At 39.7% G+C, this 71,774-nt stretch overlaps 4 protein-coding genes across 7 annotated transcripts in view; 1 reads left to right on the plus strand and 3 right to left on the minus strand.

The window, feature by feature from the left end:
- Positions 1 to 2,059: 2,059 nt before the first annotated feature.
- On the minus strand, positions 2,060 to 17,799 carry atxn2l (ataxin 2-like). 3 transcript variants are annotated; one of them, XM_017685853.2, is made up of 24 exons: positions 17,475 to 17,799; positions 17,098 to 17,204; positions 15,833 to 15,872; positions 15,180 to 15,236; positions 14,852 to 14,923; positions 13,511 to 13,685; positions 13,261 to 13,382; positions 11,379 to 11,470; positions 10,716 to 10,934; positions 9,687 to 10,051; positions 8,592 to 8,675; positions 8,342 to 8,467; positions 8,182 to 8,250; positions 8,016 to 8,077; positions 7,243 to 7,598; positions 6,507 to 6,576; positions 6,205 to 6,354; positions 6,006 to 6,069; positions 5,321 to 5,481; positions 4,991 to 5,123; positions 4,668 to 4,777; positions 4,331 to 4,513; positions 3,478 to 3,667; positions 2,060 to 2,527 (listed from the first exon to the last, which is right to left on the minus strand). In XM_017685853.2, the coding sequence occupies exons 1-24, from the start codon at positions 17,493 to 17,495 to the stop codon at positions 2,469 to 2,471; spliced, it is 3,087 nt and encodes a 1,028-aa protein (XP_017541342.1). In that variant the 5' UTR covers positions 17,496 to 17,799; the 3' UTR covers positions 2,060 to 2,468. The 3 variants fall into 3 exon arrangements, with proteins under 3 accessions (XP_017541342.1, XP_017541349.1, XP_017541357.1); XM_017685860.2 differs by having other exon boundaries at positions 2,391 to 2,527; positions 17,098 to 17,201; XM_017685868.2 differs by lacking the exons at positions 17,098 to 17,204; positions 17,475 to 17,799 and adding an exon at positions 16,646 to 16,758 and having other exon boundaries at positions 2,391 to 2,527.
- A 6,599-nt stretch (positions 17,800 to 24,398) lies between these two features.
- Positions 24,399 to 37,881, minus strand: sh2b1 (SH2B adaptor protein 1). 2 transcript variants are annotated; one of them, XM_017681760.2, is made up of 11 exons: positions 37,503 to 37,881; positions 37,090 to 37,145; positions 33,709 to 35,703; positions 32,460 to 32,561; positions 32,158 to 32,249; positions 31,192 to 31,274; positions 30,682 to 30,834; positions 29,564 to 29,775; positions 28,911 to 29,085; positions 26,710 to 26,800; positions 24,633 to 24,788 (listed from the first exon to the last, which is right to left on the minus strand). In XM_017681760.2, the coding sequence occupies exons 3-11, from the start codon at positions 35,401 to 35,403 to the stop codon at positions 24,767 to 24,769; spliced, it is 2,625 nt and encodes an 874-aa protein (XP_017537249.2). In that variant the 5' UTR covers positions 35,404 to 35,703; positions 37,090 to 37,145; positions 37,503 to 37,881; the 3' UTR covers positions 24,633 to 24,766. The 2 variants fall into 2 exon arrangements, with proteins under 2 accessions (XP_037400764.1, XP_017537249.2); XM_037544867.1 differs by lacking the exon at positions 26,710 to 26,800 and having other exon boundaries at positions 24,399 to 24,788.
- Positions 37,882 to 43,304: 5,423 nt separating this feature from the next.
- pitpnbl (phosphatidylinositol transfer protein, beta, like) lies at positions 43,305 to 52,198 on the plus strand. Its single transcript, XM_017681771.2, has 11 exons — positions 43,305 to 43,441; positions 43,940 to 43,970; positions 44,259 to 44,404; positions 46,088 to 46,179; positions 46,676 to 46,683; positions 46,852 to 46,926; positions 47,112 to 47,195; positions 48,778 to 48,855; positions 48,981 to 49,088; positions 50,917 to 51,039; positions 51,238 to 52,198. The coding sequence occupies exons 1-11, from the start codon at positions 43,422 to 43,424 to the stop codon at positions 51,283 to 51,285; spliced, it is 813 nt and encodes a 270-aa protein (XP_017537260.1). The 5' UTR covers positions 43,305 to 43,421; the 3' UTR covers positions 51,286 to 52,198.
- A 16,942-nt stretch (positions 52,199 to 69,140) lies between these two features.
- The window catches only part of cabp5b (calcium binding protein 5b), a 10,551-nt gene continuing 7,917 nt past the window's right edge, over positions 69,141 to 71,774 (minus strand). Inside the window, exon 6 of the mRNA XM_017681757.2 lies at positions 69,141 to 69,184. Coding sequence (XP_017537246.2) covers positions 69,156 to 69,184 — 29 coding nt within the window. The 3' untranslated portion in view covers positions 69,141 to 69,155. The remainder of the gene's footprint in view (positions 69,185 to 71,774) is intronic.

Genomic DNA, 71,774 nt, shown 5'->3' on the forward strand with positions numbered 1-71,774 from the left:
AGGGAAGTCAGCAGCATTATATATACCACATAATCCAGCTGCTTGAACTAATAATGATGGATTGTTGACACCCTGCCCAGTTAGTGGAGGATAAGCAGCTTATATCGATGATGAGTGGGTGAGAGAGTAACAGAGCGAGAGAACTCAAAAAAGGAGGAAACGATGAAATTCTGTTGCCTTTCTTTTTATATTGTGACGTGTGTTATGAAATTAAGGTAGTTGGAAGTTTAGATTTTTCAATGCCTCGATTTTGAATAAAGTTGTCTGCGTTTATAGAGGACATCATACACGCCTTCAAGGTCCTAAAGAACAGCTAACATAGGTTTTCCCATCACCTAACATGTTAAAAGGGAATTCCATCACACACACACACACACACACATCTTCTAAGACGCTGCTCCTTCTGGGTCGGGAGGGGGTGGTTGCTGGAGCCTATCCCAGCTGTCATTGGGTGAAGGGCAGGATACACCCTGGACAGGTCGCCAGTCCATCACAGGGCAGACAGACACACACACACATGCACACCTAGGGGCAATTTAGCATGTCCAAACTGCCTGACTGCATGTCTTTGGACTGTGGGAGGAAACAGGAGAACCTGGAGGAAACCCACGCAGACACAGGGAGAACATGCAAACTCCACACAGAGAGGACCGTGGTCTCCCGGCCAGGGACTCAAACCCAGGCCCTCCTCGCTGTGAGGCAACAACGCCAGAATTCCATCATATTTTGAAAAATATCTTCATAGTTCAGTCTGCGGAGGTGCGCTTTCTGTTGGCAGTAGAATTCTGGACTATTTTGTATTTGGGTTTTATTTCCCTAATTAGTGATTTTTAGCATTAAGGCTTTAACAGAGGAGCATTTAACCAGGCGGGTTATTTTGAATGGGTTGATGTGACGGTGCGTGTTGTGGAAGAATGCACTCAGAATTGTTCACTGTTCACAACAGTTGTTACAGAAACCAGAAATCACAACATCCACAACACAAATGCAGTGATTTTATGTTATCCAAAACCACCTGCGAACCTACGTCTTCTGAGTTCTATACATAATGTTGAACATTGTTTAATTTAATACATCTGGAAGAAATGGACCATTTTGCCTCACAATAAAAATGCATGTTCCCCCTTTCCATCAATTTATTCATAACCATTTCATTGTATAGCTTACTGTGAGGAAGGTTTCATAGGCATTAAACCCTTGAGACTCAAATTCACAAAAGCATTTCTCAGAAGAAACATTGTAATGATGCAATTCTCGAAAAATAACTGCGCTCTTCACAAAGTCTTCAACACGTTTTTAAGACAAATTCTTTTCTATTGTAGGCAGTAGGTTATTTGTCATGTAGCCTATCAATATTTTACAGCTCAACATAAATAACATGAACTACATGACGAATTAGAATGAACCAGTACTAGAGAACCAATCATTCAGCTCATTGAAAAACTTCTAGTAAACAAAAACTAGACCTGACTACCAGATAATGGTGGAGGAATTCTCTTAAGGTCTTTCATAACTTTTACGAGAAAATTCCCTTAAGCAATTATGCCATTCTTAAGGGTTTTTTGAAGAATAACAAATTTACCATAAATTTTCCCTTATTTATTAAAAAAAAAAGTTTAAAAAATTTCTTTAACACTTTCATGAAACTGGTCCCTGGTTCCTTTCACCACCACTGAACGCAATTCTGACTAAGTTTCTCGAGAATAGAGCATTTCACATTAAAGTAGTCGGAATGACTTGTTTAAATTTTGAAGAGCTGGTGGGAATCCCCTTTAAATGTTACTGTGGTCATGTTCAGAGCTCTGTGTTTTCACATTTAAAAATGGTTCATTGGTGGAATAAATGAACAGTTCTGTAAGAGTGAACCAAAACAGTGTCCCCAGTGTCAGTGAATAACAAGTTCTGCGCAGCACTGCACTGGAACAAGTTTAGGTGAGGTCGGGTGTTTTTTCACAAACTTACAGTGAACACAAAAAAAATCCTGTGCAATTTACCCAGCTAAGTCACAAAAAGTTCAACGATCAAGACAAATCAAAGCAAAGAAGACGGACGCCACCTCTGAGAGTTTGAAATTTTATTTTTTGTACATTTTATTATTTTTTTCTTTTTTCTTTTTTTTATTTAATTAAGGGGTTGAGGCGGAAGGGAAAAATCCATCTTTATAAAATGTCATTCATCTCGAGCTGTTTCATTCTGTCACTCATTCACTCACTCATTCTCACACTTGTTCACTCATTCCCTCTGTTTTAGACACAGTCTGTGCCCCCGTCCTTTCAACTTAAACGAAACAAAAAAATCTCAGTCCTTCCAACAGATAAGAATAAAACAGACAAACAAAAAATCTCTGCTTCTGGAGAGGATGCATGTGTGACTGTTAGTGTGTGTCTGTTTACACGCCTGGTCCAGAAACTGTAAGAGGAACTCTCACTCCGCACATCAGGCCAGTCTGAGACTCTCACTCATCTCGCTCAGTTTCCAGGAGGGTGGAAGGGCAGTTGCTGGGACGGGTGGGGCTGCACCTGCACAGCTGAGGAGTTAAAAACAACATTTTAATTATTATGCCTGAAACCATTTGACTTGCTGTGTACTCTAAACATGCTAAACGTTTTCCCTTCATTGTCGTTAAGACTTCTGACCTAGCAATAATTTGCAGGGGTGTAAAAATGCAGCTGAAGGTAGTAATTTAGGAATACTGACGTAGAACGTTTGAAATGTTGTAGTGAATTATAATAATGCTCAAAATTTGTGCAAATTTTTTGGCCAAAATAACATTTCTGGGCTATTTTTAGACCTTTGGTATTGTTTCTATTGTACTAATTTTACTGTTGTGTAATTAGTACTTTGGGCCCAATTGCCCAATATGTATTGTAAAAAATAATTACGAATTGTTTAAAGCAGTGATTTTAAACCTGTGACATGCGGCCCCCCCAGTGGGCTTTGGGGGTGCTGCTAGGAGGCTGTTTCTGTTGGGCTTCTTAAAAATTTGAGAGGCTGTATTGAGTCATATTTTCATTTTAAACTATCTGGGTTGATAAATCTTCGTGTGGGGTGCAGAAGATTTTGGGGTCAGTTTGTACTAAAGTAATGTGTTGGAGGTGTACAGCTCTAGTTCTGAAGGGCTGGTGTCCAGCACAGTTTGGTAATTTACCTGCTCAAACACACCTGATTCAATTCATCTGTTCACTGCAAAATTTGGTAAATGTGTTTAAGTAGGAGAACTATCAAACTGTGCTGGACACCAAACCTCCAGGACCAGAGTTATATACCCCTGCACTGAACCATTTCCTAAACAATTCTAAGAGAATCAAAGCAAAGTCAGACATTTGTGTTTCATTTCTTTCTTGCCTGTACAAGAACTCTGATGTACAGTAGAGGAAAGTCTTAAAATGATTGTCTTATGTAAATTGTAATATACTTCACAAAAAAAAAAAAAAAAAAAAAAAAAAAAAAATCAGTAATATGATGGTAATGCCTCACCTTGGGGGTGCCCAATGTAGGTGTAGTGCTGGTGGGCTCCCTGCTGTGGGGGTCCGTGAGAGGGGTGTTGGGGCCCAGGCCCAGAACCAGGGCCCTGCTGAGGGGGAGGAGGAGCATGAAGCAGCATCATCGGTGGAGGGCCGTGTCCTCCAGAGTGGTGTGGACCTGACAAAGCTCCTGGAACATGAGCCTTTTAAAAAAAAAAAAAAAAAAAGAAGAAGAAGAAAACTTTAATAAAGAAAGATAAACAGAGATTGAAAAAGAGAAAGAAAGAGACAGAGAAATAATCTAAAGATCGGTCAAGGGCTTGAAATAATTATGTACAGCTGGGTCACTTTTAGCCAGTAAGTGTCTCTCAATGAAAGTACAATGAGAGACTGCTGAGTGGATTTTGAATTACTGCTACATTAACTGATTGAAGCTGAGTGGGCTGTTAAGTGTCAAACGAGCTATGAGAACCCAAAGTACTCATTATGCACCCACTGTCTAACTCTGTGGGACTCAGACTGAACATACTCATGCTCACTTCTCTTCTTCTACAGCACAATTATTTGATCACATAAGAGAGAGGCTTAGAATATATTCACATATTTTACCTAGCATGTCAGCCTCCCATATACTAATGGAGTAGCACCCATTAATATATTCCAACTTGCACATCTGCACCATTTACAATATAATTACTGGTCTATATTATTTTAAATACCCAATAGATTTAGGCTGCATATTTTGAATATGTTACCTAAACACAGGATTTTTATTCTTCACAGCACATAACACGTAAGTGGAACATATTAGTGCTTGCTTGCGCTGGGTCACCATGGCACAGAGTGCACGTGACAGTGCGGTGTACCTGTGCTAGCTGGCCAATAGAGGAATATGGGTGTGGCAGTGGCTGATGGCCTGGCAGGCTGTAGCCCTGGAGAGGGTAGGAGGCCTGTGGTGAACTGTGGCCTGGAGGCATGTTAGGGGGTGTGGGTGCTGACAGTGGACCTGAATGGTACAGAGTCTGAGGCTGTGGACCCGACTGACCAGACTAGGGGAAAGAGAAAGAGAAGTTTTTATAACCATTGCAGTACTCAACTAAAGAATAATTCATTATACTTTAATCTTATCATCATAAGATCACACAGTTCTACAAAAAGTTGGGAACTGTGTTGTGAGTTAGTTTGACTGGCAGGTTGCCATACCTGTCCTGGGCTGGGAGTGGGATGCTGTGGAGGTGGCTGGCTGCCGGTGGGGGTGCTGGAGGGCTGTGGAGGATGCATGGACCCTGAGGGATGAGAGAAAGACTGGTGGGCTGGAAGTGAAAGAGAAACATATTACATTAGCTATTTTGCAAATACACATACTATGAAATCCACTAATTTTTGTATTCTGTTAAATCTAATGTACAAGAGACACAGACAGCACAGTTACTTAAATGGTGCAGTTACTCATTCCTCTGCAAATAAAACAAATTTAAACAGAGTGCAGAAAGATGACTAATTCTAGTGTTTTTGCACATACATACCATACATGCCCTGCTGGGCTCCTGGAGGCCCCTCCGTCTGACCAGGATATTGAGGGCCAGGAGGGCCCAGAGTCTGGGGGTGACCTCCAGAACTCAACATCCTTGCACCACTCTGCAGCACGGAGTATACCGGCTAGCAGAGAGAGAAACAGAAGTGCCAGAGTTGTGAAATGACAGGGATTGAACATTTTCTATACACTAACACTATGGTTTCTGTGTAAGAAGACCATCAGAACACATCCAGTGTAACAGCAAGCACCAAAATCCACAGATCCAATTAAGCTGTATGACATAAACTGTAGGACATATACTGTAGGATATCACAATTACCTGGCCAGGATAGTGGGCCATGGCAGAGATGACCTGGCTATACTGCAGATAGGACTGGGGGTAAGGGGAGGCAACCAGAGGAGGACCTGTTGCAGATGCCGCTGTCTGGATCATAGGTGGTGCTGACGAGCTGTGATCCGGACGAGGGGTCCCAACAGAGCCTGAATGACAGAAGGATCCAATAAATGCAGTGTGTGTACATGTATAAAGACTTTAATCTTTAATATGATACATCTGGAAACATGTCCTTAGATCTCTGCTTAGTATAGGTCGCAAAATGAGTCTCAGGAACACATACCTTTTCTATTCACCATTGGCAAGATTTCTGCAATTCTCACCTTATTATTATAGACATTCTATGTGAAAGTTAAATATACACAAACTGCAAAACCTCTGCTCTGTAATTCCTTCTGTAACTGGAAAAAAAAAAAAATCAAGACAGACCTTCACTGAGCATAACTGTACTGTTCCAAGTATTGATCGAAATGCATCAAAACACACTGTGGTTTTTAACATCTATACCGCCAGACACTAATGCAGACTGTACTTAAAAATAAGAAGAAAAACCTGCCTTATACTTCACTAAGTTATGCCTAGTACCAGTTGCTAAGCACTGAGTGGTGAATTGTTAGCCCCTCAAACTAGTATTGGATTAATTAAGCACTGCAGGTGTCAAAGTGTTTACCTTTAGCTCTGGGGTATTTGCCCTGGCTGACAGTAGACACAGCATACGGGTACATTTGAGGAGCCTGTTGGAGACAGATTTAAATGACACTTAGAGTAAGCCATAGATTACAAATAAAAACTCTTTCACTCAAGCACAAAAAAAATCATGCATTACAATTTACCAAAGCAATGCAATTATAAAATGTCTGTCTACATACCTGTACAGAGTGACCCTGTAATTGTATAGGTGAGACATAGCTCAGGTACTGGGGGCCATAGATAGCTCCCTGTCCTGCAGAAGGCTGGAGCACCACAGAAGGGCTCACAGGCGGGGGCCGAGGGGGCGTTGGGGTCGCAGAGGGCTTCACCTGTGGACCAAATACAAAAAAAGCTGGTGTCTTTCTTGTTCAATAGAAGTAAAAATTAAAAAAAAACCTTAATTAAGTGTCGGTGTGGGTTACATACATGCAAATATGTATCCATGAATGACTCAAAGAAAATGTTTGGCGAGTGCACTAACCATAGGTAGAGGGGCCTTGGTGGGATTGAACTCTTTGGCATTGGGATTTAAAGTAGACTTCTTTACTTGACTAGAGGGGAAAACACACAAAACAGGGTTTAAAAAGGCCACAAAAACTAAATGACAGTTTACATGACACACACACCAGAAAGTAAAGATTGGTTACACTTAATCTGTTAGCTAGAACAGGGGTCTCAAAACTTGTTCAGGCTGGTGTAGGTGTTCTCATTACAACCAAGTATTAGCACACATGCTCTGGTGTTTTAGGACTGAGACTAACTAATTAAACTAGTGCTGTGAGGTGTGTTCCAGCTTATTTGGAAAGAAAGCCTGCAGACACACCAACCCTTTGCAGATGAGACTAGACACCAATGCACTAGGGCATCCTGTAGAAATGTGCATTGACTGATTCTGATATGAAAGTATCTGAAGGGATGACTAGCTTTTTTACATGAGCCACTTATTAGAGCTAAACAGCACATGATCTCATCAAGACTCATCATCTGCAGGTTTGATGATGTGCCAGGATGTTTGTCTTGTTCTGTAACCCAGCTGTTATTTTGTTGTTTTCTATTCTGTTTTGGTTATAATGCTTTTGCTTACATTTTGTTTGCCCGGTTGTGTTTTTGCAAAGTGCCCTTGAGTTTGAGGAAGATCACATGTTAATAAAACTTGTTTAACCAACTACCCTGGGCGCTGCTCATTACTCATAATTGCCTCTCTGCTTCCTACTCACTCAGCCACGCCCTCCACTCTCTCTGCAACCTCCGGTCTGCCATCCTCTCTGCCTGGGGTCCTTGCAGGCTGGGGTGGAGCTGATGTTTGCCCATCTACAACAGAAGATTGTGGAGCACTGCCAGGAGTAGCAGTGTGTGTGACCTGTGGCGGTGTGGATGGTGTGGCACCCTCTGCACTCGTTTCTCTTCCCGTTTCATCCAATGGAAACTCCTGAGCAGGAGTTGTGGGCGATGTTGTTTTGGGTTCGCTGGAGGGGGCGGGGTCTGTTTGTGTGCCATGAGCAGAGCTGGGTTGAGCAGGATCACTGGGTGTAGCTGAAGTGCTGGGGCTGGAAGGTGAAGAGCTGGACTGAAGCTAAGAGAAAAAGACAGCATGAGAAAATGTGAACTCTTAAGCACCCATCAATAAAACAACAAAGTACACAGCTGCAAATACAAGGCTGTCAATATCGATTATATAAGCAATTCATATTATTTTTAATTAACAGAGTAATCAGAGTTGAAAAATGCCACAATACAAATGGAATTTATAACTATGGATAGCCTTTCACAGATCTCAAAATATTTTGCTAGAAAAAAAGAGTGTTCATTTGTTATTTGTTTTAATCAAATAACAGTCGATTTTATCAAATCAAATAACTCATGCTTATTAGTGCCCATTTTTTGAAATACCAGGCTTTTTTGTCAACCCCACGTTCATCATTAAATTCCACCCTTTTACGACCAGAAACTTAATCTTAGTCAAAGTTTAAGTTATCACATGGACACTCACCCTGAACTCTTTCCCAAACTTACGAAGCTCCTCTATCTGTGACCTCTGCTGAACTGATGTAGCTGTGGACCAAGGCAAGCAAAAGATTCAGTATTCATTTAAGTTTGACTAGTCTAATGATTTCAAAATGAAAAAGCAACTGCGGCATCATTCATGCACAAATTACCTTTGCTGCTCTTGCCTTCCTGAGGACTTGCAAGGCCCTCTGTCCTTTCCTTAGACAAGATCTCATTCACTGGGATGAAAAGAGAAAAAAAAGTGTTTTGACAACAGACAAAAAATTTATTAACATCAGAATAATTATCAGCATAATTAGTGCTGCTCACCATCTACAGGGAAGAGAGGGGTGGGGCCAGAGGGTTTTGGGGTCACCATGTTAACTGCAGAGGTGTCCAGGTACGTAGGAGTAGTCAGAGGGGGGTCCTGGGCATCAGGTTTGGGGGAATGAGAGACTGGAGAGACAAAGAGAGAGAAAAGGATCAGAAAGAAGGTAAAAGGTTTGATAATGTTGACAACTTTGTTAGTAGATGTTCTGTAAATGACTGTACAAGTCGGTGTATTCATGGCTGTTTTCACCTGTAGGTGAGGAGTGGGAGTTGGAAGTGCGCAAGCTTCTGGATTGTACAGGTCTCTGAGATTTGGGAGACGTTCTGGATGACACTGTTATGCAAGACAAATTTGACAAAACTTTATACCGTCACAATCCTGCATTGCATTAACTACTGTTCAGAGCACAGCATTCCACGTTTCTTAGGCTAAAAGAGCAAAGATGCCTAACAAATGTGAGAACACTTTAAATTACATTAAGAAAAATGCTCAGTTTCAACTTTGCAATATAAGAAGTTGGTGGGTCACGGATGCATGACAAATTTGAAGAATCATCTTAAGTCTGTAAACGATTCCTATACAAGGGCCTTTTGGTAGGCTACGAGCCTTACCCCAAATTCACTTCATATCCAAAACATCAGCACCACATCATCTAACTACAAGTGAAGAGCAACTGATAATGCCTCCAATCCACACTGCCTGTGACCCAGCTATTTCATATGCTTCAGGCAGGAAAATATGATCTTTTTCACTCGTTTTCTATTGTAATTAAACAGCACAAACAGCAGATTTGGTATAAAATGCTACAGGAATTGGGAATGTTAGATTTTTCTAGATCTGTATGGAGACTACATTTCACTTATGCAAGTGGAAGAAAAAAAAAGTAAAAATCATACACTCCACACATTAAAAATAGTCAGAAGGACTTGTGTTTTGACAGACGTACAACTCTAGCATAGTTACCATGTCATCAAAAACACTGATTAAAAGATTATCTGTTCCATCACACAGAGGACTAACACCACTGCCAATATTTTAATTTTTAAGGGTGACTTTGAGAGAGAGTATTTAGATACTCATTCAGAAATATCAACATGTATTCAAAGTCTGTAATGACTAATATGATGCTAGTAATGTGCACTCTAACAGATTACAAATAAATAGTAGGAAGGAAGAAAAGAAGAACTGTCCAGAATGATGAACAAAGGTGAAGTTGATTACAAAATGACTGAAAATGAAAAAGTTAAAGCACTGAGAATTAAGTTAACAAAAATAAAGAATATTTTCTATATAAACTAAAAACAACTAATATGACGTGTGAACACACAAAGACAAAAACTGTACCTCCGTTTACAGGTCGTGCAGAGTCTGACAGAGACTGCGGGTGTGAGAGTGAGTGGGGGAGTGAATGTGGAGCAGGTGGGCTGGCATGGCCAGGTTCTGAGGGTCGGGACTGAGCAGGTGGACTACACTGTGACTGATGAGGAGAGTATCCTCCTCTGATGGACAGTGGACTGTTCCTGTCAGAAGGTGGGGTAGGCTGACTGCTGCCAGAGGGAAGAGGGGGCCTAGGAGAGGAGCTTGAAGGGACAGGTCTGTTTGTTCGATTAGGAAGGGTGGAGGAGGCTCCTCCCCTTTCTCGCTCGCCTCTGGATGTACCCATTTCTCTCTCTCTCGCCCTCTGGGGTAAAGGAATGTACTTGGTCTCCCTACGAGAAATACATTTGGAAGAAAAACGAAAAGAGGTCAGTCAACATCACACATAATGCAGACAGTATATCACTAAGAGGGTAATAATGCACTAATGATAACTTAAATCAGTTGTACTCTATCATGCACAGCTCAAAATCGCATAAATGATGTCACTTTCACATCGTCAAAAACACAGTTCCCTGCAAATTATGTAAACCTGAGCTCACCTTACATTATAGCAAATTACTAAGATACTAGCAAGTTATAAAGATATCTGTACTTTTACTTTTCTCAATTACTTAAGTGAAATCATAATGGACTGATTACAGAAATAATAGTTATCTGCAGCCATAGTTGAATATGTGTTTCATGACACTGAATGTGCTGCTGTAGTTAATCTGGGAGTTTGAGTTTTGGTGTTAGGTTGAGAGCGCAGCAAACAACACTGAACTTGCTGGTGTGAGTTAAGATGATGGCGACCTTGGGTGTTCACAAAATGCAACTGCATTAGATTTAATAATTTACAGGTGATATCACCCATGTCTATGTCACATATTTGCATCATAATACACTGTGTCACAATGCACTGTTAAACATTACACATCCAGCAGGCTCTAAATGTGATTAATATGTCTAAATGTGATAAATGTGAGACTGAGGCAAGTGATATGGCAGACCAACCTGTTCCCAGAGTTGGAGCTAGGGCTGTCTCTGCCCCTCTCTCTCTCTACTCCATCCCGCACCACCGCACTGAATTTGTCCTCATCTGTCCTTCCATCATCATTCTCCAATGCCACCCGGTGACGGTACTGTGAGCTGGCCTCAATCTCACTGGCCAGGCGTGCAGCTCGTGCCTCTCGCTGTCGGAAAACCTCTGAGCTTCCCTTCTCCAGAGGAACTCTGAGAACGAGACAGAAAGGAAGAGGGAGAGAAGAGAGATTGGATAGGACTTGAGATGAGACAGCTGGAACTAGATTCTGTGACGGTGGTGGGCACTGGTATAACCATTCCCACTGATAAATGTACAACCTAGCATCTGACAATGTCCTGCTTTTCTTTATGACATTCTTCCCAGCCTCTCCCCCCACTTCATATAAGAACACAGCCCTAAAATACACCTAACTGTATATATTTTCACCAGCCTAAGGTGCAAGTCTAAGCTAAGTGCAATTGGTCATAATTTGAGTTTTATATATTCTCTTTATTTGCTGAATTTATTATTTTGGTGAAACACAACAAGTTTCAGAGTGTATGGAGAGAGAAAGTGAAAAGACAGAGAAATAAAGAGAGACAAAGAAAGAAAGACAGAAAAAGGGATAGATAAAGGGAGACAAAGAGACTCACGTGTACATGGAGAGGCTAGAGTCATAGGTGGATTTCACACCATACGTTTCTTCATTGAAGCGGAACATCTCACTGGCATCCCAACCATTGGACTGACAGAGAGAGACAGAGAGAAGAAAAAAAAAAAAACTGTAATTGAATCTTAATCATAGTTCTTTATGGTCCCATATCATGGAAACCCAAAAATACTTGACTTCATCAAATATAAGATTTTAACTAAGTATGTAAACACTGCTGAAACCGCAAAAATACTCTTCAGTTTCCAGTCTATATATGGAAATTATGCAGAAAAAAAAACAGCCTGTATTGAACTGTTAATTTTGTTTACAATGTCATGCATCTCTCAATTCAGCCTACAACTGTTTAGCTCTGCCCATTGAACCTGAAGTTATAATCAGTGTTTCAGCACGGATTACTTTTCAAATGATGAATGGATTTTTTATATATACACCAGTGATACAGGCACAGTAACATAAACAGTCTTATTATTTCTAGGGGATAAAGAGAGGTTGGAAAATGGTAACTTCATTATCTACTAATCAATCTAATTGGAATCTTTTTAGTACAAAATATTTTTTAAGAATGTATTTCTAACACCTAGGAATAATAGTTATTTGGCATTTATGTCTCTGTGAGGCCACTGACATGTTCAATAAGGATGATGTGACATGAGATAAGGACTTGCTTACGCCCATATAATCTATTGCAGAGACGTCTCCTGACGCCATCACTGCACCAATGTCATAGCACTGTTCACAGCTGAATAAGAGTTTCTCTGCTTCTGCAAATAATCAGTATCTCTCAGAAATGTCACAAGGTCAAAACAGTCATCTTTAAAGTGTCTCATCTGCCCACGCTGTATGACTGAGGCTATGAGACATGGGCAGGGCTTCCACTACAGCTCTGAAAGTTTGATAATTTGTCAGACAAACACTGGAAACTAAAATGTAGTTTTTAGACACAAATGGGTTAAATGATATCAGCGTATTTTCCAGTCTACCTCAGTCTCCATAAATGTGATCAGTGTGTTTGTTTACAGTTATTTGCATAGTGAGGTACTGAAATGAAGATTTTTGGTCGAAACCAAAACTGAAAACAAAAAGTGTCAGATCTGGATTTTATTTAATAACTTAGCCTTTATGTACTTCTGCATAAAAAATGAATTATATAATTACATTACTGATGAATATAATATATGCAGTGGTACAAACAGGCAAAATTAAATACACATCTGGCACTTCTGGTTTTCAATTTTTACTTTTTACAGCTGCACTATTTTTTTTATGTTTAGTTTTTTTTTCTCTAAATGAAAGCAGGAGATTTATGAACATGTCATATATCTTTAAACATTAACATCACACACCCAGACTCAAACAGAAGGTCTGACGTTTTGAAGGTATCAAGTTTAGGTATCAAATGTAAAAATCAACAGTATACTTATGAAGATTTGATGACAACAGTGGATAATCACTTGCAGCCTCGAAAGACACGTCCTACACCAAATTTTTCTTTAAACATTTTTTCACCACGTTCACGATCAGATTCATCCACTCAAGGAATTAGCACAGCCGACATTACAAAATGCCACACAATGTGTGGAAAAACATCTTTTACCAGAAGTCTCCAAATACCCAAATCTTACATACTGTAGCTTAACCACTATTTTTAATTCTCACTATTAAAATGATTTGTACACAACCTACATAATCTTCTTAACATTTTCTTGTTAAATTCTTGTTAACATTTTCACTCTTTCAAACTAAATCTAAATGTGTCATTTTTTGCCTTTTTTTTGTTTTTAGCCACAATTTTTCATTGGATAACGTTCCAGTATCTCCATAGCTTACAGTTATATTTTGACTGCACTGGGGATTAAACTCACTGCGTCAGCCTCTAGGTCATAGTTTTCTCCATTGCTGTCTCCTCCATCCCATCTCTGGAGCACCTTCTCTCTGTGGTCACCATTTACTCTGGTCGATGTGATTGCTGTGTCCGTGAAGGTGTCTAAACACATAAAAAAAATTTTTTAAATAAATAAAAACAGAGATCAGGCAAAAATACAGTCCCATATCAATATTTGATAGCCGTAACTTACATTACTATGACTGATAAACATACACACACACACACACCTCGCGTAGCAAAGTTGAGGTCCACATCTCTGCAGGTCATCATGATCAGGTCACTGGGGCTAAAGATCATGGTGTCCGTGATCTCCTCTCGCCTGGGATGTGCAGACACACCACCTCCACAGCCATCGCCCTCTTCATTCCTTAATTTATGTACAGCGTCCACTGCTAGCTCACACTATACACACACACACAGCATAAGATAAACACACTGCAGAAAATAGAAAACTGCCCCAATGACAATGTAATTTCTAGATCATGACTAAGCTCAATTTTGAGGACAGTATGTTTACCGTTACACTTATGCATTTGGCAGACGCTCTTGTCCAGAGCAACTAATTATGTTTGAGCCCAGACACAACAAACCAATGAGGAAGAACTAGTGCCTTTTAAGGCCACCTGATAACTGCCGTCCATTAACTCAGCTTTGTCTTGTCTAGTTTCTTGTAAAAAACTGTACTGGAACACATCACAAGGGCTACAGCTGATGGCCAATTTGTACAGAACTAATGCATCTTTACAAAAGGGAACAAGACTACATAGCAGGAGCAGTAGTTTGTTAACCTGCAATGTACAAAGTAAAGAATACATTCTTTAAATGTCTTCATTTAACACTTCAGTTGTCTGTGTTTAAGCCATAATGTGTGAAAGTGAAAGTAAAGGATTGTTAGCTTGTCACTAAAAAGGTTAAAAGCAAAAAAATAAAGGCTACTTTAGAGTGAATGTTTAATAAACAGTGAAATTTAGTAAACATAAGCCACTCCTTCTACCATTTTTGGCTTAGAAGCTTGGAGCTCCTCAATTCGTAGGCTGAGACTACAGCACCACCTGTATGATGGTGACAAAACTAACTGCTTAAAAAGAATTCCAACCAACATACTGGATGAACTGCTATATTACCAGTCATCAGAGCAACTTCAGAGATCTTGTGTGTTCTTGTTTATTCATAACAATAAAAAAAATTAATATATTGTGCTTTTAAAATACACATTCAAAAAGTAGTTAGACTGCCCATTTCTCTTCGCACACACTGATTCACAACACTTTCTCATGGCAGACCACTGACACCAATTCAACAGGCTCAATTAGCCAAAACTGCACAAAGAAGAGTCGACTAGAGTTAATGGTCAAGGATGCACCACACAAACTACAGGCAACTTTTGGCCACCAAAAGCCTGATGAAAGCATGTGATGGCCGACAGCTGGCTTGGTGCATCAGGGCCTTACAACAAAAGCAGGCAGATGTAGCACTACAAGCAGTGCCCAAGGATCCTTACTGGTGTACTGTCATGGTGGAGAACCAAATCCTGTTCTGAAGGCTGTGGTGCAGAGATTTTTACTTACTTTTGAGCTTAGAGTCTTAAAGATCCCCTCAAACACACTGCCGTTCTTCACTCTAACATCACACCTGGAGCCCTGTGAAGAGAAAGATGAGAGAGGATCAGGAAGAAAGCGATGACCAAGGTGGACAAATGGCCAGATAATCAAGTTAATTAAAAACAGAAAATAAATCCAGCCATGATAAACTTTTAAACAGGCAGTGGTTTGGTGAAAGCAGATACGTGTACTTGTCTTCTCTGTCGGGATTCCAATATCTTAGTATTTATCAGCTTTGTTCAATGTTTTTGATATAATTGAAGACAAAAGCTCCGTCAGGAAGCAAGAAACTCACCACCACTGCTGTGAGAAAATGAAGCATCCGGGAGTTGTTATAGACACCCTCAAATACCTGAAAGGAAACAAAACAAAAAAAAAATTGTGTGACCATCAAAGCTTAATCAATTATATATATATATATATATATATATATATATATATATATATAGCAATATGATAAACTGGGGCAGTCAATATCGATATTTGTGTTTGTTTCATCACAAAGAGAGCACAACTAATCCTATTTAACTAGATTTTCTTGTAACCCAGTAAGTAAAACGTTTAAAGAAAATAATATAAAGAAATAAATAAAAACATTAATTTATATTTCAATAGCTTAAAAGACTAAATAGGCATGCACCAATTGTTGTCATTACAATTACAAACAGGGGTTAAAAATTCCACATGCAACAGTCACTGTCAATGGGTTTCAACTTATCAAACTTCAGAAAAACGAATTATTGTGGTACACATTGTGTGAAAACATCTTCAATTACAGTGGTGTTATAGTTTTGCCACACTGCCCACCCCTAGTAGAAAACACCAATAGGCAGGTACATAAAAGAGTAACAAAGAGATATGGTGTGCAACAAAAACATCAGTAACAAAACACTGGGCAAGCAGACACAGGTATAATGTGGATTAAAGAATATTAAAGTTGTTACGTACAGGGGGAGACTGTGAGGGGGGCTTCACAGAGTTTCTGTTCCTGAAAATAATACAAGAATTAAATTGTCAAGATAAAATAATTGCCAATGCTTTTGCCTTGCAAGATAAAAAAAACTATATACCCATTTTATATTTTTCCATAAAAGGACACAGTAGCCAGACAGAAGTGAAAAATGCTTAATGCATAATGTTTAATCCTATCATTTGTGTGTGTGTATGTATATATATATATATATATATATATATATATATATATATATATATATATATATATATATATATATATATATATATATATATCGCTGATGCTGTTGCTTTGTTGTACATATCTCTAAAAGCGGCACTACATGGTCTACGACAACATTTATGCAGTCTGACAGCTTGACCCTCGATAAGGTCCAGTGGTTCCCACACAAAAACTCGGACCTTTAACTGTAAAATAGGGCTAAGTAAACAACGACCAGTCACCGTACTGCCTCACCAGAGCATTGTGTGCCCCCACTAGCCACCACTAACGAGAGCTAACGAGCGGTCTAAAGAACGAGGCGACATTATGGCAATATTTGGACGCAATTCGTCTGCTTACTGTATATTCAGGACAGCTCGAAACAGTACCAATTGAGACTGATTTAGCTGGGTAAGGTTACGTTAGCAAAGCCAATGCATCAAGCTACCACGTTAGCTTTAGCCAAGATGCGCAAAAGACATCGTAACAATAAAGGACAAACAGATTGAAGCATATAGTCCGAAACGCGGGGTTGTGAGTATTTACTGAACGATGTGTAATCTAAGAAAAAAAAATAGACTGAATACTTTTTTGCCACGTGCATTCCGGGTCTTCTGTGAGGCAGAAATCGCTCGAATCGGGACGCAAACGCTATTCTGTATCATATGGGTTAGAAAAACAACAACAAAACACTACTGAGTTCTCGCTGCTGTCCTCAACGAGAGCGCCCATTGGCCAGTCACGGTTTCAATCAACTATTCTCACGATCCTATTGGTTCAGATCACTCGTGAGGGCGGGCGTTCAGATTTTTTTTCAGCGCTAGCGTTACTTCATTGGTCACGTTTACATGTCAATTAAAGCCGCTCACCTGCAATTGGCCTTCGCCTTCGCTAATTCAATAACACGCGATCCAATTGGTCTTTTCCGACCCCCTTATGCGAATTACGCGAGACGCAAACGCCCACTTTAACCGGTAGGCCTCATGATGAAATGTCAGTCCCCGGACTTTTCTGTGAAGAGTGGCCGGGTTCAGATTACCTTCCAGTGGTCGACCTGGTCGTGCTATTCCCGGGAACTGTTGATGACATGTTGCCCGATCCAGAAGTACCATTAGACGTTCTGCGGCCACCTGGTCCAGACTGCTGCTGAAAAGCATCTTGGTTAATTAAATGTCGATGGTCTGCGACACATAAAATTACGTTTTTGAGACGTTCTTGTTGGGTGACCGGCTACCTACAACTTCAACTTGCTAGTGAGCTAACTAGCTAGCTAACTTCAAGCTATCGACTTCATTTACAGGCATACAGTGGGGGCTATTTGAACAATCACGGTCTAAATCATCTTTATAAACGGAATATGTTGTACTGTTTATCTGATTGACTGTCACCGTTGAACACAAAATACTGGATACTCACATTCTGGCGGCGGAAAGACATAGCTGGATAGCTGGATGCTAACTAAGCTAATCACCTAGCTGAATTTCCCCAGCGTTACTGCTCAGTAGCGAGGGGGCTTCCTCCACTGTAAGCTAGCAGACCCGGCTAGGTCAACCTTGGACTAGGAATCAGAAATATCCGGCACTCCTTGGTAGTTTTCGGTCCCAGAGCCTTGAATCTTCTTTCGCCTTTATTCCGAAAACATGTCATGAGCACTCTCGAGCGAGTGTCTTACAGTATTTCTTATTTTAAAAAAGCCGGTACCACGTCCAAGGATTTGCCTTAAACATAATGGCAAGCCGGTTCTCAACAACCTCTCTTTTGATTGGTCCGTCTGCCGCTGGAACTGGATTAATGACGCACTGACGTTTCGCAACCAAGAGTCCTCCTTACACCATCAGTACGTTTCAGTACTGTGTGGAAAAACGTCAACATGTTTCACGACTGTTTTTTTTTTTTTAATGGCGTCTGCATGTTAAAATTGCTCACGACCTTTTTTATTATCTGTGTTGGAAAACAAGTGTGTGGGCTTGAGCTACGAATAGAGAAAACCGAGTAAGCACAGCACTAATAGCCTCAGTGACGCTGATATGGTGCTGAATGCTCTTGCTTTGTGCTGCTGACCCACAGTATGTTTAGTACATTTATTTAGTTTAGTCCCTTTCACGGAGAAAACCGCTACACTCTCAGAAAAAAAGGTACGACACTGTCACTGAGGCAGTACACACCCCTGTCTCATCGCCAGGCTTTTTATTAAATGGTTCTGTTTATAAAAAGATACAAATATCTACTTTTTCACTGGGAAAACTTATTTAAGGTACACAATTGGACCTCAAAACCGCTGTTGTACCTTTGAGGGAACGTTTACACTGTTTGTACCTTGATGAACAAATCATGTACCTGCATGGAACCTTTATTTCTAACAGTGTAAGACGCAGATATTTCTCACACTATGGAGGGTAAAATAGTGTGGATGACAGGGCAGGTCATGTGTTTTAGAGAAAGAGAGGAAGTTTTGGAGTAAAGCTCCACTTGAAGTAAAATTTTTAAAGGGGTCATTGTAATGCGGACTGCACGAAAGGGTTCATGTGGCCTGCGCTGTGCTTCCAAAACGTTTGGGACATAAAAATCTTATTTTTTAGAATTAAATAGCAATCCCACTGATTTTCACAAAGAATCTGCATACTTAAATGGTAATGATATAAACAAAGTCATTCAGAGTGGCTTGATGTGAAATGCCCCGTTCCAGAAAAAAAGCATCACAACTGTTCACAGAAGTGACGATAGGAACCAGATGTCAATTTTGAAGTTATTAAATGACATCGTTATGGATACGCTGTCTGATGCCTGAGACATTGTGTTGCAAGTTTTGAGAAGGTTTTGTCTTAAAACATATTTTTAAAAATACATTCATGGTGGAGAGGTATGTGTATTGTAAGGCAAACTGGTACCTTTCTCTGTAGTGAACCATCTAACATCAAACCATGAATTCATTTATTTCAACAATTTTAAAGGACTCCACCCACCGAAGCCATTGTCTGTTCTCACAGCTGCCAAGGAGGAGGTGCAGAAGCATAAAGTCCAGAACCAGCTGGTTCCGAGACAGTTTCTTCCCCCGAGCCATCAGGCTGCTGAACAGCTAGTGCTGGTGTATCGGGCTATAGGCCTGTCCTGTGTAGTATTTTACTACAAGTATGCACCCAAGATTTTCACTCACCTTCGTACCTGTGTAAATGTGATGTGACAATAAATGTGATTTAATTATCTGTGGATTCCACCATAAGCAGGAGAAAGTGATAACTATGTTTTAAACCTTAGCCACCTTTAAATGGAGAAAAGTGAAACATCTAAAACCTCTAATCTTCATGAAAGCGGTATGTCATAATTGCTGGCTGTCTTCTGTTGCTACTGTTTTCAGCTATGCAACATACTCATATTCATTTCTATAGACAACTTCATACAGTGTCAGAAACCACATAAGTAAGTTTTGCTGAACTGTCTCTATAATATGTGCAGAGTAGGGTGAGATGAGGATCAGGACAGGGAATTGTTGTAAGCGATTGGGATAACTGACAAATCCTGCTTTTTTGAACAAGCCCCTTTGGTGGCTGTGCTGCTGCTCCAGTAATTCCTGATTTAAAAATGTCTACACGTTGCATCTGATTTGTTATGTTATGATTCCCTTTTAAAAATGTAAATACAGTAAATCCCCTTCCATTTACGTCCTAGGCAGACTGTAGACAATACAAATGCTGCTAAAGTCAATCTAAAATCAAAATGAACCCTTTTTCACTTTACAAAAGTTTTGTTTCTCATAATTATTGACCAAAGTATAGTGACTCTTCCTCCCCGTCTTACATCTTTTGAGTTGTGCTATATCATCATGCACTAGCAGACAAGGAAAAACTAATATGAACCAGTAATATCATGTTTAACTTCCCCTTCCCACCACCCCCATTTCCGTTATCGACAGAAATGTTCTGCTAGTTCCGAGACCCTCTCTAAGAGTGCTTCCTTTCAAATATGACACAGTACTGAAGAAAAATGCAAAAACGTAGAAAAATGATTTCTGATTCACATCGACTTTGACTAGTTCTTTAAAGAAACGGTTCCCAAAATCAAATATACATACATTTCCTCAAACCCTACACACAAGTCAAGTTTACACTGGAGATACAAGGCCAACCTAGCTAACCTGGCTCCATCCAAAAGGCTTTTTACCAAAACATTTAAAGCTTGCAGTTTGCAGATGTAGGGAACAGAAATGGAAATTGATTGTACTATTTCATGAATCTCGACAAAACATTTTTCCATTTAAATGCAGCAGAAGACTGCTAATCGATGAAGTGTTGCAAAGACCAACAAGGTACTAAAGAAAAAAGGTACTAAATTGTCATCCTCCAGGGTATGTGTTCAGTGCCTTTAGTCAGGGAGCAGTCAACCCTAACCCTAACCTTGATGAACAGAAATATAGCTGTGCAGTACCATGTTTTCTGACAGTGTATGTTCAAAGATTGGATTTTGTTTTCAGAGAACATAACACATTTACATATTAGACAAAAACATTTTAAAAAGTAGCGTTAATACATTTTAGCTCTTGCAGAGACAGAAGTCCAGAAGGGGTTAAAGCCTTTACGAATGGAAGGTGCTCAACCAGCTCAATATGTCAGAAAACCTCAATCTTACATTATGGTTCCAAAGGGGAACAAAATAATATGATGATAATAAAGATGACCATACAAAATAAAAACTAAATAAATAAATCAAATTTTCTCGTCGGTAGGTTATAGGGAAGTCAGAGAAGCCAAAGGTACATAAATTGCAACATACATAAAATTAGATATTGAAATGTGTAAAACACAACCTACTTACTGACAAAACAAAACCTGTGTTTTTGATGACAGATTTGACAGTTAATGACGTCAATATGTAAGGCATTTTTATGGCTAAATGTTTGATAGAAACAAGCTGCGGGGCAACAAAAGTGCAAAAATGCATTTAGTTCGGACAACAAACATGTCTTAGTCGACTATCTTTAGAGTCAAGGGGGAAATTGTATAAATTGTGCAGATTTTTTGGTGAACCATTCCTTCAAACCATGGAAGTCACCTGTCAACAGCGTAAAATAGACTTTATTAACTGCAACATAACCACACACAGAAATAAGACTCCAAAACTTGTTTCAGTATATTTATATCATCATCATCAGCATCATCACCATTATTATTATTATTATTAATTATTATTATTAAATTCAATGTAGTACCTGAAACTAATTACACAGAGTGGACAAAACTGTCCACTTCAACACACGGTCCCAGCACAGAGAGAGAGAGAAAGTGAGAGAGAGAGAAAGAGAGAGAGAAAGAGAGAGAGAGAAAGAGAGAGAGAAAGAGAGAAAGAGAGAGAGAGAGAGAGAGAGAGAGAAAGAGAGAGAGAAAGAGAGAAAGAGAGAGAGAGAGAGAGAGAGAGAGAGAGAGAGAGAGAGAGAGAGAGAGAGAGAAAGAGAGAGAGAGAGAGAGAGAGAAAGGCACAAATAGAAGTTCAAAAGTAGTGGGGTAGAGGGAAAGAAAAAGTGACAGGGCGATACAGAGGCATAAAAACTGAATGAGCAGAGGACAGAAAGAGGGCTACAATGGTAAAGTGAACAAAATGATTAGGAAGGTAAATGGTAGGCACTAAACTGGGTGGTGGACATGGTGATGCAACACAAACTGAGGCACAAAACCAAGACTGGCACAGAATGAAGGGAAATGACATAACACAGAAAAGGCACGGGGAGATAAGGGCTATTTTATCCTCATCTTTTTTCTTTTCTTTTTTTTTTATCATTTTCTTTAAATGTGAGGAAACTGTAGTGGGACAGGCTGAGGGAGATTACAAGCAATATAAAAAGGCACAAAAAACTTCTGAAACTCAAAAAAAAAAAAAAAAAAAAAAAAAAAAAACAATCTGGAGACCAAAAATAATGCATACATTGAGTATACAACATAGAACAAAGGCATTTTTAAAAACAGAACCAATAAAAAATAAAATTAATACTATTATTTAGAGAATTATTACCACGGTTACCATCCTTGTCAGCATAATCAATAAGAAACTATTTCTCTTGTAAATGAAGAACATTCTCCCTCTGGACTCCACCACTTAAACAAACTCACAAATAAAACTAATAACTGTGTGTGTGTGCGTGTGTTTGTGTTGTGTGTGTGTGTGAGAGAGAGAGAGATAGTGAGAGGGGGGGAGAGAGAGGGAGAGAGAGAGAGAGAGAGTGAGAGAGAGAGAGAGAGAGAGAGAGAGAGAGAGAGAGAGAGAGAGAGACTGTGTCCTGACGTTAGAGACAAGTTCAGTATTTCTGAAGCAAATAAATGTTCAAATCAGTGGTTTGCTGACATTTATTCCAGCACTCATTTAGTTAATTAATAAAATAAACTACTTGATCTCCTGATGAAACTGCAGTGCAAATGGAAACTGAATCTAATACAAAGCTGTGAAAATCCCAGTTGAGTGATGCATGTCTTAGGATAGTGAACAAATTAAGCAAACAATATTGTATTCGACTCTGTGTAAGGAATGGAACAGACTTCCCAGTATACTGTTTGTGAAGCCTGATCACGATACTGACCTTAGCAAAACTTATATCACATATTCAATTGGACCATCTAAAAAATTACAATTTTGCACTTAATATTATGATAATTACTGTGTTATGAACATTCTGCCCAACCTCAGATGTCCAATGTTTCAATTAATCAAGGCATTCACATTCTACAACTGAATCTGGTCAAATATTCCAAGCCAATCTTTAATCAGGTGATCAGAGGCTCCCCAATGTGTTTTAAACTACTGCAACAAATAATCTATACACGGTACATAATCACTAGAGACCCCATAAACCACTCATTCTTTTCTGCTGCTGATACTGAAACCAGTTGGCCAATACTAATACTGGTCTGATATTTTCTTTTAAAACTGAAAAGTGGCATAATATGCTCAAAATACTTAAATACCATGTGATCTCACAAGAAGAAATACATGTCTAAAAACATATGACTCAATCAGTGAGTCTTTGCTTTTTCAGACTCATTGTTTTTGAACAAATTCATTGTTATTGTTACCCTGAGACCAATATACACTTATGCCAACATGCCATCTTTAATAATTGGAATATGCTATTTTGGGGGGATGTGGAATGACATCAGATTCATATCAGATTCATATCATATGTATTCTGGGAGAGCAGTGTTTTTAAGAGATGTGTCCATAATGTCTACATTTTATATATTATTGTGGTCCAGAAACAAAAGTATCTCTAAAATTGTAATTTTACAGGAGTAAAATTTTACTCAAAATACTTCCCTTAAATTGCTAGAGTGACAGTTGCTCCATCTGGTAGGTGTTTACCTGAGTAAACTTATTGTGTTTCAAACACTACAATATTTATCACAAAAATCTAAAATACCACAGTCACCATTCCCCTCCAATATCATTCAGCCCTATTTCCCACAGCAACCTATACTCCAATGAATTGACTCAGACACATATAGTAAAAATGATATAGTAAAACCGGTATGTCAGCACCCTATGTGTGCTATACAGTTAATTGGTTCAGAAATACTGATCTTTTCTGTCAATGTGGCACAACCTCCAGCAGGGGGCAGCGCACGAGAAATTAGGGCTTATACACCTCAAATACCTCAGTAAGACCAGCTGTTCTGGAATCAGCATTCCTGTGTCCTATTCTTCCAAGGGTGAAAGGTCACCCAATCATAAGACCTTGTCTTGAGGAGTCTGGTAAATGTATGGCCCCAGGACTGAGGTAATGACGTCCAAGGAGATGTTTAACATCTGCTTTATCAGCTGACTCACAGATGAGCTTGGGTTATTTTGGCAAGCAAACAGCTGTTGCTAAGACCTATGTGAAGCCTAGCTTTGTCCTAGCTGTGAGTGAGATCAAAATGAATAGGAAACAGTGAAAAACGTACCAGGAAAAACAAATGTAAGATTTGTGCTGGGTAAAAATATCTGAAAGGTGTGTGTGTGTGTGGGTGCGTGTATGTGTGTAAATGATAGCACCACGTGGTGGTAGAGTACCATCCAGTGTGATTGCACGAGGTGAAAGAACAGTACCGCTGCAGCTGCTGCTGCTGCTTTCCTATACAACAGAACCAAAAGAGGGACCATTAATACTGAGGCGCACTGAAAAAAAAAAGAAAAAGAAAATAAATGTAGTGTAACATGGACCAGCATTTCTTCAGCTCAACTCCAGTTAGTGTACCGTTACTTTAGTGTTTTTATGTCGCCCTTTCAGTGGTCAGTGTGCAAGTATGTGTGTGCATGTGTTTCTGTTTCTGTGTGTGTGTGTGTGTGTGTGCGTGCATGCGCACACTCCCTCTGTCTCTCTCTCATTCTTTGAAAGCTTTTTTTGTTTTTTAATAGTGTTATTAACTCTGTTTCTCACCCACCCCCTTAAGTTCTTCTTCCTATGAAGTGAAAAATACTGATTGTGACTGGCTCTCCTGCTCCACTTTCAGAAGAAGGAGTACTGGTTGTCAATGGCTCTCGCCCGGCCTCCCTCTCTCTCCTCACCCTCCGCTCCTTCCAGCTGGCGGAGGGGCACGTCCCTCTCTCGCTCCTCGCATTCGTCCGTCCCACTGCCTGCTGCACCACCTCCTCCTCCCGCGGCCTCCAGGTCACTGCCCCGCTCCTGGGGGGGCGAGGGGGGTGGTGGGCGTCCAGGAGGGAGAGGGGGAGGAGGGGGCTGTGGGGGGCTACGGGGTCTGCTGCTCAAGTCTGAAAGAGACAGAGAGAGATGGGGGACAGAGAGAGATGGGGGGAAGGAAGGAAAGAGAGAGAGAGCCAAGTAGTAAAGAGAGGGATTAAGAGAGAAAAAGTGAAAGAAAGATTGAAAACAAAAGAAAGAGAAAGAAAGGACAGAGGGACAGACAGAGGGAACATTTGAGGGAGAGACGGAGGGAGGGGGAGAAAGAGAGTGAGAAAAAATAACGGAGCGGAAAAGAGCAGAAAAGAGCAGAAAGAACATCAAAAAGCATAAAAAATTAAATGTACAATAGAAAAAAGATTTATGTTCCAGAGAAAGTGAGATGAAAGGGGAAGGAAGAAAGTAAGAGAGATAAAGTAAGAGAGAGAGAGAGAGAGAGAGAGAGAGAGAGAGAGAGAGAGAGAGAGAGAGAGAGAGAGAGAGAGAGAGAGAGAGAGAGAGAGAGAGAGAGAGAGAGAGAGAATAAATGAGAGATCCCTTTTAAAAAAAAACGCATGCATGTTTCCCAGTTATGGAATCAGTCAGCACATAGCCCAGACTCCCTAGACTTTCTCCACAAAGCACACTAATATAGTAAAATTACAATCTGAAATTTGAATTTGTCAAGAAATAACTCACTCAAGACAATTAAAAAAAACATAATAGAAAAAAGTTCACTTGAAATCATGGCATTATGGAGAAAGACCTGGTCACCTGTCAAATGTGCGACATTAGATCGGTTCAAACATGGAAAGCTGCACTGAGTAGAACTGCTGTTGTGTGATAAACACAAGCTAAAGTGAGCAATGTTCAATGTTATCTGGTGACAAAAGGTCTAGGATGGATCTATGCAACTGAAATCCAGCCGTGAATGGAACGTTAGGCAGACAGATGTGCTCTGAGGTGAACAGATGAGCTGCTGCTCCACTCCCTCCCATCTCACTATCCCTCTACTGGCAAAGCGTTCATTCCCCTCTTCCTTTTCCTATTTTCTAAGCTCAATCACTCTCACTTTCTTTCTCCCTCTATACTGTCTTGGACTAGTCTTTGACCTGTAGGAATTCTCCTGTATTTCCCAGTCACATCTGTAGCACGTAGCCATAGCAACCATAGACCATAAACTATCCTGCACTTAGGAAAAAAACAATGAGTGAATGTGTTTTCTGTTCTTTAACTAAGTACAGGAAAGCATGCTAAAGTTATTCACTGTGGTAATCAAATGTGTGCTACAGATGCAGTAGACAGAGATTAGATTGAAACACATTTTTGAGGTTTTTCAAGCTTCCATCTTCCACCAGAGTACAGTAGCACAGCATGGTGCGGTTACAAATCTGTGATCACGCATTCTGCAAGTGAAATGCACTGTATCTGAATCTGATGATCCTCCTTGCCAGGTATCAATCACACTGTACCTGGTTGTATGTGTATTACAGACAACAGATCAAACGCAATCATAAAAGAATTGCCAAACATCATTGCTCCAGTCAGATTTGTGTCATTTATAAAAACACTAGCTAGCCAGAATTTGTTTGTGTAAAAAGTAAATCAAAACTTTACGCTCCTTCTTTGTTCCTACTGTTGTTTGTGTTTACGATCAAGACTAGTATCGCATTTTTAAAAAAATCACATTTTAACCACAACACCTCAAGAGAATCCCGCCTACTTTCAGGGCTCTTGTGTGAAGGGAAATGAACACAGGGTACTATTATTTGTGCTTTAGTAGCCATACCATGTTGTACTGCACTGCCTGGCGGAAAAACACCTTAAGTAGCTGCCAATTCGGTCTCTTTTTGCATTATGCTCCCAGCTTATCAGTCCCTCTAAATGTAACCCACTCCACTATTTCTTACCGTGGGTGAATGCTGTGAAACTACAGCTTTACCTCATACTTTTTTTTGTTTGTTTCATTCCCTCTCTTCTCTGTCTCTCTCTATTAAATCTGGTCTCACTTACACACAGTCAGAGATGGGGGTTGATGGAGAGTCAGGGTGGCGCGTGGTGATGACATCACAGACTGTGGGCCGGCTGCCTGCCCTGTCCCGGCCTGCGAAGATGACCCAACGACAAACAACAACAGAGACAGCCAATCAGAGCTTTGGTTCTGCACTGGCGGGGGGAGGGGCCTGAGGCAAGAAGGCGGGGCAAAGGGGAACAGCAAGAGCTGGTGCATGAGGTGGACAAACGAGGAAAGAGTAGATGATTATGATTATAAGATGAGGGAGAGAGAAAATCAGAAAGATGAAGCTGGACGAAATGTGCACAGACAAGATACAACATGAGAACAGTGTGCAGTCATTATGGCAATGGCATGGCTAAGAGGTGGAAAGCAGGTACAACAAAGAATGAGATCACTAAAAAGGTAGAGAAGGAGGAGAAAATCTGTATATCTAATCTTTTCTTAATTATTAATTTACTTAATCGGCCATTTAAATAAAACATTTGTAGTTTTCAATGCAACATATAAAGTTTTTATATACGTCATTTTTAATACGCATTTGACAGAGCATGCAATCTAGAACCAGAGATGTTTAATTGTTAACCAGCAAGCCTAAATCACTTCAAAATATCAATTATAAAACGAATATTTACAATACTGAAATTTGACTGACTAAGCCATGTTGAAAGCTACTATAACATACTTCATATACATACACTAGTGAGCATATAAATAAACTGAATTCTGGATTAATGTACAGGGATATGAGAAAGTATTCCTTGTATGAACCGTGGGAAGGTGAGGCCAGGCATAAGTGCATAAATGATGCAAACAACCTGAAAACTTATTAAATACACCCCACATAAGAGCCTGCCATTGTTTAGAATAAGGGGAAATATAACTAAAAACAAAAAAATAAAATAGCCATGGGTTAATAAAGTTCTATAATCTTCTAAAGTTTTATTTACCACTCTTCACTAGCCCAAGTTCAAAGCAGCCCAAATGCAATGACCAAGGCTAACTTTGACTCAGTGTATCTAAGTAGCTGTCAAAATTCATCACCATCCATCGCGTCCTTCTCTATAATTATGCACAACCATGCATGATTCTTCAAACGCGGTGTCTCATTTTCTCTTATAGAGCATGAATAGTTGGCTGTCTTACTACTTGCAGATGTTTGCCTTTGATGTGGTACACCGTTGCAGCTATTGTCCTCTTGAAAAGTAATCCAGAACTATTTTAGCTGCAAGCTTAATCTGCAGTAGGTGCCTCTCAGTGTCTCAATCCGCCTATTTAAATCGAAACTGTCGTTTATTGGGAATTATATCCATTCGAGTTTTTTTCACTGACAGCTTTCATTGAACAACTGTTTTTTTTGTGGGTTAACTATTAAACTGTGATTCATTTACACCCTAATTGAGCCTCACAATCAAGACCGCATCGTCTTTAAGATATGCGAGTTATTGTAATGATCAACTTGTACTTTAAAGCCCGTATGCCTAAAAGACAGAAAATTCAGTAAACCAACCTCTTGTGTTAGCTGCACACAAACCTTCTGGATTTTTATATTTTCTTTCAAAACAATATAAAAAAATGTTCTCACTGGGATAGAAAGAAGACGTGGAAAAGGAAAGATGATGCGAGACAGAGATACTGAAATAGTTGAAATGTGTGTGTGTGTGTGTGTGTGTGGGGGGGGGTGTTAAAGGTGGTAAGGGGACTCTAGGGTAGGAAGCAGTGAGGTCAGGCCATGTGTACTGCAAAAACCAAAACACAAAGTCAGCAAAACATCACAATTAAAGAAACAAAGCCATGCACAGGCAGGAAACTGCAAACCTTGCTCATGTGAATGGAGCTGTATATGTGTGTGCAAAGAGGAAAGCCACACACTGTGCTGAAAAGCATGCCATGGTTGGTGATTTGAAGTGACCTCTATATAGACCAAATTCAATTTTAGCCACATTACAGTGTCATGAAGCTCATGCAGTGACCTGCAGTACCTCTATATTGCAGTACTGCACTCACATGATCATAAAGGCAACTTAATGCAGAAAGCAAACGCATTCTGGCATCTCTCAATACAATGAATGTTTTGGTAATAACACAGAACAACTGCCCCTTAACAAACCTTATTCTGCCTAAAACAATCATCTGCCTGTAACCATACCCAAGCACCCAAGCCCTCCACCCCTTCAACGTTGACCCCAGGTGTTGGTACCTGGCTGCCGGACAGCTGTGGCCCCAACAAAGCTGATGAGGGTGACGTCAGAGGCTCCCCCAGACTCCAGGGGGATAGGGTGCACCCGGAAGTGCTCCAGCATGTCAAAGATGGACTGGAACCAGAGATGCTGTACGCGACACTGGCCATCCTCATTCAGTGAGAGCCGTAAGTGCTATGGACAGTCAGACAAAGTGAGAGATTAAGATATTTATACAATGAAATAAGAAGGCAGATAGGGTTAGGGATACTGACAGAGTGAGAAATGGAAGAAGTCAAGAGAGGGGATATCCTGCAATGCTATTACCACTGCTTGTTGGTTGTTACCAGTGATAAAAAAGGATCTCATAACATACTCTTATAAGTTCCTCTCCATAGCTTTTTGAAAAACTTCTCATTTTCAACTTATATCACATTTGTACTTTTTGTTGAAAGTAAAAATAATTTTTTTTGCCATAAGTCTACTTTTTCAAAGTGAATAAAAAAAAGTTGGAAGTATAGAATTAAATGTCAATACAGAATGTAAACTGAACATAAACATAATTATACAACTATAGAAATCATTGTGTAATTACATTAAAATAATTATGTTAAGTATAATGTAAGATTAATAATATGTAAGGCTGAGTGTGTTTTATCCACAGCAGACTCACCTTAGCTTTGCCCTGGAAGTTGAAAGTGAGGACGTACTCCCCGCGCCGTGTCTCACTCTGCCGCACCAGGAAGACCCCATGGCTTGCCATTCCGCCAGCCAGTACCAGCTGGGCAGCCTTTAGCCGTGAGAGTGTACCATGAAACCACTGACATTCACTTAATGGGTGCTCCACTGGCTCTGCCACAGAGCCCTCTGAGAAAAGAAAAGACCCTGAGGAAGAAGAACAGTAAAATGAGGATAATTTTGCTTTCTACATAATAGAAATGAACAGGTATGGAAGTGAACATCAGAAGCCATGTGGATTCTAATATTCTATTATCTATTAATTCTATTATTAAACATCTATTAATATTAGGCTGTTTAACAGTGCACTGCACTCCAGGCCCCAACATGCACTGCAACATAATGTGCTCAGACTTTCTTACCCCACCAACAACAGTCTATGGGACAGCGGTTACACCTTAATTCTTCACAGTTCAGATGCAGTTCAGTTCACTTAACATTAGCTCAGCTGCTCAGAAATTAGGCCCAAGTATTAAAGAACAGCAAAGAAAGGATGCCAGGTGTCTATTTCAAGCAAGTAGGTACGTTTAAAAGACTGAGCACCTGGGGACATTGCAATTTTAATTATTTCAAGTATATATGAAATATATAAGTTCCACTACAAGTGCCTATATTTTACTGTTTTGTATATTTAAACAATGGCCAGTTTGATTTATAGCACATTAATTAAAAATAAAATGAAAATGTTTTTTCCTCTGGCCCACAGATTTGTTGAGATTTTCAAATATGGCCCCTTTTACTTGTTGAGTTTGACACCTCTGAGTTAAAGAAATGGTTTGGTCAAACTAGAACATGTTTGGTGAAATTTTTGTTGTCATGTCTGCTTCCTTAGTTTTTCACTAGAGCTAAAAGACTAATGTAGCACTCTAAAGCAAACTTCGAACACCGAATAATGTCTTGGCTGAACGAAATTTAGGATAAAAATAAAATTTGATTTTTGGCCAAATTTGCTTTAAAGAGCTCCAAGTGGTGGTTCAACCACCACTATGTCCAACTTCCACTGAATTATTTATTAACTCTGTCTGTCAGTCTTCAGTTTTAGTGTGAGAATACCTGTGGCATCAGGGGTCTCTGCAAAGGGTGTGCCAAGACTAGCTCCGCCTCCACCCAGCAGTCGACTGTCAGATTCATCGAGAGGGGCGCGGGGTGGCAACTCAGGAGGCAGAGGCTCCAGTAGTGGAGAACCACCCACCCCACCATAACACACTGCAGAACAAAACATTCATGTAACTTACAGGCTAAAATACTGCTATACAGAAATACTGCACTCTCACTTTTACAACAAAAAAAAAAAAACACAATGTGATATACACATAATCTAACAGACACATCAAAAGTATTTAAAGCCTCAATCAGAAGTTACTAAGACTGGCAGGCTACAACATTTCCAAGACCACTAAAACCATGCCATAACGTATAAACAGTACATTTAGCATGCTCTGCGCAAACTCAGCCTTGGTAATGCTTCTGCTGTTCATGATTGGGGCTTTAGTCATACTTTCTCATTTGTAAACTTCCCACTAAGCTCACTACACAGCATGGTCACACACATAACACACTGACCTTGAGACAGGCGGTCACTGAATTCTGGCGTGCCACTGAAGTCCGTCTGCGCACCACACACTCCCTCAATGTCCTCTTGCTCACTAGAGTCATGAGTCAGACAGTATATTTCAAGCACTGTGACTGAGTCTACCACTTTACTTATTCATTCTGACTGGTTAATTAGCCTAACAATCCTCCACCCTCAAATGTGTTCTTTAGTAACTCTCAGAAAACTGGACAAGCTTCACAGAATGTTGGCAAAAATCACATTTAACTTGTAGAAAAATTGTAGCAATATCTGTTTAGAGTTGCTTTGTAACGCTTATGTTAAAATGCCATGTTATCATATTTAATCAAAACCGCAAATTGGAAATGACAACAACACAGAATTTACCACCATGCAAATGTTAACTTAATCAAACCAACAAAATCACTACATTTAATCTGTTTAGTGTCAATTAATTTGGGCAAAAACCTAATTGTGATTTTTTCTGACTTTGTGATTATTTGATCGCCAGGTCTTTTATGGCAAGGAAACCAGCACATTAATTTCTTTGGACTTGAGGCTTGAATACTGAATGTGGTGAGATTGCCAGCCCATGAGCACTACATTATTAGGGTAAATTTCCTCCAGTTAAAGCTTGTTAAGGCTATATTTACAACTGCAACTCTTGTACTACAAAAACTAGACTTTATTTTCCAACATGCATTTTCACAATGACAAATTATTCAGCCCTAGATCTATCCAAATAGTGAGACTCTAAATGTAGACTCTAAACGAAACTGGGCTCTCTTTAAGTTTAATGAGATTTTGGAGACCTTGCAAAAGCTGCTATGAGAAAAAAAAACATGTAGAGCATGGCTACATCAGTCATGTTCTACTTGGCAAAAAACATTATTAGTTGTAATAACCCAAGCACAAAACAACAACTTAATTACTTTCTTTCTGCCATTACACTGACAACTTAACTGGATGTATGTTACCTCAGGCAGATACCATTCCTAATGTCACTCAGCCAAGCTCTCATTTGAACAGCATCTCTGGTCTCGATTACATACTGCACCTGTCCTTCCAGCTGATTGTAGGAGAAACAGAAAGTGAAAAATAATTATGAACAAGACACAGAAAAAAAAGCAAAAGACAAAAAGTGAGAAGGACAAGAGACATTCAGATGAAGAGGGTAGGAGCAGGTCTTAGAAAAGAAATTCTAAAACCTGGATATAGGACACAGACAACGAGACAGAAATCGAAACTATGAAAGCAAGGTGTGATAGTGAAGAAATACCTGCAAAAGGAAAGTGTTCTCCTTGTCTGGCACCTCAAGAGCTGTGGTGCTCCTAACATCAACAATGGAGCAGCATGGTATAGTCAGTCTGGGCTTGGAGGACTGTAAAATAAGAGCAGAATAGCTTCAGTCTAGTTCTCCTGTTTCCTGACAATGACATTACCTGGATTCACAGCATCACTAAACAGGCATAACCATTATCCATTTATAACATTTGGTAGATACTCTTATCCAGAGTGACTTACAATTGTATCATTTTACACAGGCTGGCAAAAGCAGAGTTAGGAGTCTTGCCCAAGGACTCTTATTGGTATAGCATAGGGTTTTGCCCAAGTGGGGATTGAACCCCAGTCTACAGCGTAGAAGGTAAAGGTGTTACACTATCCCAACCACCATCCAACCTTCCAAACGAATCAAATAATCTTGATAAATCAGATTTTACTCCAAAGTACAACTTAGGAATGTGCACCTCTCCATATCTAGTTCTCACTAACAGTTCAACCTGATCCCAATTATGCAGTGCCTGTGAAATATTCTTAAAAGCAAGTGATGTGTCAGTGACCATATGAATGAGTCACTACTTAAACCAAGTACGTTACATTACTTTTCTGTCAATAAGAGGAACACCTCTTTCTAAACAGCATAATAAAGGGGCATTCCAATGAATTCATAATCTAATATCTTAACATTGGTGGGAATAGGATCCAGGGGTGGCATGTGTAGAACATAATATTTTATTTACTGTACAAAACAACCAGTTAACTTATCATGTGTGTATAGATTTGTATGTAATGTTGATGATGGTGCAAAAGAGGTAAACATGAAAGATAAATGTCTTCACTATGCTTGTACCTGTCCACTATAAATGGCAACATATCCATAACTATTTAAGGTAACAGCTTTCTAATTTTTCCTATTTTTGATTCATTACATCCTTTGGATGTCTGATTCCTATCATCTCTACTGTGAGGATTTGTGCATTTCACCTTAAGCCACTTTGAATGACTTTTAAATCTTAATGACAATTAGTTATTGAAAGTCAGTGAAACTCCCTTTTAAGGTTATATATTCCAGGACATCTGTTAATACCAAATGACGGTGTGGTCATAATCTACCATAAATTGTTCAAACTTATTTGAACCTGAAAGACAATGGTGGCAAAACAATGACAAGAACAGAGGTATTAAAAAAACGGATGAATGCAGATTATGTGAGGCAAGGCTAAGAAAATTCTTGTAATTTGACTCACCTTGGGGGGGATGTAAAACTCCAGGAAGTATTCCTCTCCTCTCTCCCCTCCCTCCTTATCTCTTTCTTTTAGAACCAGCCGACACTTGTGCCAGCGTGTGCCTCGTCCACCTATAGCCCCCCCTGCGGCCAGAGGCTGCACTCCACCAGTCTGCCCTAAACCAGAGGTTGAGTTGTTGTCCGTATTGTGGTGGAGCAGTCCAAAGGAAAAGCCTGGAAAACCATGAGAGCCAGCAAACTCGTCTGAGGACGAGAAGACGGTTACGCCTCCTTCTCTGACAAGCCTGCCTGTCTTTCTGGGGGCTGCTGCACTGCTGGGAGGCAGGGTAGAGGGCAAGAGGGAAGAAGAAGGTCCCATGGTGGGCGGAGGAGAGCGAGACAGTCGCAGCTTCTCCAGTCGGTGACTCCACTTCTCCTTTTCACCTTCTCCATTACTCCTCCTCCGGTCACGGGCTTCAGAGAGCGAGAGGGAGGTGGCACTACTAGATGAAGAGGGGGGCAGTGAGGACGAGGAAGAGTGAGGGAGGGAGAGAGGGAGAGAAAGAGAGACAGGGAGAGAGGCTGGGACTGCCTGGGAGCCTGAGGTCCTCTTGCCATCCTGCAGGCCTGTAGTGTAGCTGTAGCTGGAGGGCAGTGGTGCTGAGTTTGAGGGTCCACAGTTCTGGGGGGAGTCGCTGGAGGAGCTGCGCCAGTGCAGGATGCCCCGTACACTCCCCCTAACACTCCGACCCACACTGCGCAGAGAGAAGCGCTTCTTCAGTTTGTTTTTGGAGTGACCTCCTGGCGTGCCATTGCCTTTAGAGCCAGAGTTCAACTGCATACCAGAGGCAGGGCTTATTGGTGTCTGGCTGCCATCAGCTCTGTCAGTTAGAGTCCCGCCCTCTGCCTCTCCATCCTTCCCTGCTTGCTCGTCTGACTCCTCCCCAGTCAAGGGTCCCGCCCAGCTGTCCTCCTCCTCTTCCATATCTCCATTGCCAGGCAAGTTCCCAGGACACAGCTTAACCGTCATTCTGTCCTCCCTCCTCCCATTGTTGCCACCCATAGAGGAGGAGCAAGATGATGAAGAAGAAGGGGGAAGAATTTGTGTGTGAGCGTAGGAGTCCTGAAAAGTCACAGGATTCTGAAACCTCTCCCCACTTCGGCTGTCCAAACCTGGCCGAGTCGACAGGGGCTTTGGCGGAGCCCGAACATGAGCAGGTGGTAAGGGGACGGTGGCCTCGGGTGGCAGAAGGGGTGGAGATGTCGCCTCTTCATCCAGCGATGTAGCATCTGATTGGGCCACCCAACTCCCTGTCCCCTCCCTTCCTGCACCGCTTCCCTCCAGTTCGCTTTCGAAATGTCGAACAAAACGGTCTGTGAAGCGGCGGCAGAAAGCAGCTGCAGAATCTGGAGAGTAATGTGGGTTCTCCAGCAGAAAGGCCCGGAAATGACGGGCGAAGTCACCAGCTGCTACTCGGGCATGGAGCTCACAGAACTCGGTCCAGCTAAGGCAGGGAGAAGGTGAGGGTGTTGGTGTGTCTGAGAGAGAAGACAGCGGCTGGCCAGCAGGAACCGGAGGTGGTAAAGGAGGTGGACGTGGAGAAAGAGGCAGCAGGGAGGGAGATGGAGGGGACGGTGAGGGAGACGGAGATGGGGGAAGAGGGGAGGAGCTTGCCGCAGCCCGTGGGCTGGGCGGAGTTAAGAGGGAGCCGTTCATAACTGACTAAATGAGCGACTGATTTGTGGTGATTTGGAGACTAATCACTGAAGCCTTCTGATCAAGGATCAAGCGACTGTCAAAATCTGATGGGCTGAGGAGGAAGCACGCTCTGTTCCTCAAGCAATATGTGCTAACTTACATATAGGCATCTGCAAGCTGAGTGTCTTATGAAAACATCAGAAGGATGATGGACAACTAGTGTTGAGCGAGAAACGTAGCAAACGAGATGTTTTATTTGCCTCTGGTGGTCTTGTTTTTTCAAGGCCCTAGAAGCAACCAGAGGAACGGATCCATGGCCTGCAACGAAGCAAGAAAAAAGTTTGTTTGTAAAATTTACCCCAACTAGTTACAGTAGATTTTCCAGATATATCGTCATGTTTGCACAAAAATATCAACTAAGCATGATCTCAAACAATGAAAGAATTAAAAGCCTGTAACACATTGTGATGTTTGGCATAATTGTGATATTACATCTCAGTGTGTCACAATGTGCTTAACTGAGAATATCATGGATTTCATCAGTGCTTAAAGACCACTGACCAAATGCATGTTTCATTAGAAATAGAACATAATTTGTCTTGTTTAATTTATTTAAGTGGTGTAGTAAGTGAAATGTGAAATAAAAATCACTGCACTCATAATGTTAAAATATTATATTTTATAATAGGTAATATTAGGCCATTTTTAAATATTGCAATACACTGTTAATACTCTGATATTACTTTGTAAATATGACATTCTGTATCTAGAAATGTCAAAGTATTGTGATATCACCCACTCCTACTAAACTTGAGGAATCACTGTGGCTTACTAGGGTCACTTCTGCATGTGCCTCTGCCTATTATGACTACTGTACTGAAATTTAAATTTGAAAACTGCTACAGTATGGCAACACTGGAGAGTATTTAGGGAAACCTTAAAAGAGAGAGCACAGAGTTGATTTTTGGCATTTCAACTGATATTACTACAACTTATAACAACAGTAATAATAACAATGAGGCAGAACAGCAGTCTCTTTTTAGAAAACTCCTTTTAGATACAGTAAGTGCTTTAGGTATTTCTCTAGAAATCCCGGAATGAGTCAAATATTAAAAACATTATAAATGACAGCAGGGCATGCCTCATCATTATTTTAAGAACAAATGACCTAATACAGCATGACACACAGTAACAGGTTGTTTTAATCAGCAACTAACGTAACAACAGACCTTACACACAGACCTTATACACACACACACACACACAAGTATACACATATATAGCTATGTGTATCAGAAGTATATATATATATATATATATATATATATATATAAAATCTTGATACAGCTTTTGAAAGTATCAACGACACAGCACACCATACAATGCTTTGTCGCCTGTGAATGGAAAATAGCAGTTGATAGTTTGACTGACGACGTGACACCTGGAAAACAACACCCGTTCCTACAGCTAAATTACCTAAAAATTTCTACTCCTTCAGTCGGTGATTTAGAGAAGTTAGTGAGTAATGTGTGCAAATATGGTCTGTAACTGCTACCTAGCCAATGTTTACAACAGCATTTTCTTTAAATTATATGCTTACTACGTCAAGTCGATGAAAGCAGGCTCGTTGACACCAAAATAACGTAGCCAGTTCGTATTGCAAGCTGCTACCAAAACATCATAAACGAGCCTGTGGTCACTCACCATTTTCGGCTCCGTATGTAACTCGAGACCGGTGCCTTTCTTGTTTTGTGGGTTTGCTAACGTTAGATGGAGAGGAAAACAACAGATCAGACTCATTCACAGGCCTGGCTACGATAACACAGCTGTCATGTAATCAAAGACTAGACAGAGATATTAAGCTCTAGCTAACGAGACAATGTTGTGTCGTGCCTGGTCACGCTACTGGAGTAAAATTACAGTCGGCTAGCTCAACAACGAGCTAATAATGTCAATATGCTGAGCCAAGTGGCGTTAGCTAACTAACTAGCTAACACGCTAGCCAGGCAACTTTTGCTAATAAAAGCGTTAGCTAGCCAGCTCGCTCGCTAGCTAGATTTTGCTTCATACAGATAGTTTATCTTAAACAGAAAACATTTCCCCCAAACGTAACCTACCTTGGTAGAAATAGATGGCATTTGCACAGGATTGCGAATCTGCAAAATAACAAAACTGCCTCGGAAAGTAGCTAATGTATCTTGCTAGCCAGCTAACTAAGCTACTATTCGTAAATTACCTGTCTTGTAAATAGCTAACTAGCCAGGCAGCTACATAGCTAGCTCTATAGCCAATAAGCCAATGTTGTTGCCTTCAATATCACTTCTCATTCCTTTCTCTCTGCCTTATCTTACGCTTTAACCTACATCAGTTAAGGGCGAGCGTGTTGATGAATCATATGGCAGCGTTTACATCTGTTTTTGGCGACTATATATTGCTCTGTTGTTGTTATAAGAATATGAATATTTCTCTGCCTCCTGTCCCAGTCTGTCTCTCGCGATATAGTGGGAGAGAGTGTAGGATGGGGGGCCAGGGAAAGTGAAGAGCAGGAGAAGGGGATTTCAGTGGGAGAGTAACGCACCACCGGTGTAGATGCAGAAGAGCTACCACAGGTCGCAGCATTCTGGAAATTATGTTCAAGTATAAACAGGTTTGATTTAATGACCTGCCTCAGTAAACATACATGTGACTTTGGTTGTGTTAGGTTAGCGTGTGGTAGACAAAGAGAGTGAACATTTACTTTTCAGTCCATTATTATGTCTGATAAGGTTTCAGAACTATCCCAAATCAATGTTTGATATACTTTGTATAATTTATGTCCCTTTCTTCTAGGTTTGTTTCTAATTTTCTAGTAATCCGAGTACACTGTTTTACATATTAGGGTTGTTTTCTGAGCTTTCTAATGCACTTGCTACTGTCGTACAGAGCAAAAAACAAAATAGCTAAATCACTGGTAAACAAGTATGAAAGATGTCAAACAAAATTAGCAAAAAAAAAAAATCACAAAACACTTATTAACGTGTCAGTTTGTATCATGTTTAATAGGTTCACGTTTGTCCTTAGCACACTGTAAATGTCACAGTCAAATTATAGCCTCCTGTCCTTTTACTGTCAGTTAGATTTAGAGGTATGCAGCAGATAACTGTCAACAAGCTCTTTAAATCAGATAATGAGCAGTAACTATGATGCACTGTATATTGGATTTTACATACCATAGAACGCTGTATCTTCACAACCCCCCAAGGTATGTCTAGGAGTGGATCCAATGTTGCAACTGTTCAGTGCAGCAACTAGTGTGTTTGGACTTTTTACCCCTGGATACCTCAACCCCCAACTCCACCTCCACCCATATACTTCCTCTAAGGGCAAAATGTGTGCACGCATATGTGTTTCTGTGTACCCATGGAAATTTCACAGGGTAATGTCATTATCGTCTTCTGTTTATGTCCTTTACATCACAGAAGAAAGTCATTTAGGCACCTACACGCCAAGAAGGGTGAACAAACAATCATTAGACCTTTAAGTGGGTATACAGAGCACTTTCTCCTCTCGGTTAAAACAGTCATTTACCCACTCCGTGGTCATTAAAGAACATTCTTCACTTGCAGGGAATAAGGAGGCTTAGTAAATACATATACAAGTATATACAACCCCATTTCCGAAATTGGGAAGTTGAGACCCTGTGCAAAATATAAATAAATGAAAAAAATTCAACAATGTGCAAATCATATAAACCCTATATTTCGTTGAAAATACTACAAAGACAACATATCAAAGGTTGAAACTGAGAAATGTTATTGTATTTTGAAAATATATATGCCCATTTTGAATTTGATGCCAACAACACATTCCAAAAAAGGTGGGACAGGGGTATGTTTACCACTCTGTTTCATCACCTCTTCTTTTAATAACATTCTGTAAGCATTTGGGAAATGAGGAGACCAACTACTGTAGTTTTGAAAATGAAATGTTTTACATAAGATTTCAGCTGCTCCTCTGTTCGGGGTCTCCTTTGCCAAATTTTTAATTTGAGCCATGCTGTTGTAATACATTGCGATGGACTGGCGACCTGTCCAGGGTGTATCCTGCCTTCCGCCCGAAGACTGCTGGGATAGGCTCCAGCATCCCCCCGCGACCCTGATGGAGAAGCGGCTTAGAAAATGGATGGATGTTGTAATACAGGAAGAATGTGGTTTAACATTCTCTTGCTGAAATAATCAAGGCCTTCCCTGAAAAAGACATTGTCAGGATGGCAACATATGTTGCCAAAACATGTATATATCATTCAGCATTAATGATGCTGTGGCATGCGCGCGCCCCCGCAGTGCCCCGACGATGACGGCCGCGAGAGCCGGCAGGAAGGCGGACCGAATACCCAGTGGTGACAACCTCGGCGAGTGTGGAGGGGGCGGAGCGCAAAGCCCGACGGACAAGAGTGACGCGAGTCACGGGAGTGACGGCGGGAGGAGGAGTACGACGGTGCCGGCAAGGAGCGGCCGCCTGGGCCCCGCCCCCGGTTACGCAGTGAGGCCACTTCACTGCACTTCACGTTCAACCCGGGTGGCTGAGCTGCCAGCTGGGAGCAGTAATGAGGAAGCAGAGCGGCGAGCTCTCGTTCCCTCTCGGCTCCGGTGCTCACGCTGCCCTTAACAATAGCCAGTTGACGCTGATCTGGCTGGCTGCATGAGCGCCTTTAAAGAGAGCTGAGAGGGAACAGAACGAGAGGGATAAGCAGCAGCAAGAGACTGAAGAGCTGAAAAGCGACTGAAAAATCTAGCTAGCGTCAGCCACTGAAAGGTTGCCAGCTTAGCGCAGTGTTGGTTTTGTTTGTTGTGTTTATTTTGTGTGAAAATTACAGTAATGGCTGCTGCAGCTCTGAACCCTGCCTCCAGCGTCTTCCTTGAGCCCAGGGTAGCACATGCAGTGCTACAGGTGCCTTCACAGATGCGCCAGTCACCCATGCCTTGCGTACTAATGCATCCCTATACCAATATGAATACTGGCATTTGAACTGTCCACTGATAACAAGGTGAGTGGTCTTTAGCCTGCAGGACACAGTGTCCATGATTTAAAAAAATAAATAAATAAATAATATTTGGATTTGTTGGACCACAGAACACTTTTCCACTTGTCCTCAGGCCCTTGGATGGCAGCATTTCTGGATCCTTTTTATATATGATTTCTTCTTTGCGTTTGAATTTTAATTAGCATTTGTGGATGCAGCAACAAAGTGTTTTCACAGACAGTGTTTTCAGAAGTGTTTCTGAGTCCATGCAGTGATTTCCACTGAGAATCATGTCTGTTTGATTTGATTGTGCTGTCTTTCACACAGTGGTGAACCCCTGCTCATCTTTAATTCTGAAAGACTCACCCACTCTGAGATGCTCTTTTAATATCCAATCATGTTACTGACCTGTTGACCAGGTGTTTTTATCATTACACAACCAGCATTTTGTTGCTCCGTCCCAACATTTTTCGAACGTGTTGGCATCAAATTCAAAATGGGCAAATATTTTTCAAAACAATTAAATTTGAGTTTAGACATTTGATATGTGGTCTTTAAAGCTTTTTTATTTGAAATTTTAAATATAAGCTTTAAATGATTTGCACATCATTGCCTTTTTTTAATTTACATTTTTCACAGCATCCCAACTTTTTTGGGAATGGAGTTGTAGTTATGTTGTATTATGCATCATGTACAGTCATTTATAGATTTTCTGAATGAAAAATAAGTTAAAACAATTTCTACAGGGAGCAAAGTATAATATTTCTATTTTTTTGCCAAGTTAACATAAAATATAAAATGTGATACAACTTTAGTCACAGCAGGCCAAACTTGATGGTTTTACTTTTTTCCCATACATGTTAAACAGTAATTTTCCAGAAGTGTGTTATCTGTTGAGGATGTGTCAAGTTTTTTTCACTTAACAAAATCAAAAATGCATGTAACTTGACCAGGGGTGCCCAAACTTTTGTCTACAATTGTAAACTTTTGAATGAATTTACTTCCCTACATGGGCTACTGATCGCAATTAAAATGGGTTAATCACAAAAGTAATAAAAAACACACACACACACACACACACACACACACACACACACACACACACACACATATATATATATATATATATATATATATATATATATATATATATATATATATACATATACCCTAAATATTGTGACTTTCAAATAAGTTAAAGTGAGATTAAATGACAAGTAATAACATGTTTGTTATGAAAAATTGAGTGAAGTGGAAAATCCTGACAACATATGCCAGATGCAGGGAAGCTACATCCGCATCACTCAAATCCTAATACCAGAGGTAGATACTCAAAGGAACCATCCAGCAAAAAAATAGTTACACCTTTCCCCCCCATTACCCTAAGCAAAGCTGATCAGCCAAAACATGTTTAGTGTCCCCGCAACTTTGTTTTTATTTCTTTTGAAAGGCAGGCCATTTTCTCACAGCAACTCTAAACAGGTGAAATATCTGATAAGCTGTTCTATATATGGACACAGGGTTAACATCCTCCTGCTGCCTGCAACATCCTCCAGCATCCTCCAGCATGACCGGTTTGGCAGTGGGTCAGTAATGGTGTGGGGTGGCATTTCTTTGGAGGGTCGCACAGCCCTCCATGTGCTCGCTAGAGGTAGCCTGACTGCCATTAGGTACCAAGATGAGATCCTCAGACCCCTTGTGAGACCACTTGTGAGACACACAATACTGAGCCTCATTTTGACTTGTTTTAAGGACATTACATCAAAGTTGGATCAGCCTGTCGTGTGTTTTTCCACTTTAAATTTGTGACTCCATATCCAGGCCTCCATTGGTTAATACATTTGATTTCCATTGATGATTTTTGTGTGATTTTGTTGTCGGCACATTCAACTTTGTACAGAACAAAGTATTCAATGAGAATATTTAATTCATTCAGATCTAGGATGTGTTATTTGAGTGTTCCCTTTATTTATTTATTTTTTGAGCAGTGTAGATGGCATGAGGACATTGTTTCCAGGGAGGTTAGCCTATTTCAGCCTATTTGTGCCTTGTTTCCAGGGAGGTTAGCCTATTTCAATGGTCCATATGTTTGAGTTTGCCTGAGCACAAATTTGGAGAAATCTTTTCAGATTGATCAAACCATTTGGCTAAAATGTGTTTTTTTTTGTTTTTTTTTTTAAATTGCCAATTTCCTATTGGTGCACACACACACACAATACTGCCAAACTGGGAAGACGAAGGCTAGCATATACTTCCTTTGTGACATTAAGCACCTTCACATTTTTTTGATACTGCCACTATCTTAATGTCACTGAACAGCTCTGCATGCTTGCAGGACTGACTGCCAATTCTGTTGTCAGCTATGTTGGCTAGGATCACACGGAGTGAAGGGGGGAAAGGGAAGAAAGGCTTTCTACTCACCCAGAGAGAGTGAGGCCAATTATGCTTTCTTGGACTCCTGACTACAGATGGCTGTGGCATCACCTGGGGTTGAACTTGCGATATTGATAGGCATTACTGAATTTTAACAGCCTAATAGAAAATGCAACTGAGAACAGTTAACAGAAGAATGAAAATTACAACTAACTACACAAATTTCTATAGATTTAGACCAGATTAGAACATGTATAGTGGATTTTATTCGTTATCATTTTGATATAGAAATTGGTAGATTCTGGACATAAAATGTTTTCGGTTAGGGCTGAGTTAGTAGCATTTAGCCCAGTAGACAGATATAAAGAAGACAATGGGAGTACCCCCCACGCCCCCGCGACCCTGACGGAGAAGCGGCTTAGAAAATGGATGGATGGATGGAATGGGAGTACCCCACGAAGTGAGGAATACAATACTGGATAGTGTGTTTGTGTGTGTGCGGGTGTCGCTTCTCCCATTCCCTTCCCATCATGGTTACTCTCTCAGACCCCTAGTAGCCCTTTAAGCCCCCCACTTCCCTGATGACGCATCCAAACGCGCTTGTCCAGTTTCCGCCGACCAGAATCTGTTTGTTGAATGTACCGTTCTGTACAGGTTCGGGATGGTACTCATCAAGGAATAGTGAGTAGCCATTAATATAACACCTTTCTTGTTAGGTAAACTGTGCGCCTTTGATAAAACCAGATGTCACTTTTGTGAGTTAAGACCTTCGCGTTATATATCGGTAAAAAACGCGAGACAGTGATTGGGTTTCTCCGTCCTCTGCTAGCATTAGCTCGGCTTAGTTTCTTTAGCCTGCTTGCTAAACCTAGCTAGCTAGCGATTCATATGGGTTCCAGTGTGAGGTACCAATTAAACGCCAGTATATAGATGTCCTTTTGTCTAACTGATCACTCTCAGTTTTCGCGTACGCGTCGTAGCGGTTACATGTTTACCAGAGTAAAATATATAGATTGGGTTATATGGTACCAAACTGAGCGCAGGGCTGCTGGTTCACGCCCGTTACTGAGCTGAAGGCGCCGGAGCGGAGCGTTAGCCAGCCGGGGATGTCCATGCCTCTGTTATCCGAACCCAGTAACGTTATGCCTCACTTATTCTTTCTCTTTGCTTCTCTTTCAGTCAAGTGGTGTTGCCATGTTCAGTAGAAGAGGTAAGTTATGAAATATAACGCTGTAATGTCTAGTATTGACCTATAATATTACAGCTTTTATAACGGTAGTTAGCTAGCGTTAGTAAGCTAGCTTAGTTCTGTGAAGCTTAGCCTGGTAGCTACAGGAGGCTTTTTTATCATTGCTATGCGTAGTGATGCACGTAAACCTGTCGTGTAGCTGGCTTAGCATTTTTTCGCAGTACTCTGTGTTAGAGTTTTATCCCATTGTGTTGTGTGTTAGCGGTTAGTTGCCATTAGTTACTTATGTAATCCCCCCAACCCCCCCAGTACCAGGTTGGCCAACTGTACTCCGTTGCCGAGGCCAGTAAGAACAACACGGGAGGGGGAGAGGGGATCGAAGTCCTCCGGAATGAACCGTACGAAAAAGAAGGGGAGAAGGGCCAATATACCCACAAAATCTACCACATACACAGGTACGTGTGCGCTTTCACTGCTCCACAGGACGTTTTGATGTGACCAATGTCCTGTTAAACATTCTATGTTGAAGCTTCACAGACCTAGACTGGTCATATCTGTGCATAAGAAACTTGTATCTGATTTGTGTTTCACTTTATACTGCTAGCATGCTCCTCAATGAAATGTTTGTTTCTCAAAGATGTTCTGGCCACCTACACATACATGAAGAACATCCTTGCTGCTTTGAAAGACCTCTGGTGGGCGGGGTCTAAGCTGTTTTTGTCTATATGAAAAATAAAAGGTGTTTCACACGATGGTAAAGAGTAGGGGTTCCCAGTCCTGGTGGACCAACACTTGGCATGCTGTTTTGCTTTTGCATCATCTTGCACACCTAATTCAATTCGTTAAGTAATTAACAAGCCCCTCATTGACTGGGTCAGGTGTGAAGGGTAAGGAAAACACAGAAATGTGCAGAGCAAAGGAACACTAGGACTGGGATTGGGAACCCTGGGTAGGAGAAGTGTTCTGAAGCTGGCATGTTTTGTCTTGTGTATATTGTCTGCCAAATGTTGCTGACTCTTCTGAATAAATAATAAATAGTCAGTAACAGTAAAAGTATGCTTTATGCTTAGGGGTGGGCAATATGGCAAAGATTTTATATATATATACACACACACACTTTGACATTTCAGCGATGCATGATATGCATCACAGTATGTATATTTTATGATTTTAATAGTACCAAATCTCAGAATCAACTTGCATCTACATTGATTTTTATTTAGTGTTTCACAAACAGCACTGCATTAATTCCAATTAAACAGGCGTAGTTGTGCACACTTTGTAATAAACATTTAATTAGTTTGTGTTCTCTTTATAATGATATCCAAGATACGCTCAGAAAAACATGTTGAGATTATCATACATATCAATAAAATATTGTCATACTACTTACTCCTAATTATGCTACTTGCTAACACTCTGGCGCCTTTAAATGACATCATTGGCTACCACTATAACTACACTACTCCAGCTACTCAAACTGTAGTCTGCTGTTGCCGTAGCCACATAATTGCCACAGTTGATCAGGCTTGCTGGTTTGAATTTGATAACTTGGTAAGGGTGCCAGTCTTATAATTAGGAGTGCACAAATGTGGAAGTTGCGGGCAAATGCTGATTTTTGTATATATCTGCTAATACTGATACAGAATCCACCACATAAGCGTTGTGAAAAGTGGAAACCGGGACATTTTAGTGCAGTAGCCCAGGGTCGCCTAAGCATTCTGCTGTTTTGGAGTACATTTAATACATTATCAAATATCATTCAAATCTAAACATCTGTTCAGTTCCTATAAATTTTAAGTGAATATCTGTTGATCAACATTCATCTTTACTTATATCACAATTGTCACATATATCACAGGATGGTTGGTTTGCATGCCACATATGTGTAGCAAAAGCAGTATTTCTGTTTTGTCTCATTAATGACCTTGCCATTCAAATGAGACTGTGATATTCAGGCAGGAAATGTACATAGGATATATAACACAATGGCTTTGGAAGTCATTGTTTAACCCCAGAGTGTGTTGGAGGAGATTCCATAGATAGAAAAAGTTTAAACCCAGGGCTCATCCAGATGCTAATATTAGTCTCATTTGCAGATGGTACATGTTTTGAAGAGAATGTTCTCTCCCTTGTAGCAAGGTGCCCAGCTTCATTCAGATGTTTGCCCCAGAGGGAGCCTTGGTCTTTCACGAGAAAGCCTGGAATGCCTATCCCTACTGCCGCACCAGTTAGTACCTTTTACCTTGTGTGTTTTTAGATGGGAAGGGATGACCATATGTTGTGCGTGCAGTTACATGGTACAACATTAATCCTGTAATGTTACGCAGGTATATCCTAGATAACATATGTAGTGATTATAGAATTTAACTACATCAGAAAAAGACAAACCCGAAGCACAAAATGTCCTATTCTACTGCATCGTGTTCATATTTTAATGAAAGAATGAATAGTTGAAAATGAAAATGAATAGTTTGTAGTGTTTTTGCTTGTGGTTGTTTTTGTTCTGGACTTTTTTTCTATGAAAAAGTATTTTTTTAAGGCTGTAAATGCAACATGTACAAGAACAATTCCTTTCAGTTTAGAAAACTACAATTTGTTTCTGTAAATATGCCAGAAATTTGACCTTTTTTTCCCTCTCATTACAAACTAGTATTTGTCCCAATGACAAGTCTTTTCTCTTCTTTTCCCGGCTTCTGTATTGGGTGAACATTTGAATGCTGCAGTTGTTACAGTGAGTGTGTGATTTATTTTTCTTTTAGTATTTGTACCATTTTATGCATGAAATTTTTTTGCAAATTATTTTCAGATATAACTGGTCAACATTAGTCTAGCAGTGTAAGAATATTTAGCTTTTAAAATGATATATGAAGTGTCACACATTATTTGTGATTTTTTCCAGAATGAGTACATGAAAGATGACTTTTTCATTAAGATTGAGACTTGGCATAAACCTGACATGGGAACAACCGATAATGTGAGTGAATTCATTATAAAGTGTCATGTAAAGCCTTACCTTGGATGTTTATTTAACTATACAGTAAAAGTTAATGTTAAGTCATGCTGAGTATTGTTAAGAATTAGTAGCTTGTACCAATTTATTGCTACATACGTGAAAGAGAAGGTCTGATTTTCTTCTGTGTCTGTTTATTTACCTTCCAGCCTCATGGGCTCCCCCCTGAGGAGTGGGAGGAGACTGAGGTAGTGCCCATCGATATTGCAGATCGCTCTCAGGTGGATGATGTGGTGAGTTAGACAGGAAACTTCATGCTGGTTATTACTCTGCTGTACCGTCTTTGTCTGTGTGATAAATTCATGCAAGCAGTACCATGATACTCTTTGAAATGTGAATTTGCACAGTGCACCATTTTTTTGATGATACATGTTTATGTAAGACAAAGAATGAGGGAGAGACATTATAATAAGTCTAATAAATTATCTACCATGAAGCTGTTCATCAGTTAAGTGAAACCCAATTCCAAAAAATTTAGGACAGTAGGTAAACTGCAAATAAAAACAGAAAGAAGTGATTTGTAAATTTGCTTTAGCCTGTATGTTAAACCATTCAAACACAAGATGTGTAATGTTTAGCCTCATCAGGTTTATGTTTATGTATCGCTGTTGTCTGAAGAAAACCTTGTATCCAAAATTATGACTTTACAGGAAAAGGAAAAAACTTTACTTTTAATATAAGTCAATGGAACCAGACTCCCACCCCAAACACAGTTATTTTGGGTCAGTTCTTTTAGTCCATTCATCATGAAGTTTACTTACAATGTAAAAGGCAACAGATATTTTGAAATTGTCATAAACTGAAAAACGTAAAATTAAAAATAATGGAAATACAAGGTTTTGTTCCGGCAGCAGTTATGTAAACATGTGCTCATTCTGACACTGATATCTGCAGCATGTTCTGACAAAGGGTATTGGATGATACAAGGATATTTAAGACTAGGAACACTATGAAAGTTGAAAAAACATCTTAAAACAGGAAATGCAATCATGTTTGGGCATTAAAGGAGCATCCAGAAAAGGCTGAAAACCACAAATAAACACCCACAGCCTTTGACCCCTCAAATGGAACTGCATTAAAAATGGACATGTTTCTGTGATGGATATCACTGCATACTTTGACAAGCTATTGTAAGTAAACTTCATTACTGCATCCCAAAATGCAACACTGTACCATGCACAGTGGAAGCCATATGTCAACATTGTCCAGAAATGCTGCTGAACTCTGAGCTCCAGCTCTTCTGAAATGGACTGATGTACAGATGCAGTGGAAACGTGTACTGTAGTCAACTTTTCAGAATTATTTTTGGAAATATTCTGGACCAAAAAAATGACCGTCCTGATTGTTACCACCAATGTATATTTCATCATGACGATGTCTCATTCTGTACGTTTTACAGCAGCATGACTACGTAATCAGAGTGCGGGTGCTAGACTGGCCTACCAGCAAACCAAAACTTTTACCTGTTGAAAACATGTCGTATTAAGCTCAAAATATGTCAACGAAGACGCTGTACAGTTGCACAGCTAAAGACTTGACAAAGAAATCTGCTTTAAAAACTGGAGAAGTTTGTATTTGACGTGTTGCAGGTGTCAAATTTGGAAATTATATATTTTTAAAAATTATATTCATAAGGTAAAACGTTGTGTTTTGTACAATTTTTTTTAAATTTAATATAGGTCAAACAGAATTTACAATTTATTAATTGCTGTTTTGTGTTTTTTCCTTTCCTCACATTTCACATACTGGCTTTTTTTTTTTTTTTTAATAATAGAATTGGGGCTGTACATAAAAACTTGTGAATTTGACTTACAGGACTATAAGCCAGAGGAGGATCCTGCACTTTTTCACTCTGAGAAAACTGGGAGGGGACCACTGGGACCAGGATGGAAGGTATCTCTTGCCAATTAATATGTAAACACATTAAAAACAGATTGCTAAAATATTGTATTCTCGTGTGGTCAATTCTTTCTCTCTGTTTCTCATTCTCTCTCCCTCCCTCACTATCCCCTCTATAGAAGGAACTTCATAACAGCAACTGTCCTTACATGACTGCATATAAGCTGGTGACTGTGCATTTCCGCTGGTGGGGTCTGCAGGGCCGTGTGGAGAACTTCATTCACAAGGTAAGAAGATCCTACTTCATCTTTTGTTTATATGTAAAGCTGAAAACATGTTTGAGAAACACACCCACCCACCCAAATCATTGAATTCAGGTGTTCCAATCACTTCCATGGCCACAGGTGTATAAAACCAAGTACCTAGGCATCTAGAGTGGAGACTGTAAGTCAGGCCTTTTCATCCAACATCAGTGTCTGACCTCTCAAATGCTCTGAAGGAATTGTCAAAAATTCCCATAAATACACTGTTGTGGAAAGCCTTCCACAAGAGAAGAGTTGAAGCTGTTATAGCTGCAAAGGGTAGGCTGAAATCATATTAAACCCCATTAAGAATGGGATGTCACTTGGGAATTGAATTGAATTCAATTATGTTTGCACACTGTGGAAACACCCACATACATGCACACTAAGGGGCAGTTCTATTTAATATAGTTAAATTGGGGATTAGGTGTCTTGCTCAAGGGCACTTCAGTCATGGATTGTCAGCTAAGGGGATTGAACCGGCAGCCTTCCTGTCACAGGGCTGGTTCCCTAACCTTCAGCCCACGGCTGCCCCTATGTCACTCAAGTTCATTTGCATGTAAAGGCAGACGAGTGAATACTTGTGCCAATATAGTGTATTATCCAACTAGGGTGCACTGATTTTAGACACTGAAAACTTTCATTTCGGCTTTTTCGCTTTTCAGCTGGATGAGAAAAAAGGCTGAATACTGTGAAGATTATGTAGGACTGCAATATAGTGTGAAAACTGTAGATCTTCAGATTTTTAATGGTAATGAAAGTGTCGTCGATTTTTCAGAATTATTTTTTTAGACGTTGTGTTCCCTGTACCAATAAAATGACCGTCCTGATTGTTACCACCAATGTATATTTCATCATGACGATGCCTCATTCTGTACGTTTTACAACAGCATGGCTACATAATCAGAGTGCGGGTGATGTACTTGTTGGCTTTCATCATGATAGAAAATACACAGACCAGCAATTCAGTGAAACACTGACTTTAAAAGAACTGTAAATGTGAATGTTTTGCTTGCAGTGTGTCTTAACATAGTAAGTAGCCAAATACACCTCGTTAAAGACATGACTGAGAAGGTTGAGATTGCGGGTTTTATTGCTAAAGAGGCTAGGCTGATGTTGGCTCCAGAAAGAGTAAAAATAAATTTCTCTGACAGGCAAACAAGTTGGCAAATTGTCCACTGAAAAATAAAAAAAGCATTCTGTTGTACCGATAAGCTGTGGTTTCACCTCATTAGCTCATCTTCATTATATTACTCTAGTAGAAGAAGCTAGTCTTCATTATATTAATCATTCTGCACAAAAAAATGTCCTTTGGCCGTTCTTGAATAATAAAACAATTTGAAGTTTATTCCTCTGCTCAGTGATCAATTTTTACACAACATTAGACATATGATTTATAGTTTCTGTCCATGCCATGTATCAAGAAGTGGGTACAACACCCAAGGACTTGAAAACACATCTCACTCAATCTGCTGTATTCTGCATAACAATAGAAGCAGAAAGGAAAGTCTCTGTGAGCTTGCAGATGCCACCTGTTGCCTCAGTCTTTGAAATGATCAAAAATTCACAAACAGTGGCAATATTCATTGCCTTGTATGAGACCAAGTGTTGGATTTTGTGGCACATGCTGTACCCTATGTAGGGAAATTATTTTTTTGTGAATTGCATTTTTTTAAAATTGTCATCTCTTTTGGTTTCAGTGTCCTAACTTTCGTTTTTAACACAAGAAGTTTAATTTCAGTGCATTACCTACAGTGACTATGTAGTAACGTATCTCTTTCTCTCTATCTTTTTTTTTTTTCACTCTGAGCAGCAGGAGAAGAGGCTCTTCACTAATTTCCACCGTCAGCTGTTCTGCTGGCTGGACCGCTGGGTGGACCTCACTATGGATGACATCCGCAGGATGGAGGAGGAGACGCAGCGGGAACTGGACCAGGTACCTGTCAACACTACAACCTGCTATATTATTTGCTTAATTAATGGTTGTATCTTAGACTCAAGTACATCAGTGCCTTAGTACACCTCAATGTATTTACATTTTAGGTTTTCAACCTGTTCTCCTTATTTTATGTAAGTTACCATCATTGTTTCTGCAGTACGTGCCAAATCTATATGAGTATTTTCTTCTTTCCAGATGCGTAACGAAGGATCGGTGCGAGGGATGAAAGCAGGAGAAGACTAGAGCGGAAATTAGTGAAGGACGTAATGAAAAACCGGGGCTACTTTTTATTTTACCTCCTTCAGTCCTCACATGGCCAATCACAGTGTGCCACTTCACCAAGCCCTTCTGAACAGGAAACTGTCATCTCTTACCCAGGAAGTGTCCATTATCATCTGCGAGTGTGTGTGTGTGTGAGTGTGTGTGTGTGTGCGCGTGCACGCGTACAAAATGTGTGTGTGTGTATTTGTGGCGGTGCAGTTTGACTCTGAACCTCATTTGCTGCCAAATTCTTTGGAATTTTACTTAAAATGTGTTAAGTAATGTCAGCGTTTCTTTTTATAATTAAGTATTATAACTGTTATGGTTTTTGGTTCATTTTGCAACCATCAGCTTTTTACTCAGTGTGCCAGTGGGGTCCTAAGGGCCAACTAAGTTTTACAAAAACGGTTTTGGGGACGCATTTCACTAAACCTGTACTTCAACCATGAATAAATGACTAAGTGATTTACTCATCGCGATTAAAATTGATTGTTTAAAAAAATTCTCAGTGGAGGATCTTACTCTAAACTACGAGAGAAGGGCGTGTGTAATAAAAAAAGAAAATACACAAGTAGCTGAAAAAATGTATTAAGATTACTTGTTTTCCTCATATGAAACTCAAAGCACGATGGATGGAGCTTCTGTTTGGCTTTATTTTTTGGATTTCTCTCTGCACTGAAGGCTTCATGCAGGGTGAGCGTCCACGTTTTTGGGTGAGGAGCTCTGTGGATGAGACTGTTTTTAACTTGAGCGCAAAACCCTTGAAGCCTCTCCCACTTTTGACTGATGCGGCAGGCCACGCCTCACCACTGGAGTGAAGCGGGTCAGAACTTTTGGAACCAAGTCTGATTTACAATAATTTAACAAAAAATAAAAACAAACATCATTGTCACGAGCTGTCTGTGTCTTCACATTCCTCTGTACTTTGGGTGCACATTCGCTTCTGATGTAGTACATATGAGTCAACCAGTTAAAATCCATGTGATTTTTCTTGTACAACAATGCAAAGTGCAGAAGCCAGAGACTATCATTCATTGTTTGTTTCTAGTCGAAATGTCCATTAAGTACAAGATATACATTTTCCTTAGCTATTTCTGGAGTAATTCGATATATGCTAACCCACATGCAAAAGGAAGGAAATAGTGAAAAAACAAGAGTTTCCAAAAAATGGCTGAAGCATACTGAAAAAATATGAATCTTTATAGCCATGCAAGACCTTGTAGACAACCAGAAATGCCACCACTTGATAAAATTGTTGGAATAACTGAAATTTGGGAGGAGGGCCTTGCCTAAAACCCCTCCTCTCCTTCCAATCTGTTGCACTATAATCTACCTTTTGTTTCTCATGTTCTTCAGTCCTACATTCATCCCACCGCAGATCAAAAATGGGGGATGTTCAGGTTTCAAGTAGGAGTCGTTCAGAACCCCAGCTCAAGTTCTCTCCCCTCCCTCTATCTGTCTCCCCTCATATAACCACATGCTGAAGGCATGGTCTGAATTCACAAACTACTAATAGCATTCATCTTTGACAGAGGAGAAAATTTATCTCCATTCTTGCTTTAGATCTGAAAAAATCCACAGGTGTTTCTGTCCATCCTGCCACTTTGAGAAAACAACTAAACACTGCGGGTCTGAAAGAATGTGTAGCTGCCAATAGACTGTTCTTCAGAAAAGGAAAGGACAAAAAGTGGAAATCTGCAGTGGGCATATGGGATGTATAGTAATGTAAAAAACAAAGGATGAGGCTAAATTTGTACTTGGGAATTGAGAGAAGCAGAAAAAACAACTAACTTCTAAAACTGAACTTTGGAGATGTGTAAAAACATCCCTAAAGATTTTTCTTTTGAAAGACAAAGTCTCAGAAGAATGGAAGCAATAATAAAGATAATCAGTGGCCACATTAAATACTGAAAAAAGATAGTATATTATGTAGTTGTTGAGGCTTCTGTGTAATATACTCTGAAATATAATTTTTCTTTTTTCTTGATGCTGAAAAATGAACAGCTTGTACCTAATGGCCAACTTGACTAGAAACTAAATAAATGAAAGTCTAACTAACAAGGTTAGTCTGTGGCTTTTGTGCAGTACTGGCCTGTCAGCCAGCCAGCCTGCCATTAATATTTCATGAAACCTGTTTACAGTTATAATTTCAAAACTAACCTCATGATGCCTATATTATTCAATATATCATCAGACTTCAGGTAAATAGTGAGGTTTTGACCTTGTCATAAGTCATAGGGTTATTCTGTAATGCACTTTTTACTATCTTTTACATTTTCAATAAGAACTATGAAAGCCAGGGTCAATTTTGTGTCCTCAGGCTTCTGATCTTATCCAGACGAGGTGAAACTGGCCATCAGCATGTGTTCATTCTTGTGCTCTCTGTCTGCTTCAGAGTAGACACTAAACGGAACCAGCAGGCCATTATTAGAGTCTTCATTGATTCGATCTCAGTGATCTCTGCCACAGAAATCTGATTAAACCAAAGAAGTGTGTGTTGTGGTGGTTGTGATAATTGACCTGGTAGGCACCACAAAGTCAACAATATAATAACTAACTTGATATACCAAGTAACATCGGTGAAATATCAGCTTTCTCACAGATTATCCCTGGTTTAGTATGACGGAGTATCACGTAAAAGGCTCATATCAAGAAAAGCTCTTAAAAATCATTTAAATATAAACAGACACGTGTATGAACATTGGTAAACATTGCCAGTCCATGCAGACAAGCAGCGTTAATGCGAGAATTGATATATTTTGCTGTTGGGCTCCCCCTACAGTTGCGGAGTGTATTGCATTTACATTGTTGTCGTAAAAACAAATCCACCCAACCTTTCATGGACAGCTGTACACGTGAGCATCGCGAAAGCATAAGGAGGCTACAGGATGCAATCTTTCAGAAATAGGATTAGCAGGAATACAGCCTACACTCTGCTATTGGATTTGCGTTGTTTTCCCATTGGCCGTGAGCCTGTCTTGAATCTGTTTTTAGCAATGAAAAAGCCAGTCCGATGTTTACTCTTATCTCTCTCTCTCTCTCTCTCTCTCTCTCTCTCTCTCTTGATTCCTCTAACAATGTCTTCTTCAGCCTCTTCGCAGCATCTGCCACGATGTCCGTTAGTTTCTGGTTTCTTATGGATGCCGTAGCAGACCCCATAGTTGTTGATGCGTCAGGAGTTTTCGTGTCCACTTCTCCAAAGGTACATCGCTGTAGCAGAATTTTAGAGAATGTTGCTTTAAGTTGCAAAAATTGCTCATTTTGAATTAATTGTTTTCGTGATGTCACCAACCAGGAATGGGGGAGTAGCTAAGTAGCGCGCTACTTTTTGTAGCTAGCTACAAATTTTAGTATCTAATAGGTACAGCTGCTGCAATTTCGCTACAAGCTCCAAGCTACAAGATTAAATGTATCTGCAAATAAGTCCGTTCGTCTAAAATCTGAGGACAGAATATTGTGCCTCATGTTTTTTATATGAAATTTGATTTGTTTTCTGTGAGCACTGTTACTGAATTATGGCCAGTCATAATCTGCCAAGCTCCGCCCTATTTTCTCAACCCTCCAATCACCGCTTATTAATTGTTTCTGTCTGCAATTCAGTAATCAGCGCCTGTGACGTTCGTAACTAGCGTTAGGACTCCGAGCTCCTCAGACGTTTCTCAGGGTTTTGTGAGATTCAAAAAGCGATGAAACTACACAGCGAGCAGGGAGAGGTTCTCAGCTGACCTCAGTACAGCTGTGGCTTGGCCATAGACTGAACTGCCTGCTCTGTTTGTCTCTGTACGCGACGCTACAGCCCAGAGAACCAGAGTAACTTTGATTTGTTGAGATGCTCAGGTATGCAGCCACCTGTTATATGCTAACGCATAACATCTCTATGGCAGAAATGTAGCTAGTTGAGAGTTTATGAGCACGATTAACACATTAAGATTGTAAAATGAAAACCCTGTGTTTCATTTTGCTTGGACCACTCGTAATGTTGCTAGCCAAATCAGCTGCTTTAGTCCAGCTTCAGTAGCTGCTCAGGTTAGAGGCTAGAGGCTCCGTAGGGGGCTACATTAGAAATTAGATGTGTAATTGAAGTTATATTGTGCTTCCTACTCATAACAGGTTACAAGCAACATGGGAAAGTTCACTGTTAACCAGCATACTGAAGGTATAGTATCATGTAGCAAACATTAAGAAATCAGCAGGTACATTAGACTATATTTTGTCTCATTAACTATGTGAGGAGCCACCTTTCCCTCTATCTGGGCTTTGGTACAGATGGCCTTTTTATAACATATTTCATGTGTGCTTTTACAATAATCAGTGAGTACAGAGGTGCAAAAGAGACCAGCAAAGATAGAGGTAAATGAAACAAAATCAGTTTGAACCTATCGCCTGATTTAATGTAGGTTTGATGTATTTTTTTAGTTGAAAATAAACATAGAATTCAATAGTTAAATGAATAATTTAACTTAAACAGGGCAATTTAAGTCAAATAAGTTGGAACATTAATTGGAAGAACAGCGGGATGAGAACAAATGAAAGAAAAAGGTGTATAACAGTTATGGATGGGTAAAAAAGGAGCAGTGATTGAATAAAAAAATCAAAAGGAGAAACGTATTGTTGCTGTAATTCTCATATTTGGTAGTTATTTTAATGACAATCAGATGTAAGTAACATTTCTGCAAAATGGGCCTCACAAAAATTCTAATCCTAGTTACGGCCCTGTTAGCAGTTCTACATTAAGTCCAGCATTTAAGACCATTTATTGTTAAAACAGTGTTGAACCAGAGCTGATTATTATTTTACCCAAAAATCTAATTCTGCTGTGGAGCTGTAACAAGGCAGTAAAAGAGACGTGTGTTGCCTTAACTACCAGGGTCACTGGTCAAAATTTTGAGGCTAAAGTGTTACTGAAATGTAAAGGACTCTGAATGTCTGTCTGTATCTTGCTGATATGCTTTTCAGTTTTATTTCAACAATTGACAATTCTTTGCACAAAGTTGTTTGGTTACATTTATAAATGTGAAAAATGACACTGTATGAAAAACAAACTGTTTAATTCTATGATAATTCTGAGGCAGGTGTTTGGAAATGGTCATTTTCTGGTTTTGGTTCATGACACTGGCACAAATGTTAAAAGTGGATCTAAAAGTTCAGTTAAATTGCAGTATATGTGCCCTTTAATGAAACAATTTATTAATTTGTTAGGGTCCTGTTTAGTTTGGGACAAAGGGGACTCAGTGTTAAAGAGTATCCTGCTCAGGTCCTCCCTCTGGTGTTTAAATTGTGCATATTACTTCCATGCCTGCAACTAATAAGCTCATAGGCATGTACACAAACCCAGTAACTTTCATCACATGAGGATTTGGGAAATCAGGGAGAGATATTTTCAGGGATTTTGTCCCCATTATAGTCCTGTGATGAATGAGATACAGATTTAGCTCACTTTAGGCAACACGTGTGCGGGGTTAGTACAGGGATTACAGACAGATGTTTTTAATCTAGCCCAATTTTCCTGCTTACCTAGAGGATCTGTTAGGTCTTATGCACTAGTACCGGGACAGCTGACTATGTGGTGTGTGTCCCATCAGATGGTATCTGGGTACAGCACTGATGTCAACAGATGTTATGCACCTTACTGCAAAAGCTGAGCAAATTTACAGTGCATTTTGGTCTTCAACCCTTTCATACATCCATGGCATTTTCCTTAAATTCAGGTACATTGTAAATATACTCTAGGATGACAGGCCTACAGTGCTACGAAGTTGGAGCAGTCAAAAATCAAGTCAACACAGTTTTTCCCTCACCCCAAATGTAGTCTATCAGCCAAGACATGTTTGATGTCTGGTTGGTTCTTTAGTTTAATTTTTTTTTTTTAAACTATTTTAGTTTAGCGCTAAGGCTAAAGTAGCTAGCAAGCTAGCAACCTCAACAAATAGCATCAAGCAAACTCCACATCTAGATCAACACAAACTTTACAATGTGTAGCATCAAACAGACTTTCATACACAGTTTCTGGTGTTGTATGAGAAACTGTAAGCATAAAAACAGAATTAAGGCTTCAAGATGGCTGTTACTAGTGTTTTTAGCTTTGACCTAACAGTACATCTTATAGCCCATAGCTTCCTCTATATGCTTTGATCTCATAGCTCCAGTGCAAAACTAAAGAAGCAAACTTCAGACACTAAACATGTCTTGGCTTATCATGAGGTGAAAGTTGTGTAAATTATTTGCAGAACTATCACTTTAAGATGTTCTCTGTTGATAATAGGAAACCCAGCCCTTCTTGTCTTTGAGAATGTCATTTGGGCTATAATTTTTCTTAAAGCGGTTATATGTCAGATTTTTCTAATGATTCCTAAGTGTGAAAGAAGTAGCACAGGCTTAGAAAAAGATCTGGTAAACTCTTTTTGCTGAATTTGGTGTTTTTGGTCTTGTCTTGGTCCAGGCAGTTTCCTCAGCCTTATCAGGGTAGACTTTCAGTTTTCCTCCATAACTGGTCTAGCCAACTAAGAGGTTTGAGAGATTTTGATGTTAACTGGACCAAGTGCCTTCTAAGTTTGGATGGTTTTAGTTTAAAATGTCATTTTTTTTATCAAGGATTACTATTTTTTATGATTGTTTATTTTACTGCATTTCAATCACTTGTTGTATTTTTTCTTGGTTTCATCTCATCCAGGCTCTCCCTTATATTGGCTCTGCCATGACTGTGCTGCACCTGGGCATCACTCATTTGTCACTGGCTACACCTGCATTATGTTTGTATGTATTGTTTGCACCTGTGCCTTGTTGACCCTGTAATTAGACCCCTTAGTTTTATCTTTGTAACAAATTGGGAGATGAGGCAGTATACATATGCAAAGTTAGGGGCAATGCAATACTCTTCGCAATACAATAGTCTTCTATGGTAGGGGTCAATACAAAGGCAGGCAGCAACAGTTCAGGCAAATCCATGTTAATGAAACCAGAGAACAAAACAAGGGTCAAAATAAGGACTATGGAAAGAAACAAAATGACTGAGAAATGCACAGAAATGCTGCAATACTTTGCAACCAACAAAACAGTGTACATATACAGGAAATAATGAGTTCAGAACAAGCTGTAGGTGAGTGTGATAATGAGTGGGTGGAGCCAGGGTAGAGCTGGAGCCAGAACGAGCCAAAAGAATACAGGTTAGTCCATGTGCAATCTCACCATGTGCTGTAGAAGGGAGGCCCTGTAACCTCCACGCTATTCTAAGCTGTATCATGTTTAAGCTCTGATCATGTATAATTTGGTAATGTTATGACTCTGACTATCAGCTCTGACTATGCTTTTTGGAAAAAGCAGTAAATAACAACTGTACAAGTACATCTGCCCACCTATGGCTTCCTGACCTAAAGTTTATTGATATGTGTGTATGAAATTCATAAAGGTCTCCAAGCAGGATGGAGATGGTGATGCACATGATTAGTGGACTTTCATTTCAGCATTGTACCAGAATCACCTTCAGGACTACTGTTTCTTTCAGAACAAATGCTGGCACTGACTAATGGCAACTAGTGGATTATACTGCCCATCAACAAAAAAAAGGATAATTTACATACAATGCATTTCATTGTCATACATGGACACTTAACTGGACACAGAGCCATGACAAATTGCAATGGCTCAGAGATTATAGCGCAACACTATAGAAGACAAAACAGAGACAAAAAGAGGGGATTAACCCTGCATTTCTTACAATTCCTTTTTTAGGAGACCATCAAACACCATTAGTATATCCTGTGGGGTCACAGATCAGCCAAATTGAGACCAAGAACAGTTACATCATAAGAGTAGTCACAGAACAGGAGACATCCTGCTTACATGTATTTACATTGGATTACACACACAAAGAGCTACTCGGAAAGAGAGACGTGGGATTAATATGGATATAAAGAAATTAACCCCTAAATGAGTGCCTATACAGTGAGATTAAAGGAGGGAAAATAAAAACAAGGCCGGAATGGCATTACATCATCTGCCTTTGTGGATTCTCACATCCAGCTGCACTGATTCCAGTTTCACCATCCAGATCCACGTCCAGTTCCATTACAACTTATTACAGTATTAGTAGAGTTTTAATATCATACCCTGCCATATTTGTTGTGAATTAATTTGACTGTACATCACAAACAGAGACTTCTGACCCTTTGCTTAGGTAAAATTATTCGAACTGAAACAGTGAAATCTACACCTTCATTCTTTTTGTTCTCATTGTTTGCACCTGTGTCTTGTTACATTGTCTCCTTAGAATTACAATGTAAGCATTTTTGGACTTTTTATATAGAAAACAAAAAGGTTCTATCTCCAAAGTCAAACACTAGCTTGGTTCTATGAGGTTCTATATGCGAGCCGATTAGTACTTAGAATACACACAAGAGAACCAGTCAGGTTCTGCTTCTTTGTCATGTTCCCATACTGCTCAGCGGCTGCAGGAAAAGTTAGTAAAACTTTAAGAAACATGAAAACATGTTGCTGAAACATTGACTGTCTTCTTGCAGTTCTTTAAAAAGTTCTACTGTCTAAAATGTTATAAAAATTAAGCCTTTAAGGTAATTAAATAGTAAACATTTGAATTAATGGGGTCTTAATTACAACAAAAACATTGATTTCATTCATTTATCAGTTTTCTTTTTTTCTTCTTCCAGAGAAGACATTTGGTTGCATTACAGACAGCATTTGTGGTATAAAACAAAACCTCATACTGCCTTTAGACTGAGCTGCTACACTTTCTCGCTGTTACAGTTTATTACAGCAGCTGGTTACTCTGTCTGACCTAAAGGAAACTAATGGTTCCTATCTAAAACTGACCTCTGCACTGGACAGAACGTTTAGCGCTGACCTTCATACTCTATACATCTTTCAGCCAATGCTTTTTAAATAAAAAAACAAAGATTTATCCTAAAAGAAGAAATAAGTGTCATGAAAAATAATTAATGAAAATGAAAGCCATAAAAATGCCATGCATTAAGAATATAAGAATGTATTAAGTTCAATGTTCTCATACATGCAGACACTGTTACAACACTAATTTTAGGTTTATAAAACAAATTATGAGTAAACAGTTTGTGTTCCTTGAAAATCACCTGTTCTTTTCATGTTTTGCCAGATAGAACTGCTTATTCCAAGCAGAATGTTCTTAGTATTAGAAGGTTCTATCTGCATTTGACCTTTTTGACATTTACAAGTATGATTGCACCTGTAGAATACATTTAGTGTGTCTGTCATTTTCATGTATGAAGGAAAATTTGACGTGTCAGTTTTACTCTTTGACATGCAAAGCCTTTGAAGCTCAACATCTCAAAACTTGTCCGAACACAAATAGAACCTTATAATTCCTAATGGGTGAATTGTGTAATTAGAGCCCTTAGACATTTAGGCAATAGAACACGAGAGGGAGTGTGTTATCACAAAATAACATCACGGCTGCCGACTGAAAATCACAGCCGTGATGTTATTTCATGATAACACACTCCCTCTCGTGTTCTATTGCTTAAACATATCACTGTGTCTTCAGTTCTCCTGCTTGCTGGTCTCGAATTCTGTAATCATGTATAATTTGTTGATGATGCTATCAATTTCGACAGTGTCTTTTGGAGAAACTCAGTACATAGCAAGTCTCCTATAAATACTTTATATTATTATTTAATAGTCCATAGAATAAAATCTAATAGACTACCATTAACAGTTAACTTCAAGCACACCTTAGTGTATATAAACTGGCTATCCATGACTTGTTTCACTAAGGTATAAATGTGAGGTAACGAAGGCTGAACACCATTACACTGTGTTTACATTTGCCATATAGTGAACTGACTGGGGAATGACAATGAATGAAAGATTTAACAGTGAGAACACAATGGCCGATACACTACATCTAAAATCAATTTATGTGTTCCAGCGAGAGCTGCATAAAGTGTCAGTGATAGTGACATATCTCTTCCAGAATTTTTTTTTTTTTTTTTTTAGCGAGTGTAACGGGGAGCGAGGAGGTGGACACATTTGCTGAGATAAGAGACTTTTATTAAGGGCAGATCCAGGGTTGTGGTTGATACAGTCCAGGTTCAGATGGCCAATGCGGAGAGCAGGAGGGACAGACATGACAAAGAACACGGAAATCCAAATGCTGAACCGAACAAGCAAAATCAACACATCAAACAATTAGCACGATCAAACAGGCTTACAAACAAAGACCAATGAAAACTAGACGCAAACACAGGGCTTAAATAATCACAGGGATGACAAGGGACAGGTGAAACGAATGAGGGGCGGAGTCACTAAACAAGGGAGCTGGACAAAAACAAAACAAAGAAAACACGTGGACTATCAAAAGGTAAACAAAAAGTACATGAGGGAGTGAGAGGAGCGAAGCATGACAGAGAGCAAGCGAATAAACCAAATTTAGACGTTTTTTCAAAGCATATTTGCTCATCTTTGCCAAATATTTGTGTAGTGTAGATTCTGTTCATACCTGATCTACAAGACCATAAGCCAAACTCTTTGTCCATGTGTTTCGCATGTATATGAAGGTGCTGCATAAACCAACACACATTTAGGGGAGTAATTTGGAACAGCTGCCAATTTTGTTGCTACAGCATAAAAGTGAATATCGTATAAATGGGTATCTTGCCCCATTATCAAGCTGATGATCCACCTACGTGATTTTTACAAAATAACAATGCTATGCAGTTCAGCATGCCACTGACATGATGCTGCAAAATAGGTGTCCAGCAGGATTCCTACATTTTTAAATAAATCTGTTCTCTGTCCATAGCTATCAAAATAATAACTAGTTAGCATGTGAAACATCAATGAGCAACTTTGTGTCTTTATGATGAAAATGTACATTAAATTTGGTGGCAATAGGCTTAAGAAAGCCCTTTGGTCTTACTGCCAACTTTAGTCTATCAATTACCTACCCCCAATAATCAAATGTTTAAAAGTGTGTAAGTGTGTAAAACCTAAACCTGAAAGCATAGAAACATTTCAAAATTTCAAAAATGCATAGATACACTATAAATGTGCTAAGACCTGATCAGACCCCATCTTTTGGTCAAAAGAGAAGTGACGGTTGGAGGCGTTGGAGGCATGTTTTTACTCTGATATTTGCTTTCTCCTTGATGAGAATTGGGGTAACTATGCCTATTGGGACCCAGGAACAACTGACCAGATACAACCTGCAGCACAGCTGAGACATGGACCTGGTTGTCCAGCACTAAGGCAGCCATGCAGTGCTTTTTGTGTGTGCTTTATTGTTTGTAGTCCTGCTGTCACTGATCCTCTTTCCATCTGGTTATTCCACACTGACCTACGCAAATATGTTCTGTACATGCGCAGGAAACTAAGCAGGATCTCATGGTGTGATGTAACGATGAGAAAGCAGGAGAGACCCCTGCTAATGTTTTAGTCAGTGCAGCAACAGATGTGACCAGCAGCCCCCTTCAACTGGCTAGCTTACCAAGGTCACTAGTATATCTGGAGCTGCTGGTTGGAGCTGAGCTAAAGAGCAAGGCTGAATAGAAACGGGATATGGTTGATTACAGTGAGGCTCTGTTCCTATTCTCAGAAGACAATTATGCATTATGTTTTCTGCACTATATCCTCTTCCATTTTTCTAACTCTTAACTAATTAGCTGCATGATTTGAAATAGACAGTGGCATTGCTGTGATTTTGCTTGCAGACACCTACTGTTCAAGCTGCGCACACCAGAGCAGATCCAGCTAAACCTGGAAACTCACTGCTGAGTTAAATCAGGTGTGTTTGAGCAGGAAAATCACCAAAATCTGCAGAATTCAAGGCCTTCAGGACCAGCTTGGCAAAAAATCTGATCTAATTAACCTATTGTAAAATAAGTTTATTTGAGAGTATTCATCAACTCTTACATAGAAGCAGGTGTGGGATGAATTAGGCATGCAATTTGCACAAAGCTAATTAGTGAGTGTGCTTTTATTACGTTAGGTACACTAGCATCAAAGCTTGAGAACATTTAAAAATTATAATAACATGTTTAATTAACCCTACGACCCAGAAAGATAAGCAATTTAGAGAATGTGTGTGTATATGTGTGTGTGTGTTCAATTTAGATGTAAACTGTTTTACAGTAGTATCAAAATACATACTCAGCAATAAACAACACAACCTGCAATGCACATACACACACACACACATACACACGCACATATGCGCACAGATCTCCTGTCAGGGAAAAACTCTGTAGACCTCGACACACTTGAACACTTCACTGAACTGAAAAAAGTCTTTAACCACGGAGTAAGGCCCCTCGTAGCCTCAGAACAGGGACTATTTATGTCAGTGTTAAAGGCACAGTAACAAAAAGTCTCTTTAGTTCTAATAGATAAAGAGACTGTAAAAATGCTAAGGTAAAAATGAATTCTGTTTCTGGTACAACCTCATTTCCAAAAAGTTGGGACGCTGTATAAAATGTAAATACACTGCTCAAAAAAAAAAAAAGGGAACACTCAAATAACACATCCTAGATCTAAAGGAATGAAATATTCTCATTGATTACTTTGTTCTGTACAAAGTTGAATGTGCTGACAACAAAATCACACAAAAATCATCAATTCATCAATGGAAATCAAATTTATTAACCAATGGAGGCCTGGATTTGGAGTCACACACTTTACAAAATTAAAGTGGAAAAACACACGACAGGCTGATCCAACTTTGATGTAATGTCCTTAAAACAAGTCAAAATGAGGCTCAGTGTTGTGTGTGGCCTCCACGTGCCTGTATGACCTCCCTACAACGCCTGGGCAGCTCCTGATGAGGTGGCGGATGGTCTCCTGAGGGATCTCCTCCCAGACCTGGACTAAAGCATCAGCCAACTCCTGGACAGTCTGTGGAGCGAGACATGATGTCCCAGATGTGCTCAATTGGATTCAGGTCTGGGGAACGGGCGGGCCAGTCCATAGCTTCAATGCCTTCATCTTGCAGGAATTGCTGACACACTCCAACCACATGAGGTCTAGCATTGTCCTGCATTAGGAGGAACCCAGGGCCAACCGCACCAGCATATGGTCTGAGGATCTCATCTCGGTACCTAATGGCAGTCAGGCTACCTCTGGCGAGCACATGGAGGGCTGTGCGGCCCTCCAAAGAAATGCCACCCCACACCATTACTGACCCACTGCCAAACCGGTCATGCTGAAGGATGTTGCAGGCAGCAGATCGCTCTCCACGGCATCTCCAGACTCTGTCACGTCTGTCACCTGTGCTCAGTGTGAACCTGCTTTCATCTGTGAAGAGCACAGGGCGAATTTGCCAATCCTGGTGTTCTCTGGCAAATGCCAAGCATCCTGCATGGTGTTGGGCTGTGAGCACAACCCCCATCTGTGGACATCGGGCCCTCATACCATCCTCATGGAGTCAGTTTCTAACCGTTTGTGCAGACACATGCACATTTGTGGCCTGCTGGAGATCATTTTGCAGGGCTCTGGCAGTGCTCCTCCTGTTCCTCCTTGCACAAAGGCGGAGGTAGCGGTCCTGCTGCTGGGTTGTTGCCCTCCTACAGCCTCCTCCACGTCTCCTGGTGTACTGGCCTGTCTCCTGGTAGCGCCTCCAGCCTCTGGACACTACGCTGACAGGCACAGCAAACCTTCTTGCCACAGCTCGCATTGATGTGCCATCCTGGATGAGCTGTACTACCTGAGCCACTTGTGTGGGTTGTAGAGTCCGTCTCATGCTACCACGAGTGTGAAAGCAACCCCAACATTCAAAAGTGACCAAAACATCAGCCAGAAAACAGAAAGGTACTGAGAAGTGGTCTGTGGTCCCCACCTGCAGAACCACTCCTTTATTGAGTGTCTCTTGCTAATTGCCAATAATTTCCACCTGTTGTATATTCCATTTGCACAACAGCTGTGAAATTGATTGTCAATCAGTGCTGCTTCCTAAGTGGACAGTTTGATTTCACAGAAGTTTGATTTACTTGGAGTTATATTGTATTGTTTAAGTGTTGCCTTTATTTTTTTGAGCAGTGTATTTAAAAGATGTAGTTTTGGCCTGTACCAGTCTCAGGACCTCACAGGTAACTGAAGTCATGCTTTTCTCCATGAACTCACCCTCTTTCGGCATGTCTTCCTGTCTGAAGCGGCATGGGATTTATTGAGATTATGAGCTTATGCTAATTCGTAAAAATGATGCAGGGGTGCACAGCTGTTAGCTTGTGATATAGGTTTAGCCAGCTGCCACAGAAGTAGCGCATGAGAACATGGGACATTGTCATGATTAGCTTGACCACTGCTGCAATGGAGATTTTCAAATGTAGAAACAAAAACCAGGGAGGAGACCGTGCTTAACTTCACTTAACTGGCATTGACCTCCTTATTCAACTCCTTAAAGCCTAATGACCCACATTTCTCTTCAGTTATTATCATTACTCCACGGCGTAGGTACACTGAAAAAAAGGTGGTATTTACACGTAGTAAGTATGGTGATGTAGTAACATCATTCATGTTGAGCCAATTTATACATTTGAACCAAGTAAATTTAAATTTAAAAATTTAAACCTTATTAGATTAAAACTACCTCTCACATTCCTTTCAGTGTTGGATTCAGGGGAAATGTAGAAGCCAGATATCAGTGCCATGCAGTTTGGGTTGTGGTCTGATGTTTGTGCATCAGCTGTGGTAAAATTAACAGCAGAGAAAAAAAATCTATTTCAAGGGCTTATATAATAATAATAATAATAATAATAGTAATAGTAATAATAGTAATAATAAATAATAATTCTATTCACTGAAATATGAGTTTAAAATAGTGTGTGTACATTTTTAACATACTGTTCAACTCCCAGTCTACAGAGTTTTCTGCTAAACATTTGTATACATTCACTACAGGAAACAAAGAGCTAATATAACAATTACTTAGTGCACAGTGTCTATTTATTTGCAGTTTAAATATTGGAATAAAAAGCATAATGTGAAATGTGCTAGAACAAACCATAATTTTATGGTTTTTTTTGTTTTCAGTTTGTTAAATTCAGTAAATAAATAGTAACTGTGCAATGTAATGTTCAGAAGTGTGTTTTCTATAGAGGAAGTGCTAAGTTATTATTACTTATATATTTGAAAACTAAGCTGCAGAAAGAACCCGTTTTGAATTTAGTGTTTTATGATATCACAAAACCCAGGGCATCTATATTCCTGCTGTTGGAACAAAGCCTTATCTCAGACAACAGTAACTTTACTGAAGAAGGAAAAAACCCTTCTCATTTTCAGTATAATGTTATGTATTGTGATCTGTGTAATATTGCAAAATATACAAAACATATATGTAACTAATTGCTCCTAAAGTATATAATGGCAATACAAGCGAAATTGATTCTGTCAGAGGATTTTTTTTCTTTAGGATCCATTGGTCTTGCTGTTTTATGATATGATATGTTAATCCCAGATTATACCCAAAGTGGTTTATTTATGTGTGTTTTCACATTTTTTTATTCCATTCATAAATCGCTCAGCTTCTCCTCCTTCTATTCCATTATCCCATGCTAAGACGCTCACCAATCAAGTCTGTCACCAAAAGTGGTGTAACCTGTGTGGGTGTGTGAATGAGTGTGGTAATGGAAGCATGCATCTGTGTAGTGTGTGTTTATGTGGGTGTTTGTGCAAACAAAGGCATCCCAGGGATGGTTTATATTATAATCTCACTTATTTTTACCACTGTATTTTATGCCTTTTTAAGAATTCAGGGTTCATCATGCCCTAAAAAAACACATTTATAAATTAAAAGACATTTATAGATTAGTTTATTATAGATAAGACCTACACAATAAGGATTTGATTAAATGTCAGGGTAAAATGTAAAGCTGGGCCATTAATCGACTGAGTGCATAATTTATCATATTCATACCCAGAATGTGTGTCCATTCATACCTATTGTAGTTTGGGATGCAATAGTGTCATATGTACGCAGATATGTGGATGCTGTTACTATGCTTATGGATGACATACACAAATGCCACATTCGTGATTTTATCACTGCATGTTTTACAGATGTTGCAACATCATCATGCTGAAAGTATCCTAAAACTAATTTAATATTGCATTATTGTTATATATATATTCCGCCCAGTGACCTCTGGGATAGGCTCCAGCAGCCCCCCACGACCCTGAGGGAGAAGTGGCTTAGAAATTGTGTGTGTGTGTGTGTGTGTGTGTGTGTGTGTGTGTGTGTGTGTGTGTGTGTTTGTGTTATGTATATTAGACAGCGCAACACTGAAGCCTTACTGCTTTGTCATTGAATTGCAACCTCAGTGTGGCATTTGGTTTTTTACACTGTGCTTAATGTCACTGAAATGTTCCTCTCGTCCTTGAAATATTCAGTTTTCCAGCCTGGAGCTGAATGTTATCATTACTGGGTTGACAATAGCCACTAAGTCTACTTAGTTACAAACATATATCTGCAACCAGAAAAGAGGAACTCTGGTGCTTTTGTCCTGTTTGAGCATAATTTCCTAGACAGAGTGGGAAACCTGATTTCATTATATACTTTAGCCCCAGATCCAGACTTTTAATCATAAAATTAAATAAATCAAATTAATGAGAATTTTTTCAATAGTCAGGGTGTAAGTTTTTTACACAGTTTTTTCCCAAGATGCAGCTGTCATTTTCATCACAATCTACAATTTTGCCATTAAATTAAATTTCTTAAAAAATTTAGTTTACTTAGTTAACAATGAAACAACAGTCACGAAGAGCGTGCCATTTGTCTAGATTTCTGTGTCAAGCACAAACTGAAGAAAAAGCAAGGCAAATGCAAGCTGATAATAGTTTATTGTATGTCATTTATAATTATACCGTAAACATGATGAAAGAGCCAAAAACTTTTAAAACATCATTTCTACCATAAAATGAATGGTGGAAGAAATGATAGAATGAAATCAAGTTGAACAAAAATCATTTCATACTTTATTTTAAGACATGTATTAAACCCACCCTTACATATAATTGCATATATTGTGTATTGTATGTTTTATCTTGCTTATAAAAAAAAGACATTCAAAGTTTATTCATTGGCATTTCCACCCCACACAGTCATTTCCATCTCTGCATACGATTTATTTTTTAGAAAAATACAAAAAAAGCTATTGATTTATAAACATTTAAATATTTTCAAATGTGGGGACAATATTATTGTTATCATTGTGACACAGTTCATTTATTTAAATAGACACATGTTCAATTCCAAATGTTGTTACATCAAAGTCAAATTGATTAAAACACTGAGACTGTGAAAGTATTTTTTCCCCTCAGTATTCACAAGGCCAGTGGTGCCCAGAGTTAAAGAATCATACAACCACATGATTAAGAAATTCAGAAATTCTACAAGCTGTGTAACATACGAATAAACCGTATGCATCTTTAATGCACTAAACACACGCCTCCACGGCCTCTGGTGGGAAATGAAAAACTTTAAGTTATCATTTCCAGAAGGGCTTTAACCTTTTGAAGTTTAAATTGAAACATAAACTACATGATTTGCTTGTGTACAAGATCCATGCAGACCATGCTAACAGAATGTACTAGTAATGTTACATAAGATAATGTGACATCATTAGGATGTACAGCGGAGGATGAAGTAGAGCAGGATTTGAGTTTACGCAGAAACTAAACACACAGAGTGGCACTGAAAACACGAACCAGTATAAAATCATAAAAGCATGTTTTTCTAACTTCTGACGGACGTTCCGGTCCAAATGGTATGTAATAAATAGAAAATATAAGCAGTGCTGTTGAGTTTGTATGGTTTTTCTTTGCCTTTGTCCTCCTTTTCTGTTCAAACAAACCTTTTCAAAGCCTTTTCTTCTTGTTCAGTTCTGTGACATCATTTTGACGAATTCTGAAAGGAGAAAGAGAACTGTAAACATAGACAATAGAGTAGCTCTTTAAAGACAGAGGTAGAGTAAGTAAGCAAGTAAATGGATGGATGGATAGATAGATAGATAGATAGATAGATAGATAGATAGATAGATAGATAGATAGATAGATAGACAGACAGACAGACAGACAGACAGACAGACAGACAGACAGACAGACAGACAGACCTTAGCCAAACAGTTAACTTTAGTGTCACATATTTTATGGAGAATAAACCCAGAAACCCAGAAAATCTTCCAGCAGAGTTCTATATATAGAACCGTTTCTTGCTTAAATAGTTCTTTGCATGAGAAATGGTTCCTCAAACTGATGGAGAATGTGTTGTATATGGTTCTATATGGTTCTATCCAACATGGTTCTTCTATTGTTACAAGCTTGACATCATAACAATAGTAAAACACTTTTTGATACTATATAGAACCATTTTCATAAAGGTTCTATATAGAACCATATATGACACATCCTCCATCAAACTGAAGAACCATTTCACCAGGCAAAGAACCATTTAAGCATCAAATAGTTTTATATAAAACTTATGGCTCTAAATAGAACAATTGCCTTTACTAAAGATCCCTTGACCCCTTGAAGAACTGTGTTCTCTTTACTCATTTTTGAATGAGTAAGTTAGTTGTTTCATTAGTTCCCTAGTTGTTTCATTATGTAGCTAAAAACAGTTCTCTATCAACTACAAATACACTTAAGTACAGAAAAAATCGAGGTCAAGACAGTGTTCTAAAATGCTAATAAAAAAGGAGGCAATGTTGTGCAAATCATTTAAACCCTGAATTTAATTATAAATAGTATTAAGACAACATATCAGTTGTTGAAACTTAGAATTTTTATTGTTTTTTAAAAAACATATGCCCATTTTGAATTTGATGCCAGCAACACTTTTGCAAATAGTTGGGAAGGGCATGCTCACCACTGTGTATCATCACCTCTTTTTTTAACAACGTTGTGTAAGCATTTGGGAACTGAGGACTTGCAGTTCAGGGTCTCCTTTGTCATATTTTTCATTTCAAATATTTTCAATGGGTAACAGGTCTGGACTGCAGGCAGGCCATTATAGCACCCAGACTCTTTTACTAAACAGAAATGCATTGTCTTGCTGAAACAAGTAAGATCTTCCCTAAAAAAGGTCATCTGGATGGCAGCATATGTTGCTCCAAAACCTGTATATGTCATTCAGTATTAATGGTGCCTTCACCGATGTGCATTTCATCTATGCTGTGCGCACTAATGCATCGCCAAACCATCACAGATGCTGACTTTTGAATTGCATGCTGATAACAAGCCAGATGGTTCTTCTCCTTTTTAGCCCAGAGGACTATCCATGATTTCCAAAAATAACAAGAATTTTGATTCATTGGACACTTTAAGTCAAGCCAAGAGGCTTTTATTGTTGTTTCATCTATGTACAAGTAAACAGTGGAGTGAAATTACGTTCCTCCAGGAACAACACGGTGCAACAAGGAACACAAAGTACAGTACGTGCAGACATAGTGTGCAAACAAAAGAATTAAGCTAGAAACAGTAAATATGATAAATTAAACAGACATTAGACACAGTAAACAGACAGGACAGTGCAGCACTGACACAGCACTCATTCTGGACATGAGGTGGTGAGAATAAGGTGCAAAGATATTAAACATGCTGTGATCTGTGAGTCACGCAGTCAGGTGACATACATATACACAGGAGTTACTGAGTTAGTAAAACTTGAGTAAACAGTGTAAACACAGTGTAAGCAGCAATGTTCCAGATAGTGCAAGTAGAGCATCAAAAGAGGCGTGTGTGTGTTCCAGAGTCTGGCAGTTATGGCATGGTTAACTCCAGTACCCTCTGCCACATGACAGCAGTGAAAAAAGTCCATGTGAGGGATGGATGGGGTCGTCCACAGTTTTGGTGGCTTTGTGGTGGCAGATGTGGTGTGTGGTGTAGATGTCCATGATGGAGGGAAGAGAGACCCCAATGACCTTCTCAGCTGTCCTCATTATAGGCTGTAGGGTCTTGCAGTCAAAGGCAGTGCAATTCCCAAACCAGGCAATTATGCAGCTGCTCAGGATGCTCTCCACAGACCCCCTGTAGAACATGGTGAGGATGGGAGTGGGGAAATGAGCCTTCTTCAGTCTCCACAGGGAGTAGAGGCGCTGCTGGGCTTTCTTGGCTATGGAGTTGGTGTTGAGGTAAGGGGTGAGGTTATCTGTGATGCGGACACAGAGGAACTTTGATTTCCACAGCAAAGCCAGTGATGTTCAGTGGGGGGTGGACACCTCGTACTCTTCGTAAGTCAACAACCATCGCCTAAGTTTTCTCCACATTCAGAGACAGGTTGCTGGTTCTGCAGGAGTCTGTTAGCCGCTGCACCTCCTCTCTGTATGCTGACTCATTCTTGCTGATCAGACCCAACACAGTCGTGTCATCAGCAAAGTTGATGATGTGGTGTGAGCTGTACTCTGCAGTACAGTCATGAGTCAGCAGAGTAAACAGCAGTGGACTAAGCACACAGCCCTGAGGGGCACCGGTCATCAGTATGGTGGTGCTGGAGATGT

Source organism: Pygocentrus nattereri, chromosome 14, assembly GCF_015220715.1.
Source record: "Pygocentrus nattereri isolate fPygNat1 chromosome 14, fPygNat1.pri, whole genome shotgun sequence".
Taxonomy (NCBI): Eukaryota; Metazoa; Chordata; class Actinopteri; order Characiformes; family Serrasalmidae; genus Pygocentrus; species Pygocentrus nattereri.

Bases quoted from the DNA above. Each gene is read 5' to 3' on its own strand.
- atxn2l (XM_017685853.2), bottom strand. From the start codon at position 17,495: ATGTCTTTCCGCCGCCAGAAT. The intron at 14,924-15,179 runs GTGAGTTTCTTG...TTCTCTTCACAG, and splicing joins ATTTTCTCACAGCAGTGGTG to GGCTCCAGGTGTGATGTTAG. The intron at 3,668-4,330 runs GTACACCGCACT...TTTTTTTAAAAG, and splicing joins CTATTGGCCAGCTAGCACAG to GCTCATGTTCCAGGAGCTTT.
- sh2b1 (XM_037544867.1), bottom strand. From the start codon at position 35,403: ATGAACGGCTCCCTCTTAACTCCGCCCAGCCCACGGGCTGCGGCAAGC. The intron at 31,275-32,157 runs GTAACATACATC...TCATGACTCTAG, and splicing joins AGGAATGGTATCTGCCTGAG to TGAGCAAGAGGACATTGAGG. The intron at 24,789-28,910 runs GTACCAACACCT...TGTCTCTTTCAG, and splicing joins CACAGCTGTCCGGCAGCCAG to ACTTGAGCAGCAGACCCCGT.
- pitpnbl (XM_017681771.2), top strand. From the start codon at position 43,422: ATGGTACTCATCAAGGAATA. The intron at 43,442-43,939 runs GTGAGTAGCCAT...CTTCTCTTTCAG, and splicing joins ATGGTACTCATCAAGGAATA to TCAAGTGGTGTTGCCATGTT. The intron at 47,196-48,777 runs GTGAGTTAGACA...TTTGACTTACAG, and splicing joins GCTCTCAGGTGGATGATGTG to GACTATAAGCCAGAGGAGGA.